Source organism: Aegilops tauschii, chromosome 3 (genome assembly GCF_002575655.3).
Source record: "Aegilops tauschii subsp. strangulata cultivar AL8/78 chromosome 3, Aet v6.0, whole genome shotgun sequence".
NCBI classification, from domain to species: Eukaryota; Viridiplantae; Streptophyta; class Magnoliopsida; order Poales; family Poaceae; genus Aegilops; species Aegilops tauschii.
This window is the reverse complement of record NC_053037.3, coordinates 136,076,689-136,148,777: the sequence shown is the minus strand read 5'-3', so window position 1 is coordinate 136,148,777 and position 72,089 is coordinate 136,076,689. Positions and strand designations below refer to the sequence as shown.

At 43.2% G+C, this 72,089-nt stretch overlaps 1 protein-coding gene across 1 annotated transcript; it reads left to right on the top strand.

The window, feature by feature from the left end:
• Positions 1–42,782: 42,782 nt before the first annotated feature.
• Positions 42,783–46,334, top strand: LOC109739655 (uncharacterized). The gene is made up of 7 exons (XM_020298730.4): positions 42,783–43,428; positions 43,529–43,860; positions 44,210–44,549; positions 45,225–45,373; positions 45,453–45,546; positions 45,878–45,949; positions 46,051–46,334. Exons 1-7 carry the CDS (start codon positions 42,892–42,894, stop codon positions 46,093–46,095), a joined length of 1,569 nt encoding a protein of 522 aa, XP_020154319.1. The 5' UTR covers positions 42,783–42,891; the 3' UTR covers positions 46,096–46,334.
• The last annotated feature ends 25,755 nt before the right edge of the window (positions 46,335–72,089 follow it).

The following is a 72,089-nucleotide window of genomic DNA, read 5'->3' as shown; positions in this document are numbered from 1 at the left end:
TACATTAATGTGGAATTTGACTTCGGAGCACCACGATAATTGTGCGTCGTGTCTAGGTCTAATATTTCCTATATGGTGGGTAACGCCACCACCACACTTTCTTGAAGATTTTCATTTGGCGTCATAATAGCATTATCTTCATATTTGGTTTGTCTTCCACATTGGTTTGACTTCGAAGTTTATCTTCGCAATGTTGATTTGGTCCTTACTTATATATATATATATATATATATATATATATATATATATATATATATATATATATATGTGTGTGTGTGTGTGTGTGTGTGTGTGTGTGTGTGTGTGTGTTCTGTCCTCTACAGCATTCACTTATACTTATGTCTTCAAATTTGCTATTTTCTGAACTAAATGAATGTGACCGGACCCTATCCCCTCCTGTGCTTATCCCTCAAATTCTCTCTGTCTCTTCATATGCATTTTTTTGACACGTGTCGAATTTCTTCACTGTGTCCTTGTCAGCTGAAGATACAGAGACATACATTTAAAAACGCTTTTAATGCTCTTATCTCTTTGGCCTGAATACCGGAGAAGCCGAAATGACCACCCGACAAACCAGGCGCGCGTGGGAACATGGCTCAACTCTCAATGGGTTGCATGCTTGCCACGTGTCCACCAGATGTGAAGCGCGAGGGGCACCTACATAATTGCACCGCGCCGCCCTCTGATACGTCTCCAACGTATCTATAATTTTAGATTGTTCCATGCTGTTATATTATCAATCTTGGATGTTTTATAATCATTTTATAGTCATTTTATATCATTTTTTGGTACTAACCTATTGACATAGTGCCAAGTGCCAGTTGCTGTTTTTTGCATGTTTTTTACATCGCAAGAAATTAATATCAGACGAAGTCCAAATGCCACGAGAATTTACGGAGATTTTTTATGGACCAGAAGACACGTAATGGGCCCTGGCTATGCCTGGGGGGGTGCCCCGAGGGGGGCACAACCCACCAGGGTGCGCCCTGGTGGGTTGTTCCCACCTCGGGTGCCCCCCGGACCGCCTCTTTGCTCTATAAGTACCCCAAAAATCCAGAAACACTAGGGGAGTCGACAAAATATTCATCCAGCCACCGCAGAGTCCAGAACCACCAGATCCAATCTAGACACCATCTCGGATGGGGTTCACCACCTCCATTGGTGCCTCTCCGATGATGCGTGAGTAGTTCTTTGTAGACCTTCGGGTCCGTAGTTAGTAGCTAGATGGCTTCCTCTCTCTCGCTGAATTCTCAATACAATGGTCTCTTGGAGATCCATATGATGTAACTCTTTTTGCGGTGTGTTTGTTGGGATCTGATGAACTTCGAGTTTATGATCAGTTATATCTTTTTATATCCATGAAAGTTATTTGAGTTTCTTTGATCTCTTATATGCATGATTGCTTATAGCCTCGTATTTCTTCTCCGATATTTGGGTTTTGTTTGGCCAACTTGATCTATTTTATCTTGCAATGGGAATAGGTGCTTTGTAGTGGGTTCGATCTTACGGTGCTTGATCCCAGTGACAGAAAGGGAACCGACACGTATGTATGGTTGCTACTAAGGATAAAACGATGGGGTCTATCTCTACATAGATAGATCTTGTCTACATCATGTCATCGTTCTTATTGCATTACTCCGTTTCTCCATGAACTTAATACACTAGATGCATGCTAGATAGCGGTCGATGTGTGGAGTAATAGTAGTAGATGCAGGCAGGAGTCGGTCTACTAATCTTGGACGTGATGCCTATATAATGATCATTGCCTGGATATCGTCATGATTATTTGAAGTTCTATCAATTGCCCAATAGTAATTTGTTTACCCACCGTTTGCTATTTTTCTCGAGAGAAGCCACTAGTGAAACCTACGGCCCCTGGGTCTTCTTTCTCATATATTTGCCTTTGCGATCTACTTTTTCCTTGCATTTGTTTTCAAATCTATTAAACCAAAAATACAAAAATACTTTGCTGCACTTTATTTTATTTGCGATCTATTATTTCAATCTATTACAACTTTCTCCCGTCCGCACGCCGTTTCTGGCGCTGTTACCCGAAAGGGATTGACAACCCCTTTAACACGTCGGGTTGCGAGGTGTTGTTATTTGTGTGCAGGGGCTGTTTACGTTGTCTTGCTTGGTTCTCCTACTGGTTCGATAACCTTGGTTTCATATCTGAGGGAAATACCTACCGCCGCAGTGATGCATCATCCCTTCCTCTTTGGGGAAATACCGACATAGCTTGAAGCGACATCAAAAGGAATTTTTGGCACTGTTGCCGAGGAGGATCTTCAACATATACCAGGTTCCTAATCACAAATCTCATATCCTTGCAATTTACATTATTTGCCATTTGCCTCTCATTTACCTCTCCCCACTTCACAAAAATTTGCCATTTTATTCGCCTCTCTTTAACGTTCGCCGTTCTCTTGCCTTCCAGTCTAGATGGCTAGCGTTCCTACTCCTCCTTTGTCACCAGATTTTGAAGTTCTATACTTCAAGCAAAGACAAGGAGAAAACTTGAAAGATGCCTGGTATAGGCTTATGGAATCGTATCGTATCTCCAATTTAAAGGGGGCGCTAAGGTTTTGCTTCGTAATTTTTACATAGGATTGGCTTTGCATCATAGACAACTTCTGGATTTTGCCGCTAAAGTAAATTTTATTGAACTTGATGCCAATGCTGCCTATGAAATTCTAGAGGGAATTTTGGGAATTCCACCTCAAAAGAAGGGGTTTCCCTTTACCCCTGAGGGAGCTCTAATGTTGGACAAACTTGGTGATTTGCATAAACATATGGTTGAAATACAGAAATATATTGAACCCCTCAAACATCTCAATGGTAGTATCAATCGCATGAATACCTTGATTACTCTTTGCAACAAGTGGTTGGATATTTTGGATCTTAAGATGGTTTCCTTTCCGGAGAATTTAGGGAAGCATAAAGAGCCTCCCGGGTTTGAGAAAACCCTTACAAAAGTTGCCAAAACTTTGAAAGACAAAACTTAGATCATTGCTTTATGCCTAGCTAAGGGCATAAAACTATAGCGCTTGTTGGGAGGCAACCCAATGAATAAAATTTACTTTTGCCTTTTGCTTTCTGTTCTTGTGTGTTTGCACAATTATGCTATTGTTATGATTGTGTTTTTTATGTTTTAATTAGTGTTTGTAACAAGTAAATCCTTTAGGATCTTCTTGGGTGATAGTTGTTTGATCTTGCTGAAAAACAGAAACTTATGCACTCACGAAAATAATTTTAATAAATCAAAGAAAAGTGCGTTTGCCCTGATTATTTTTTCAGAAGATTAATATACAAATTACCCTGGTCATCCTAATTTTTCAGAATTTTTGGAGTTACAGAAGTATTCGAAATAGTTAGATTGCTATAGACTGTTCTGTTTTGACAGATTCTGTTTTCTTTGTGTTGTGTGCTTATTTTGATGGCTCTATGGTTTTCTTTGATTAGTTTTGCCATAGAAAAGTTGGAATACAGTAGATATAATACAAAAAAATATGAATTGGTTTGATACAACACTTATAGTAGTGGTTTGCTTTCTTATACTAACGGGTCTCACGAAGGTTTTGTTGAGTTTTGTGTGATTGAAGTTTTCAAGTTTTGGGTTATCTTACGATGGATGAAGGAAGGATAGAAGAACCTAAGCTTGGGGATGCCCCAACATCCCAAGCTATTATCCAAAGTTGAGCAACTAACTAAGCAGCAAATAAAGAATGTTCTGAGATCCTGTCGAAATCGTAAGCTGCCCGAAACCTGGGGATGCCCCCGAGTGGCATCCCCGCTTTCTTCCAATGACTATTGGTATTTTACTCGAAACTATATTTTTGTTCTTCACATGATATGTGTTTTGCTTGGAGCGTCTTGTATGATATGAGTCTTTTCTTGTTTTATTTTGTGTTTTAAGTCATCAATCCTTGCTGGACACACTTATTTGAGAGAGCCAAAAGTATGTCATGACTTGTTAGAATTGCTCTCTATGCTTCACTTAAATTTTTATGAGCTATGGACTTGCTCTAGTGCTTCACTTATATCTTTTTGAGCATGGTGTGCTTTTGTATTTTTGAAGAAATGCTCTCTTGCTTCACTTAGATTTATTTGAGAGTTAGTAAAATTTTCAAGAAATTATCTCTTGCTTCACTTAAATTATTTTGTGTAGCGACCCGACCTCAGACGGTCAAGTCTTTGTGCTTACGTGTCATCCCTGGATCGGTATGCTGACACACACAGTACTCGAGGATTTATAACAGAGGTAAATCACATGTATAAAATAACGTAAATACTATTACCTCAATCCAAATAGCGGAAGTAACAAGGTTGTGGATTCCCATCAACACCAACGGCAAAGTTGAGTGTAGAAATCATAACCCTAACGTATCACTTACTCGTCGTAAGATAAGCCTGCAACATGAGACGTTGCAGCCACAAAGGGTCAGTACATTGAATGTACTGGCAAATTCACACCATAGGATAATGATGAATAATAGCTATCACTACATGCATATATGGATGGTGGAAAAGCTCTATGGTTATAATGTTTTTGCGAAAAGCCAATTTTTCCCTGCTGCAAAGGAATAATTTTTTATTTAACTACAAAGTTGGTTGAAAAAATATTGAGAATGGTAAACCCCATCTCAATCCCAATTAAAAGTTAACAACCCAACAAATTAATTATATAGAGTGATGAGATCAACAGGATAATCCAAGAACCAGATACTCAAAATGTCCATAACCGGGGACACGGCTAATCATGATTAGTTTGTACACTCTGCAGAGGTTTGCGCACTTTTCCCCACAAGACTCGATCTCCTCCTTGGTTTTCCCGCACTACATGGCGTTTGAGAAACGGATGACCGAGACACAGTCTTTCAGAAGCGTTAGCACCTTACGATGGGTAGACAGTACCACCTACATCCCCTACATTTGCTAGTCTACCACTGAAAGAGGTCACACGACTTAATCAACTATGCTAGAGCCCATAATAGCTTGTGGTTGCACACGGAAGTTTCTAGCATGAATAATCTTATGATCCCTTTGAGCCTGGGTGGCAGTCCATAGGAGAATCACACGGTACCCCGGGATTTCCAAAGAAAATACAGGCAATCACTGGATACCCCAGGTGCCTCAATCCACCCAGATGTGTATCAAGGTTGCCACCTTAAGTTGAACCATTAATTAACAATACTCACATCTGTCATGAATACACTCAAACCCAATCCACGTCTACGAGCATAGCATGGCAATATAAGCATAACGTAATAGTAACTCCCAAGGTTTGAATGCAGGGCAATAGGTTCCTACCTCATCAACTACTTCCCAATACCCACATGTTATCAATCCTACTTATGCAATGTTTGAGGGTGAAACTAATGCATAAAAACTGGGTATGAAAGGGATATGATCAAAGTGTGAACTTGCATGTACTGTTGATGAAGATGATTCACACTCAAAACTCCTGATAGTTCTACTCGTCATACTCCGGTCAATCTATCGTAAGCAAGCAATAGTAACCACACATAAGCAATCACTCAAAAGATCGGAACGAACGAAGAAAACAATTCGGAAAACTTCAAAACAAGGCAAATAACTCTTGCAACAGAAAACAATTTCTAACAAAACCAAAATTAAGTGAATTTGGCCTTATCAGAAAGTTTAGGTCAAGAGCTTCGCTTTGCAAAAAGAATCGACTAAAACGGAGTTATAAAACTCAAGTTACGATCAAAAGAAGGTTCAAATACAAAACTATTTGAATTCAAATTTTAAAACTTTAAAAAACATGTTTAAGTTGTTTTACTGGATAGAGGGGATCATAACGAAGAAGTGGGCGTCGGTTTTGTTGGATTTGGACTAACGAGCAAAAAGTTGTGGTAGTTTGAAACGGAAGGACTAGTCTGCAAGAAAGATAATTACGAATAGGTCCCTGACGTAACTAAACAGAAAACGAAAAGGCAAAATAATGAACGTTCAGTTTCTGAAACTAAACAATGGACGTTTGCTGTTTAATAAAACCTAAAAAAACAGATCTGGTCTAGGGTTTTAAATAAAAACCGAACTAGTAATATAAAACCGAACTAAATTGAAAAACCGGGCGGAACTAGCGGTTATACCGGTTCGGAGAGAATAAACCGGAGGTGGCGGTTTCCGGCGAGATGGCGGCGGCGGCAACTGCGGGTGGCGAAGACGGTGGCGGTGGTGGCGACTTGCGGCGGGCGGAGGCGACTACGCGGGCGGAGGCTAGCGGCGTGGGCGCAGGTGAGCAGAGGCGCGAGCGGCGGCGTGCGGCAGCGAGCAGCGGCGCGGCGGCGGCGAGATGCGGGCAGCGGATCTCGCCTTTTAAAGGGCGAGGGGAGGAGGTGGCGTGGAGGAGGGGGCGCGAGGTCGACGCGGAGTCCGGCCGGACTCCGGCTGGCGGCGACGATGCTCGGGACTCCGTACCGAGCTTGGGGGCGGTGCGGCGCGGCTGGGCTGCGGCCTGGCCCGGTTGGCTGGGCCGGCCCAGTCAGAAACTTTTTTTAAAAAAAACATTTTTTTTACACACAAACAAAAATAAACAAAACAAAACAAATAAAAATATTATATAGGCATATAATATATCAAAATTTTCAGAAAAACATTTTCTACAAGATGAACATTTTTCTAGTGTCAAATAAAATCCTCAAAAATTCAAATAAAGCAAAGAGTGCTTCTAGTGCAATAAAACCCACTAAGAATCATTTTAAAAATATCAAAATGATTTCAAATTAATTTGTCTCCAATTTTCTATTGTAGGGAATCATGTTACCCTATTTTCCATATATTTTTATTTTGGAGAAAAATAATTTGAATAAAATCCAAATAACTCCAAATTGAAAATAATTTCAAAAGGACTTTGAATTTAATTCTTCTAAAACTTCCAACTCATATTTCATATATTTTGAAGAAGTCATATTATCTTCTCTCGTGAAAATCATTGAGTTGCTTAAAGTTTCTGAATTGGAAAAATATTTCCAAATGGAATTCAAATATTTTTCAAAACACCCTTTTCATTTATTTAAATGGAAGAAGTCATGTCATCTTCTCTCTAGGGTTTTGTATTTGAAAATAATTTGAATTCACAAAGATCATAAATGCAAAATGAAAGTTTGGGAAAGTCCTTTTATTCCCTCTCATTTAACTTTTAAAAAGTTCGAATTTCACTCACTTTCAGTCAATCAATCACACAACAATCAAACAAACAATCAAATCTATCTATTTATTATAACATTCCAAAATTTAGAATTTTGGGATGTTACATTTTGAGAGAAAGAAAAATTATGCTCTTGATCTTCACTTATATTTGTTTGAGCTATGAAAAGCAACATATGAAAATTAGTCCCAAAGTGATAGATATCCAAGAAGGATATAATAAAAACTTTCATGAAGATCATTGGACAAAATAAACTTGATTCTTATTAATAGTTTTGAGATATGATGATGTGATATGTGAGTTATGTTGATGAGTAATTATGCTTTAGTAAGAATATTGGTGTTAAGGTTTGTGATTCCCTATGCAAGCACGAAAGTCAATAGTCATGCAATAAAATATATCCTTCTTGTGGTGCATTATTTGGTGTTAATTATGCTTAATGCTTGCTTATGAGATTATTCGTTTCTTGGTTGGTCGCTTCTCAATCTTTTGCTAGCCTTCATTCTGCACTAAGTATGATCTCTACTTGTGCATCCAAAATCCTTTAAACCAGTTTTGCCATATGAGTCCACTATATCTACCTATATGCGGTATTCTTTTGCCGTTCTAAGCAAATTTGCATGTGCCATATCTAATTTTCAAAATAAACTTCTCTTTTGTGTGTTTGTTTCGCTCGCGGAGCGGTGAGGGGTGGCTAATATTTTCCATGCTGGATGTGTTATTCTCACGATGAGTGTTTATTCACTTGTCATTGCACAAGAGTAAGGCAAAGGTTTTAGGGATGCCCAGTCCCTAAATGCAAAATGAATTTACTTCATGTTGTCAAATAATAAATTCCTTGGAAAGTGTTGGTATGGAGGGCAACCGTGGATACGGCTAGCCATGGAAAGTGAAAATATGGTGGAAAAAAGAATAAACTTTATTTTCTATTTGGGAACCGCCTATGATATATCTAGCATGGAAAGTGTTGGGAACTCTAAGTCGCTTTCGTTGTTGGGATGGATACACCTCCCAAAATGTTTTTATCTCTAATTTTTCGCTTTGAGCTCTGGCACCTCTACAAATCCCTACTTCCCTCTGCGAAGGGCCTTTCTTTTACTTTATGAAATTTTTATTTTGAATTCGAGTCTCCATCTTCTCTTAAAAGCACCAACTAGGAGGCAATATGATTGTACTTAAGTATTGGGTGTAGTTAATATTCGAGTGTGTTTCATGAATGGATCAATGGTTGAGCATGATGGGCTATGGATAACTTATTTTAGTGTTGATATTTTGAAAGACATGGTTGCTTGTTGATATGCTTGCGTATCAAAATTATTACGTCAAAACTAGACTATTGCTTTGAATCACATAAAAGTCCAAATGCCCATGCTATAAAGAAAATAATATGATATGACATGTTAGGCAGCATTCCACATCAAAAATTCTGTTTTTATCACTTACCTACTCGAGGACGAGTAGGAGTTAAGCTTGGGGATGCTGATACGTCTCCAATGTATCTATAATTTTTGATTGTTCCATGCTGTTATATTATCAATCTTGGATATTTTATAATCATTTTATATCATTTTTTGGTACTAACCTATTGACATAGTGCCAAGTGCCAGTTGCTCTTTTCTGCATGTTTTTTACATCGCAGGAAATCAATTAGACGGAGTCCAAATGCCACGAAACTTTACGGAGATTTTTTATGGACCAGAAGACACGTAATGGGCCCTGGCTGCGCCTGGGGGTGACCCGAGGGGGGCACAACCCACCAAGGCGCGCCAGGAGGCCCAGGCGCGCCCTGGTGGGTTGTGCCCACCTCGGGTGCCCCCCCGGACCGCCTCTTTGCTCTATAAATACCCCAAAAATCCAGAAACCCTAGGGGAGTCGACGAAATATTCATCCAGCCGCCGCAGAGTCCAGAACCACCAGATCCAATCTAGACACCATCTCGGACGGGGTTCACCACCTCCATTGGTGCCTCTCCGATGATGCATGAGTAGTTCTTTGTAGACCTTCGGGTCCGTAGTTAGTAGCTAGATGGCTTCCTCTCTCTCGCTGAATTCTCAATACAATGGTTTCTTGGAGATCCATATGATGTAACTCTTTTGTGGTGTGTTTGTTGGGATCTGATGAACTTCGAGTTTATGATCAGTTATATCTTTTTATATCCATGAAAGTTATTTGAGTTTCTTTGATCTCTTATATGCATGATTGCTTATAGCCTCGTATTTCTTCTCCGATATTTGGGTTTTGTTTGGCCAACTTGATCTATTTATCTTGCAATGGGAAGAGGTGCTTTGTAGTGGATTCGATCTTATGGTGCTTGATCCCAGTGACAGAAAGGGAACCGACACGTATGTATCGTTGCTACTAAGGATAAAATGATGGGGTCTATCTCTGCATAGATAGATCTTGTCTACATCATGTCATCGTTCTTATTGCATTACTCCGTTTCTCCATGAACTTAATACACTAGATGCATGCTGGATAGCGGTCGATGTGTGGAGTAATAGTAGTAGATGCAGGCAGGAGTCAGTCTACTAATCTTGGACGTGATGCCTATATAATGATCATTGCCTAGATATCGTCATGATTATTTGAAGTTCTATCAATTTCCCAACAGTAATTTGTTTACCCACTGTTTGCTATTTTTCTTGAGAGAAGCCACTAGTGAAACCTACGGCCCCCGGGTCTTCTTTCTCATATATTTGCCTTTGCGATCTACTTTTTCCTTGCATTTATTTTCAGATCTATTAAACCAAAAATACAAAAATACTTTGTTGCACTTTATTTTATTTGCGATCTATTATTTCAATCTATTACAACTTTCTCCCGTCCGCACGCCGTTTCTGGCATCGTTACCCGAAAGGGATTGACAACCCCTTTAACACGTCGGGTTGCGAGGTGTTGTTATTTGTGTGTAGGGGCTGTTTTCTTTGTGTTGCTTGGTTCTCCTACTGGTTCGATAACCTTGGTTTCATATTTGAGAGAAATACCTACCGCTGTTGTGCTGCATCATCCCTTCCTCTTTGGGGAAATACCGACGTAGCTTCTAGCGACATCACCCTCCTCCTTATAAATACATCTCCCCCTCGCGGTTATTATCTCTTATCCCACCTCGCCATCTCGCTCAAACCCTAGCGCCACCACTAGCCTCCGTCGACGCCGGAGACGAAGCGCTTAGCTGCCGCGACCTCTCTGACATCGTCTTCACGCCGGCCGCGGACATCGTCTTCTCCACCGCCACCGTAGGTGTCTTCCACCGCCAAGTTAGGGCGCGGGAGATTGGACTCTCGGCCTCCTTCCCGCCTCGTCTAGCAGTTCTTCGTGCGGTAAATAAAACTCACTTTTTACTGCTTATTTCATCTGATGAATCTGTCCACTTCGTCCAAAAGTGGTTTCTAAACTTCCAAATCTAGATCTTTCTGTTTCCGCGTCTCATATCTTGCAAGTATATTCACTTATGAAACACAACTAGTTAGATTCCTCACTTGTATCTATTCATGGATTCGTACAAATCTGGAACCAACTCACTTCAATAAGTGAATGTCTTCGCACTATGAGGTCAAAGTCTTCAAACTGATTTATCTTCAAAATCTTCTGAGAATGCATATGACCTATCCCCCTTTTCTCTCATCTCTAATGCTGTCACATGTACATGTCCGTGGGAGAATCCCTTGGTTCTCATAGTCTGCATTCATTTGCAGAGTTCTTACAGCACCACATTAAGTCACCTGAAGCTAGTTCCTGCCTGACAAGTCATCTGAAGCCAATCACAGTTGTGAAGACTTTCAGTCTGAATCCAATGGCATCTGATAAATCCGGAAAGAAAGGGGGCAGGCAACGCTGTAGCAATACAGCTTTGGATCTGCCACCAGATCTGTATGAGCTGTACAAGTCTGATCCAGAAGAAACTTATACACATCGCAAATCCAGAATCCAATGGATTCGAAGATATTGGGCTGAACAATGGTTCAAGTATCGCTTCGTGACTCCTGAATATGCAGAAAAAATGCTATAAAGCGCTCGTGGGGTGACATTCTCTACAAGAAACTGCAGCCCAAGACCAAGGCTGAAGCCATAGCTCAAGGCTTCTACCCATGCATGGTCAGAGGTCAATCACCTGAAGATGCTGACCCATTAGCTCTTCAATGGTGTCGAGATGATGATTTGTTCAAGAGAAACTATGAGTTTGCAAAGGAGTCTGCAGCTAAGAACAAGAAGGCATTTAGACTCAACTTCAACCCAGGTCCAGCTGCTCCAAGGCCTGATGGCACTCGTGAAGCCAATCCAAATGTCATTGGTCCATTCAATAGCCTAGATGGGCTTCTATCCCATATTGCTGCACAAAGGGCCACAGTTGATCAATCTGCTGAAGAAGCGGACTCTGGGGATGCTCCTGAGCCCCCGAAGCAAAAGAAGAAGTCAAAGGCTTCAAAGCCCTCTGCTGCTCCAAAAGCTTCCAGAGTGAAGCCATTGCAATCTGTACCTCCTGAATCCAGTGTGCAATCTGAAGATCAATCCCGCATTTCCAAGAAGAACAAGAAGCATAAGAAGATTTTTGGGCATGATCTTACTCCAGCCAGCATTCTGCGCAATGAGGACAATGCTATTGATCTCTCAAGCGATGAAGATCTTGCTGACGATGCTCTGGAGATGCTCATCAAGAGCAAGCAAGAGGCTAAAATCTTCAAGGACTTGCCTCTGTTTGATGCTGATATTCTCAATAACTTCATTGATGAATGGTTTGAGGATCCCACTCTCACCATTGATGATCTGCAGCTGCCCATTGACATAAGGGTCATGTTTCAAGGAGCCATTGCCAAGGAGCTTGCTATTGCTCAGAAAATAGTCGAGCTGAAGAACAAAATTGACTATGAGAAGGCCCGGTTCAAGAAGCACATGGCCAAGCTCAATGTTGTTGATGTTCAAAATTTCAAGCAAATGATGATTGACATCAAGGCTCAGTTCAACAAGAAGCGTGAGGAAGCCAAAGGCTCTCGTGAGCACATGAAATATTATGCTGAAAAATGCGTTCAGGCTCACAATGAAGCCGTGAAGAGAAAGGCACTTGGGCGTCTAGGCATTGACCCCAAGCTTGCTGCCAAGAAGAAGAAAAAGCCTGCTGAAGCAGAACCCGAAGCACCAAGGCAGGAAAGACCAAGCATTGTCTTCCCTGCCAGTATGACTGGCTCGAAGCCAAAGGTCCCTTCTGTAGCTTCTGAACGAAAGAAGACTAAGCTGGCAGAGGCTGAAGCCAAGAAGAGGAAGCACCAAGATACCTCTGATGCTGCTCCCTCACAGAAGAAGCTAAAGACAAAGTCTTCACGCCAAGCCTGTGCTGCTCCCCAAGAGCCGTTGAATGTTGAACCCATTTCTGTTGCACTTCCAGCCTCCACCAATCGCGAGCGTCGTCTCATTGTGCATGAGCCTGCTTCCACAGAGGCTCATGAGTCTGAAGATATTCCAGCTGCTGACTCCACTGCAGGTGAAGACATTGGTCAAGATGACAATGTTGATGATGATGAAGTCCTTCCTCAGCTCGAGCCCAACCCGGTATCATCGCCTGCTCCTACAAGCAATGATTTGATAAGCATTGGCAGACCCACGACGCCGATCACACAAGATGTGTTCTGGGAAGAGCACCACCCCAACTCCCCTCTGCATGAAGTGATTCCGCGCACCCCACCGGCTCATGTCACCACTCCGGTGCTTGAGACCCCACAAACAACACCCGACGACATGGAGAAGACCACACCTTCACCAACGGCGTCGCCATCATTCCGAAGGCTTCGCAGAGGCCCTAGGCCCCAGGTCTCCATGTCTAGCATTCCTGAAGAGGATGTGCAACACACAAGCTCAGTAGCACGTCAAGTGTTTCCTGAAGCCATCCCTTCGGTGAATGCTCAAGAATCTGAAGCCAAAGCGGCTGAAGACATTCTGGCTGCATTAGCCGATGAAGAAAGAGAAGAAGAACGTGAAGTTATTCCCCCTACCAGTGATCCTGTTGTACGTGAAGAAGAAGTGATTGTGCCAGACCCCCCTGTTCATGATACAAGTGAAGTTGAAGCCAATGCAGCTGCCACCACCATCACCACTGAAGCCAATGACGTTGTCATGGCTGAAGATAATGTGGAGCCTGAAGTCAATGCTGCCACAGAAGAAAATGTCCAGCCAACCACTTCAAATGTAGCCGTTCCTCTCCCTGTGCCTCATACTATGGAACGCGCTTACCACCATGGTGAGCTTGTTACTGTTAGGTGGCCCATTTTGATTCCACCAACTGCTCTAGGTCCCCAATATGACTATCATGTGGAGCAAAGGCCTCAAACGCAGAAGCCAAAGCCCAGGCTCCCAAGGCTTCCAAGTGCAGTCACAACTCAAGGCTCTTTAAATGTGCTAAGCTTCGGAGAGCACAATACCTTCTTCCACAGCGCCAAGAACCCCTTCAAGAAGCCAAAGATTTCATCTAACAGGTTTTGGAGCCATCAGCAAAGGATCTATTACTCGTGCATACTCTACAATCAAGACCGGATTTTTTCCTCATAAGTGTCTTGACTGCGATGCCATTGCTGGGCTGCCATGCCTTGAAGAGGCTCTTGATTGCTTCCACGGTGTTGGGCTGCTCCCTTTTTTCACAGCAAGGAGCATTGGAATGAAGAACTTCTTCTGCAGTTCTATGCTACTCTTCACATCAGAGGCTACACCAGGGATCCGAAGACATGGGTCCTTGAGTGGATGACAGGTGACGTTCATCATGAAGTCAAAGCTCAGGACATCATTAAGCTAACCTCCCTGCCCACTCCTGGTGAACTGTATGAACCAGGTTGTCAGCTACATACAAGTGAACTGCAGAGCATTTTCCAGAAGCCTGAGCCAAACATGAGTCAAATGCTCAGCATGATGAAGCCATTGCCAATTGATGCCGAATATCCCAAGGAGTTCTTTGTCAAAGAGTACCTGCCCCGCACCATCTATCATATTCCGAGGTGTACTCTATGGCCTATCAAGGGATATTCTCCAGACGCAAAGCTTGAAGGCGCTATGAAGACATTGGTCTTCAAAATCCTCAATGGCATCAGGTTCAACACGCAAGATTTCTTCATCAGACAGTTGGCAGCCTCTGGCATTGATCTTTTTGGCCTCAAATTTTATGCACCCTGGGCCATGCGCTTGATAAGGCTTCACTCAACTATCAACTATCAAGCTTTAGCCCACAACCATGTTGTCTTCTTGCCTGAAGTAGATATGTCTCATGAAGCCATTTATCCTGTGCCTGCCAAGGAGCCCATACGTGAAGACAATGCTGCATTTCAGAGCTTGACACAACCAATTGAAGGGGTTCATGTGCCAAATTCTCCTACTTCTGCTGGTCCCCTTGTTGGCCAACTGCGTCTGCCGCATCGTGCGAACACTGATGCGACAGCCAGAGCATTGTTGCTCAAAGGCCTCAGAAGCGTGCTCGTGTGTTAAATGACCGAGAGCTTCTTGTATCACTTCATCAAAAGCAGGATAGGCATCACGATTGGCTGAAGCACCAGATGCAGAGCTTTCTTGTTGACATCAATCGCTTTCACAACCTAGCGACCAAGAACTCATTCGTTGCGCATGAAGCCTGTCGGCGGTCCTGGAAGAGCCTCACACTACTTTGTTGTAGCGACCAGACCTCAAATGGTCTGTGCTGCTGTGCACCAGTGTCATCCCTGGATCAGTAATGCTGACACGCACAGTACAAATGGAGGATTTATAACAGAGTAGCAATCACACACTTATTACATCGAATATCTCCAAAGAGATTAAGTATGATAAATATGGCTTAAGGCCATCTAAAACGATAACAGCGGAAGACTTGGAAGATAAGTGAGTCCATCAACTCCAGCGGCATCACTGAGTATAAGACCACGACCTAAGGCACCTTACTCGTCGTCTGAAAAGTCTGCAACATGAAACGTTGCAGCCCGAAAACGGGTCAGCACATAGAATATGCTGGCAAAGTAGCACATAGAGAATAATGAACAATAATAATGCTATACTACATGCATATATGGCCGGTGGAAAGCTCTATGGTTAAGTTTTATGCGAAAAGCCAATTTTTCCCTACTTCAAAGGAATAAATTTTATTTAACTATCATGGTGGTTGTGAAACATTGAGATGGTTGACAGCATCTCAATCCCAATTAAGAACATGATTAAACCCAAATCAAATTTAAATTAAGTAACATGATGAGATCAACGGGATAATCCAAAACTAGATACTCAAGATGTCCATAACCGGGGACACGGCTAACCATGATTAGTTTGTACACTCTGCAGAGGTTTGCGCACTTTTCCCCACAAGACTCGATCGCTTCCGCTTGATTTCTCGCACTACATGATGTTTGAGAAACGGATGACCGAGACACAGTCTTTCCAAAGAGGTCCCCTTAACCGATAGATAGGCCGGTACACCTACAATCCCCTACATCTGCTAGCCCATCATGGAAAGGTTTCCCACAACTTACTCAACTATGCTAGAGCCTATAATAGCCTGTGGCTGCACACGGAAGTTTCCAGCATGAATAATCTTATGATCCCTTTGAGCCTGGGTGGCGGTCCTTATACAAACAGACAACACTGGATTCTCCAGGTGCCTCAATCCACCCAGATGTGAGTTTTAGTTGCCACCTTAAGTAAACCATTAAATTAACAATCTCACATCTGTCATGGAAAATTCACTCAAACCCAATCCACGTCTACGAGCATAGCATAGCAATATAAGCAAACGTAGAAGTAACTCCCAAGGGTTTGATAAGAAAACAGGTAATAGGTACTACCTACACTACTTCCCAATTCCCACAGTTTAATTTGATCCTAACCATGCAAGTGTTTGAGGAATAGATCTAATGCAATAAAACTGGGTATGGAAAATATGATCAAAGTGTTACTTGCCTTGTTGATGATCCGCGAAACCTAGCGATTCGAAGTAACAAGCGGCACACTCCGGGTACTCTATCGCAAACAAACAAGCAAACAATAAGTACTCATCTAATGCACAGGTAAAACTCGAATGAAAGATCCAACCAGAAAGTTCAACTTAAGAACTCCGGTTTGCAAAAAGAATCAACTCGAAAGAAGCAACGAAAGTCAAACTGCGAAAAAAAGAAGCTTCGTTTACTAATCTGGATCTAGGTCAAATTTTACAGTAGCAAAAACTTGTTTGAGTAGGTTAAACGGAAAGAGAATTTCGAGATGAAACTCTAGGCGCTTGAATCGCCTGATTCCGATAAACGAGCGAAAAGTTAAACAGAAACGAAGATTCAATCAGAAATCGAATCTGAGAAAATCGCGGAAAAATCTGACGAAAAAGAAAAATGGACGAACGGTTAAAGAACGGACGTTCGTTAACAGAGAAAAACCGACGAACGCGTTCGTTAAAACGAACGGTTCGGTGAACGCTCACAAAATAACAAAACCGAAAAAAAAACGATCTAGAGTTTTTTTTTAAAACGAACGGTTTTTTTTTTAAAACAAAAACCGGCAACCGAACGGCGACGAGGTACCTCGTCGGGGGCGGTCTCCGGCGGGCTTGGCCGGCTCCGGCGAGAGGCGGCGAGGGCGGCGGGGTGCAGGGTGCTCGGGGGGGCGGCGAGGGGCGGCGAGGGGCGGCAAACGGCGGCGGCGGAGGCGGCTTCGAGCTCGGCTCCGGCGGCGGCGGGGCGGGCAAGTGCGGCGGCGGCGGGATGAGTAGAAGAGGGGGGGCGGCGGTATAAATAGGAGGGGGGCGATGGCTTGGAGGAGGGGGCGGCCGGGGAGGCGTGCGGGTGCCGGACTCGGCGAGCGGCGGCGGCGCTCCCGTGCGCGGAGAGGAGACGGGGTGCGGGCGGCTGGGCCTCGGCTGGGCTTCGGCCCGGCGGGCGCGCGCAGTTTTTTTTTTAAATACGTTCCACGGAAAAATATTCGTAGAAAAATAAATAAAATTCCAAAAAGATAAAATAAATTTTCCCCGTCTAGTTAGAAAATCTAGAATAGGGTGAACATTTTATTGACACAAAAATAATTTTTTGAAAACATGCAATATTTTTAATGCAATGAAAATTGCAAATAAAATCCAAATAAATTCCAATAAATGATTTTAACACTTTTCCTCCAGTATTTCAATTGTTTTGGAGAAGTCATATTTTCTCCTCTCATTTATTTTTAAAATGAAATATTTTTCCGGAGAGAAAAATAATTAAAACCAAAATCCTCGTCTTATTATTTGATGGAAAAATCAAATATGAAAATTCGAGAAAATCCCCAACTCTCTCCGAGGGTCCTTGAGTTGCTTAGGATTTATCGAGGATTTGTCAAAATGCAATAAAACATGATATGCAATGATGATCTATGTATAACATACCAAATTGAAAATTTGGGATGTTACAAACCTACCCCCCTTAAGATGAATCTCGCCCTCGAGATTCGGGTTGGCTAGAAAACAGGTGGGAGTGGTCCTTCCGTAGATCTTCCTCTCACTCCCAGGTGGCTTCATCTTCCGTGTGGTGACTCCACTGGACTTTGCAAAACTTGATAACCTTGCTGCGGGTAACTCGGCTGGCATACTCAAGAATCTTAACTGGTTTCTCCTCATAGGTCAAATCACTTTCCAGCTGAATCGCTTCCAGTGGCACAGTATCTCTCAGTGGTATCACAGCCATCTCTGCGTGGCACTTCTTCAACTGGGAAACGTGAAATACATCATGAACTCCAGACAATCCTTCGGGCAATTCCAGCTTGTAGGCAACCTCTCCCATACGTTCCACAACTCTGTATGGTCCGATAAAACGGGGTGCTAACTTTCCCTTAACTCCAAAGCGCTTCACTCCTCGAAGTGGTGATACTCGAAGATACACTCTGTCTCCGACTTCGTGGACTGTCTCCTTTCGTTTAGAATCAGCATAACTCTTCTGCCTGGATTGGGCTACCTTGAGCCTATCGCGAATCAACCTCACTTTCTGTTCAGACTCCTTAATCAAATCTGTTCCAAACAACTGACGGTCTCCAACTTCGTCCCATAACAACGGTGTTCTACACCTCCTTCCGTACAAAGCTTCGAAAGGGGCCATCTTCAAACTGGTTTGATAACTGTTGTTATACGAAAACTCCGCATATGGCAAATTGTCGTCCCAACTAGATCCATAATCTAGTGCACAAGCTCTCAACATGTCCTCCAAAATCTGGTTGACTCTCTCGGTCTGTCCATCTGTCTGCGGGTGAAAAGCTGTACTAAATTCCAGCCTGGTTCCCAATGTTTCATGTAACTACTTCCAAAACTTCGAGGTAAATTGGGTTCCTTTGTCTGATACAATGGTCCTCGGAACTCCATGCAAACATACGATCCTGGTCATGTATATCTTTGCCAACTTAGCACTGGTGTAAGTGGTCTTCACTGGAATGAAATGAGCCACTTTCGTCAAACGGTCGACTACAACCCATATTGAGTCATAGCCTGAACGAGTCATGGGTAATCCTGTGATAAAATCCATGCCTATTTTATCCCACTTCCATTCGGGTATCGGCAATGGTTGTAGCAATCCTGCTGGCTTCTGATGCTCTGCCTTCACTCTCTGACACACATCACAAACTGCTACATACTCTGCAATATCCTTCTTCATTCCGGTCCACCAGAAAGTATTCTACAGATCCAAATACATCTTGGTATTCCCTGGGTGAATCGAGTACGGTGAATCATGGGCTTCTTGCAAAATCAACTTCCTGATCTCCGGATCATTTGGCACATATACGCGGTCCTCAAACCATAAGGTATCGTGCTCATCCTCACGAAATCCCTTGGCTTTTCCTTTGCTCATCTTCTCCTTTATCTCTTCAATCTCCTTGTCTGTCTTCTGAGCTTCTCTGATCCTTTCCATCAAGGTAGACTGAATCTCCAATGTCGCTAAATAGCCTCTTGGGACTATCTCCAAACATAGCTCGCGAAGGTCCTCGGCTAACTCCTGAGGTAACTCTCCTGTCATGAGTGTGTTGACATGACTCTTGCGGCTCAACGCGTCTGCTACTACGCTTAGCCTTTCCTGGGTGATAATGCAATCTCATATCATAGTCCTTAATGAGCTCCAACCATCTCCTCTGTCTGAGATTTAACTCCTTCTGCGTGAAAATATACTTCAAACTCTTGTGATCTGTATACACCTCACAATGGTTTCCGATGAGAAAATGTCTCCACGTCTTCAACGCATGCACCACGGCTGCTAACTCCAAATCATGCATAGCATAATTCTTCTCATGGGTTTTAAGTTGTCGTGAAGCATATGACACAACTCTTCCTTCCTGCATAAGCACTGCTCCAAGTCCTCGACGAGAAGCGTCGCAATAAACTTCATAGTCCTTGCGTTGATCTGGCAGAATCAACACTGGTGATGTAACCAATCGTTTCTTCAACTCTTGGAAACTAGTTTCACATTCCTCAGTCCAATTGAATTTGGTGTCCTTCTTCAATAGCTCAGTCATGGGCTTAGCAATCTTCGAGAAATTCTCGATGAATCTCCGGTAGTATCCTGCAAGTCCAAGAAAACTCCGGATTTCTCCAACTGTCGTGGGTGATTCCCAACTTGTCACTGTGTCAACCTTGGCAGGGTCTACTGCTATTCCTTCTCCAGAAATAACATGTCCAAGGAATCCAACTTCCTTCAGCCAAAATTCACATTTGCTAAACTTGGCGTATAACTGATGTTCTCTGAGCTTCTCAAGTACCAATCATAAATGCTCCTCATGCTCTTCCTCATCCTTGGAAAAGATTAAAATATCATCAATGAACACCACGACGAACTTATCCAAAAACTCCATAAACACTTTGTTCATCAGGTTCATGAAATAGGCAGGTGCGTTAGTCAAACCAAATGACATAACGGTATACTCATACAATCCATATCTGGTGGTAAATGTCGTCTTAGGTATATCCTGCTCTCGAATCTTTAGCTGATGGTATCCTGATCGTAGATCGATCTTGGAAAATACTTTAGCTCCTTGTAGGCGGTCAAACAAATCATTGATCATCGGCAGTGAGTACTTGTTTTTGATGGTCACTTCATTCAATCCGCGGTAATCAACAACCATCCTCAGTGATCCATCTTTCTTTTCCACTAAAAGTACTGGTGATCCCCAAGGTGACGAACTTGGGCGAATATAGCCTTTATCCAGTAACTCCTTGATCTGCTTCTTAATTTCCTCCAAATCTTTTGCGGGCATCATGTACGGTCTCTTAGATATTGGCCCTGTGCCTGGCAAAAGTTCAATCAAGAACTCGATGTCTCTATCTGGTGGCATGCCCGGCAACTCTTCTGGAAATACATCCGGATAATCCTTCACCACTGGTACTTCCTCCTGTACAACTCCTGATAAGGAATTCACTTGAGTCCTTTTCGGCATATGCCGGGATACATACTTGATCCTTTTTCCTTCTGGGGTGGTAAGCAAAATCGTCTTGTTGGCACAATCGATGTTTCCTCCATACAACGATAGCCAATCCATTCCCAAAATCACATCCAAACCTTGCGACTCCAAAACTATGAGGTCTGAGGGGAAAACATGCCTACCAATGGCCAATGGTATCTAAAAACATCCTTGGCTGGCCATATACTCTGCTCCTGGCGAGGTTACTAACATATGGGTTTTGAGAACTTGGGTGGACATCTTAAACTTATTCACAAATCCCCTTGATATGTATGAATGCGATGCACCAGTATCGAAAAGAACGGTTGCAGTAAATGACTTAACCAAAAACTTACCTATTACTGCATCAGGCTGAGCTTCAACCTCCTCCACGCTCACGTGGTTCACATGTCCCTTATTGAATGGGTTCGGCTTCTTCCCAGAGCTTCCATTGCCATTTCCATTTTGGGCTTCAGGACAATCAGTTGCATAATGTCCAGTCTTCTGGCACTTGAAACAAGTAACGTGACTTAGATCCCTCTTGGCTGGGGTAGATGGGTTGGTGCGGTTCTGTCCGTTGGGTCCTCCATTCCCATTACCATTCTTGGAGCCATTATGGTTGTGCGAACTACCTCCTCCATGGGTATGCTGAAACTGTCCTCCCGGCTTCGGGGTAAATCGTGGCTTCTGCTGAGCTCCAGAATTGTACTTCCCTTGTCCATACTTCCTCTTACGGTTTTCAATCTGCTGTTGCTTTCCTTCAATCATGAGAGCTCTATCTACCAGCTCCTGGTAGTTCTTGAAGGTTGCTACCATCAACTGCATACTCAGTTCATCATTCAGCCCTTCCAAAAATTTCTCCTGCTTGGCTGCATCTGTAGCAACGTCATCTGGTGCATAACGTGCTAACTTACTGAAATCCTCCACATACTGGCCTACGGTGCGTCCTCCTTGGCGTAGGTTGCGAAACTCGCGCTTCTTCATAGCCATAGCTCCTGCTGAAACATGAGCTGTACGGAAAGCTTGCTGAAACTGGTCCCATGTGACAGTGTCAATATGGTGCGTGGCTGTATAATTCTCCCACCATGATGCTGCGGGTCCATCAAGCTGATGTGCGGCAAAACGCACTCTTTCCGCATCTGTGCATCCTGCAGTGGTCAACTCCCTTCCAACTTTGCGGAGCCAATCATCTGCAACAATCGGCTCGGTGCTACTGGAAAACACCGGCGGGTTTAGCCTTAAGAAACGGGCTAAGTGATCAACAGGTGGTGGTGGCGGTGGGTTGTTGTTGTTGTTGTTGCCTTGGTTCTGCACTAACACTTGCATCAGGGCATTCTGTTGCTGAATCAACTGGGTGATCTCTGGTGGGAAAACAAATCCGTTGTCGCGTCTCGGAGGCATCTGATGGGTTTAGAAAAGATGAGAGTTAAGAATAGAATGAGGTCTAGAGAGAAAACACTACCCATATGCTGATGAGACAAATACAATCAATATCACTCAATCAATTCAAACAAGGCATAACAATCGATCTAACTAGCGTTACAAAGTGCTTGGACTATACTATTAAATGGGGGAAAACTACTACTGATATGGTAGTCTACTAGAAATTCTGATCCGTTGAAGACTCCATGATGTCTGCTCCAGTTTCATCAACAAAGTCATCTTCACTTGGTTCCGAGTCGGTGTCGTCGATGATGATGTAGTTATCCGGGCAAGTGCAGTCGTCAACTTCTGCTTTTCGCACTGGATTTCCCATGAATGCTCCAATCTTCTTCTCCAGGTCGTCATTCTTCCCTACTAGTGCGATGATTTCCTCCATATAATCCTCGCGTGTAGCCTTGAGTTCTTCCTCCAGCTCCTTGATCTTGGTTAATGCCTTCTTCAGTTCTTCCTTGTCCGTGCACATCTGGTTCTCCTGGCGACGAATATGTTGGTTTTGCTCCTGGATGAAAGCTGCAATGGATCCATCCTTCTTGGTTCTGATCATCTCCCATTGCGCGTCTCGGCGTCCACAAATCTGATAAATTGTATCCTTAAGCTCCTGGTGGTAGACTTCTCCAATGCGTCCCATGGCGATGTGAGCGGCCATGCTCTTCCCTAAACTCCAGGTTGGTGCTTCGAAAACCAATCTTATGGGTTCAGTAACTGGCACAAACGTCCTTCCTGGAATGTGAACTTGAATCTTCCAGCTCTCCTCTTCGGGTAATGTGGCGTTGTAGGTTCCAGTGATGCTTGGTATTCCTATGTTCAAGTACTTGGTGACTTCCTTCAAGTGTCGACCAAAAGGCGTGTCTTCATCTGGTTGCATGAACTTGCTCCTTGCATCCGCCATTCCTAAAAGAGTAGAAAGTGGAGAGGGGTCAGAAATGAGAAGAGAGAAGCTTTCTAGGGCTTAAGCTTAGTGGTCGTGTCCTACAATCAGCGTGTGCTCTGATACCACCTTTTGTAGCGACCAGACCTCAAATGGTCTGTGCTGCTGTGCACCAGTGTCATCCCTGGATCAGTAATGCTGACACGCACAGTACAAATGGAGGATTTATAACAGAGTAGCAATCACACACTTATTACATCGAATATCTCCAAAGAGATTAAGTATGATAAATATGGCTTAAGGCCATCTAAAACGATAACAGCAGAAGACTTGGAAGATAAGTGAGTCCATCAACTCCAGCGGCATCACTGAGTATAAGACCACGACCTAAGGCACCTTACTCGTCGTCTGAAAAGTCTGCAACATGAAACGTTGCAACCCGAAAACGGGTCAGCACATAGAATATGCTGGCAAAGTAGCACATAGAGAATAATGAACAATAATAATGCTATACTACATGCATATATGGCCGGTGGAAAGCTCTATGGTTAAGTTTTATGCGAAAAGCCAATTTTTCCCTACTTCAAAGGAATAAATTTTATTTAACTATCATGGTGGTTGTGAAACATTGAGATGGTTGACAGCATCTCAATCCCAATTAAGAACGTGATTAAACCCAAATCAAATTTAAATTAAGTAACATGATGAGATCAACGGGATAATCCAAAACTAGATACTCAAGATGTCCATAACCGGGGACACGGCTAACCATGATTAGTTTGTACACTCTGCAGAGGTTTGCGCACTTTTCCCCACAAGACTCGATCGCTTCCGCTTGATTTCTCGCACTACATGATGTTTGAGAAACGGATGACCGAGACACAGTCTTTCCGAAGAGGTCCCCTTAACCGATAGATAGGCCGGTACACCTACAATCCCCTACATCTGCTAGCCCATCATGGAAAGGTTTCCCACAACTTACTCAACTATGCTAGAGCCCATAATAGCTTGTGGCTGCACACGGAAGTTTCCAGCATGAATAATCTTATGATCCCTTTGAGCCTGGGTGGCGGTCCTTATACAAACAGACAACACTGGATTCTCCAGGTGCCTCAATCCACCCAGATGTGAGTTTTAGTTGCCACCTTAAGTAAACCATTAAATTAACAATCTCACATCTGTCATGGAAAATTCACTCAAACCCAATCCACGTCTACGAGCATAGCATAGCAATATAAGCAAACGTAGAAGTAACTCCCAAGGGTTTGATAAGAAAACAGGTAATAGGTACTACCTCAACTACTTCCCAATCCCCACAGTTTAATTTGATCCTAACCATGCAAGTTTTTGAGGAATAGATCTAATGCAATAAAACTGGGTATGGAAAATATGATCAAGGTGTTACTTGCCTTGCTGATGATCTGCGAAACCTAGCGATTCGAAGTAACAAGCGGCACACTCCGGGTACTCTATCGCAAACAAACAAGCAAACAATAAGTACTCATCTAATGCACAGGTAAAACTCGAATGAAAGATCCAACCAGAAAGTTCAACTTAAGAACTCCGGTTTGCAAAAAGAATCAACTCGAAAGAAGCAACGAAAGTCAAACTGCGAAAAAAAGAAGCTTCGTTTACTAATCTGGATGTAGGTCAAATTTTACAGTAGCAAAAACTTGTTTGAGTAGGTTAAACGGAAAGAGAATTTCGAGATGAAACTCTAGGCGCTTGAATCGCCTGATTCCGATAAACGAGCGAAAAGTTAAATAGAAACGAAGATTCGATCAGAAATCGAATCTGAGAAAATCGCGGAAAAATCCGACGAAAAAGAAAAACGGACGAACGGTTCGGTGAACGTTCACAAAATAACAAAACCAAAAAAAACCGATCTAGAGTTTTTTTTTAAACGAACGGTTTTTTTTAACAAAAACCGGCAACTGAACGGCGGCGAGGTACCTCGTCGGGGGCGGGCTTCGGCGGGGCTTGGCCGGCTCCGGCGAGAGGCGGCGAGGGCGGCGGGGTGCGGGGTGCTCGGGGGGGGCGGCGAGGGGCGGCAAACGGCGGCGGCGGCGGCTTCGAGCTCGGCTCCGGCGGCGGCGGGGCGGGCAAGTGCGGCGGCGGCGGGATGAGTAGAAGAGGGGGGGCGCCGGTATAAATAGGAGGGGGGCGATGGCTTGGAGGAGGGGCGGCCGGGGAGGCGTGCGGGTGCCGGACTCGGCGAGCGGCGGCGGCACTCCCGTGCGCGGAGAGGAGACGGGGTGCGGGCGGCTGGGCCTCGGCTGGGCTTCGGCCCGGCGGGCGCGCGCAGTTTTTTTTTTAAATACGTTCCACGGAAAAATATTCGTAGAAAAATAAATAAAAGTCCAAAAAGATAAAATAAATTTTCCCCGTCTAGTTAGAAAATCTAGAATAGGGTGAACATTTTTTTGACACAAAAATAATTTTTTTGAAAACATGCAATATTTTTAATGCAATGAAAATTGCAAATAAATTCCAATAAATGATTTTAACATTTTTCCTCCAGTATTTCAATTGTTTTGGAGAAGTCATATTTTCTCCTCTCATTTATTTTGTTTAATGAAATATTTTTCCGGAGAGAAAAATAATTAAAACCAAAATCCTCGTCTTATTATTTGATGGAAAAATCAAATATGAAAATTTGAGAAAATCCCCAACTCTCTCCGAGGGTCCTTGAGTTGCTTAGGATTTATCGAGGATTTGTCAAAATGCAATAAAACATGATATGCAATGATGATCTATGTATAACATACCAAATTGAAAATTTGGGATGTTACATTTGTTCTGAAGACGATCTTCGCGAAGATGGCTTCACAAAACAATTCAAGTTTGACTCCAGGCCTCCACAATCTGCAAGTTGACGTCCAACTCCCTCAATTGAAGACTCAGACTATTCATCTTCGGCTCCCACTGTGGTTGCTCGAGTCATAGATGAAGAGGACGACGCCACTTCACCAGCCATGGCTTCACTGCATCACGACTCTGCACCAGGCCCGTCTGCACCGCCCAACACCAACGTCGACTCCGCTGCTCCAACATCTTCACCACTAGGGAAACGAGTAGGCACTCTATGTCTTCAAACCTTTTTGGTCCTTACTGACAAAAGGGGGAGAAGCATATGAGTTGATAGTCTTCAAGTGGGTCCATATGGGTCGGTTGCTTATTTTTGCTAAGTTCTTACAACTCTCGTTCTTGAAACTATTTGGTTTTTGAGTTGTAACACTTAAACTTGATGGTCGTCTACTACTTTTTGCTGCTACCTTATGATGCGATGATAAATGCCACATGAAGTCATTCTGCAGACGCCCATTTCTTCATTATTCTTATGTATGCACGATGAATTGTCTTCATGTGTTGAAGAGGATCTCCACAAAGCAAAACCTGCCATGTGCATTTGCATTCAAAAGCAAATCAGTTATATGCACATCTTCAGGGGGAGCCTTTTTCTACTTATGATGACAATGCCTTTGTACTTTAACTTTCACGTACTTTTATCCCCGTTGAAAACTTCAACCAGTTTATCATCAATCACCAAAAAGGGGGGGACTGTGAGTGCATCTAGTGCCACCCCTAGTTGGTTTTGGAGTATTGACGACAAACATGGTTGAGGGACTAATGTGTTTGTGAGAATTGCAGGATAACACAGGTAGTAGTCCCTCATTGATTCGGTTTACCTACGAGAGACGACCCCTAAAAATGTATGAAGACATTGAAGACAATTGTAACACCCCCAGTGTCATGCTATAGTAACCCTCCGTGATTAGGCTAATCATCTCACTAAACAGTGCTTGATTCAAATATCCTTTGAAATTTCCACTTTCAAATCAAATTCAATTTGCAGGTGAAATTTGGAGTTGCGCAAAAGTTGCTGCAAAATAGTACATCTTTTACCCAAAATTTCATAACATTTATTTGTTAAGGAATATAACATCACCTCCAAGCTAAGATGGACTATAGCTTTTTAAATAGTGCCTAACAGTTGAAAGCAGAAAGAAAATAGGAAAAGAAGGAGAGTAAAAGCCTGCTGTGCACATGGGCAATACTACAAGAGTGCACTGGCCCAGCCCAACTCCACCTCTTCTTCAACCTCCTGTTCACAGGAGGCTCGGTGGCCACCGTGCGGCCATCCACGCCGTGGATTGGCCACGTGCAGGCCATCCCGAGGTCCCCGACGCCTACAAAACCGCACCCGACCTCAACGGCAAACCCTAGCCCACACTTGCCTTGTTTTCCCCCTTTCCCGGGCAGCTCCTCTCCTTCCCTCGCTACACCGAGCCGCCGGCGCCATGACCGCCGTCGTCCCCGCACCCTCCGTCGTCCCCGCTCCATAGGGAGGTGTTCATCCGCTCCGCTGTAGCCGTATTCGTCGTCTACACCAGCAGATCGAGGTGGGGGGATCCACGTAGCCATCGCCTGCATCATCTTCTTCCTCGGTCATCGTCGGCCATCATCGTCAAATTCGTCTCCCCCTGCAGCTACTAAGCCCCCAACGAGCCTACATGTGCTCCCCGATGAGCATCTCTGCCAAACCCCCCATTCTTTCTGCCTCGATCCGTCGCCGTAGCAGTGTCCCCGCGAGTTCGGACGCCATGGCCGAAGCTCTGTCTGTGCGCTCTACCGCACTGCCTCGCGTCCGGCTGAGCCCTGCCGCGCCTTTGGCCGCCCTATGCACGCCCGCTGCCGCTCGCGCATAGCTTCGCCGCATCTGCCGCGACATGCTTTGCTGCTGCTTGTTCTGCTTCTGCTGCAGCGCTGCTGCTACTCCTAGGCGCCGCCGCTGCTGCTCTACCTTCTGTTGCCGCTAGCTCATGCCTTGCTCGCTACCTGTTGCTGCCTTGCGCCCGCCTGCGCCAGTCGGCGTCGTCCGCGCGCGCGCCAAGCCCCGCCCAGCTCGCCCGCTGCCTCCCAGACCGCTCGCCGCCCGCACAACCCTCCCGCCGCCGAGCTACTGGTGCTACGGCCGGCGTCCGGCAGCGCCACGCGCCGCGCTGCTGCCCCCTCGCCGCGCCACACCGCCGCAACCAGGGCCGTGCCCTGCTCCCCCCGGCGAGCTACGGGTTGGTCGTCGCCGGCGCTCCTCTGGAGCGACTATGCGCGCTAGCTGCTACGTCTTGAGCACTGTGTTGGTTTTCCCTTGAAGAGGAAAGGGTGATGCAGTAAAGTAGCGTAAGTATTTCCCTCAGTTTTTGAGAACCAAGGTATCAATCCAGTAGGAGACCACGCTCGAGTCCCACGCACCTACACAAACAAATAAGAACCTCGCAACCAATGCAATAAAGGGGTTGTCAATCCCTTCACGGTCACTTACGAGAGTGAGATCTGATAGATATGATAAGATAATATTTTTGGTATTTTTATGATAAAGAGAAATAAAGATGCAAAGTAAAATAAACGGCAATAGAAATAGCTAAGTGTTGGAAGATTAATACGATGGAAAATAGACCCGGGGGCCATAGGTTTCACTAGTGGCTTCTCTCAAGATAGCATAAGTATTACGGTGGGTAAACGAATTACTGTCGAGCAATTGATAGAACTGAGCATAGTTATGAGAATATCTAGGTATGATCATGTATATAGGCATCACGTCCGCGACAAGTAGACCGAAACGATTCTGCATCGACTACTATTACTCCACACATCGACCGCTATCCAGCATGCATCTAGAGTATTAAGTTCATAAGAACAGAGTAATGCTTTAAGCAAGATGACATGATGTAGAGGGATAAACTCATGCAATATGATATAAACCCCATCTTTTTATCCTCGATGGCAACAGTACAATACGTGCCTTGCTGCCCCTGCTGTCATTGGGAAAGGACACCGCAAGATTGAACCCAAAGCTAAGCACTTCTCCCATTGCAAGAAAGATCAATCTAGTAGGCCAAACCAAACTGATAATTCGAGAGACTTGCAAAGATAGCCAATCATACATAAAAGAATCCAGAGGAGATTCAAATATTGTTCATAGATAAACTTGATCATAAACCCACAATTCATCGGATCTCGACAAACACACCGCAAAAGAAGAGTTACATCAAATAGATCTCCAAGAAGATCGAGGAGAACTTTGTATTGAGATCCAAAGAGAGAGAAGAAGCCATCTAGCTAATAACTATGGACCCGAAGGTCTGAGGTAAACTACTCACACATCATCGGAGAGGCTATGGTGTTGATGTAGAACCCCTCCGTGATCAATGCCCCCTCCGGCGGAGCGCCAGAAAAGGCCCCAAGATGGATCTCACGGGTACAGAAGGTTGCGGCGGTGGAAATAGGGTTTTTGCTCCGTATATGATGTTTCTAGGGTATATGGGTATATATAGGAAGAAGAAGTACGTCGGTGGAGCAACGAGGAGCCCACGAGGGTGGAGGGCGCGCCCCCTACCTCGTGGCTTCCTCGTCTGTTGCTTGACGTCCACTCCAAGTCCTCTGGATCACGTTTGTTCCGAAAATCACGTTCCCGAAGGTTTCATTCCGTTTGGACTCCGTTTGATATCCTTTTCCTTTGAAACACTGAAATAGGCAAAAAAATAGCAATTTGGGCTGGGCCTCCGGTTAATAGGTTAGTCCCAAAAATAATATAAAAGTGTATAATAAAGCCCATTAAACATCCAAAACAGAATATAATATAGCATGGAACAATAAAAAATTATAGATACGTTGGAGACGTATCAAGCATCCCCAAGCTTAATTCCTGCTCGTCCTCGAGTAGGTAAATGATAAAAACAGAATTTTTGATGTGGAGTGCTACTTAGCATAATTTTCAATGTAACCCTCTTAATTGTGGAATGAATATTGAGATCCGAAAGATTCAAGATAAAAGTTTAATATTGACATAAAAGGAATAATACTTCAAGCATACTAACTAAGCAATTATGTCTTCTCAAAATAACATGGCCAAAGAAAGTCCATCCCTACAAAATCATATAGTTTGGTCATGCTCCATTTTCGTCACACAAGAATGCTCTCATCATGCATAACCCCGATGACAAGCCAAGCAATTGTTTCATACTTTAGTAATCTCAAATTTTTTCAACTTTCACGCAATACATGAGCGTGAGTCATGGATATAGCACTATGGGTGGAATAGAATATAATGATGGGGGTTATGTGGAGAAGACAAAAAAGGAGAAAGTCTCACATCAACGCGGCTAATCAACGGGCTATGGAGATGCCCATCAATTGATGTTAATGTGAGGAGTAGGGATTGCCATGCAACGGATGCACTAGAGCTATAAATGTATGAAAGCTCAACAAAAGAAACTAAGTGGGTGTGCATCCAACTTGCTTGCTCACGAAGACCTAGGGCATTTGAGGAAGCCCATTGTTGGAATATACAAGCCAAGTTCTATAACGAAAAATCCCCACTAGTATATGAAAGTGACAAAAGAAGAGACTATCTATCATAAGGATCATGGTGCTACTTTGAAGCACAAGTATGGAAAAAGATAGTAGCATTGCCCCTTTTTCTTTTCTTTTCTTTTTTTCGGGCCTTTATTTTTTTTCCTTTTGGCCTTTTTTTGGGACAATGTTCTATGAATGATGATAATCACACTTCTATTTATTTACAACTCAATGATTACAACTCGATACTAGAACAAAGTATGACTCTATATGAATGCCTTCGGCGGTGTACCGGGAAGGGCAATGAATCAAGAGTGACATGTATGAAATAATATGCATGGTGGCTTTGCAACAAATGCGATGTCAACTACATGATCATGCAAGGCAATATGACAATGATGAACGTGTCATGATAAACGGAACGGTGGAAAGTTGCATGGCAATATATCTCGGAATGGCTATGGAAATGCCATAATAGGTAGGTATGGTGGCTGTTTTGAGGAAGATATAAGGAGGTTTATGTGTGATAGAGTGTATCGTATCACGGGGTTTGGATGTACCGGCGAAGTTTGCACCAACTCTCAAGGCGAGGAAGGGCAATGCACGGTACCGAAGAGGCTAGCAATGATGAAAGGATGAGAGTGCGTATAATCCATGGACTCAACATTAGTCATAAAGAACTCACATACTTATTGCAAAAATCTACAAGTCATCAAAAACCAAGCACTACGCGCATGCTCCTAGGGGGATATATTGGTAGGAAAAGACCATCGCTCGTCCTCGACCGCCACTCATAAGGAGGACAATCAAAGAACACCTCATGTTTCAAATTTGTTACACAACGTTTACCATACGTGCATGCTACGGGATTTGCAAACTTCAACACAAGTATTTCTCAAATTCACAACTACTCAACTAGCACAAATTAATATCACTACCTCCATATCTCAAAACAATCATCAAGCATCAAACTTCTCTTAGTATTCAACACACTCATAAGAAAGTTTTTACTAATCTTGAATACCTAGCATATTAGGACTAATTTCACAATTAAAGCAAATTACCATGCTGTTTTGTAGGACTCTCAAAATAATATAAGTGAAGCATGAGAGAACAATAATTTCTATAAAACAAATCCACCACCATGCTCTAAAAGATATAAGTGAAGCACTAGAGCAAAAACTATATAGCTCAACAGATATAAGTGAAGCACATAGAGTATTCTAATAAATTCCGAATCATGTGTGTCTCTCTCAAAAGGTGTGTACAGCAAGGATGATTATGGTAAACTAAAATCAAAGACTCAAATCATACAAGACGCTCCAAGCAAAACACATATCATGTGGTGAATAAAAATATAGCTCCAAGTAAAGTTACCGATGGACGAAGACGAAAGAGGGGATGCCTTCCGGGGCATCCCCAAGCTTTGGCTTTTTGGTGTCCTTAGATTACCTTGGGGTGCCATGGGCATCCCCAATCTTAGGCTCTTGCCACTCCTTGTTCCATAATCCATCAAATCTTTACCCAAAACTTGAAAACTTCACAACACAAAACTCAACAGAAAATCTCGTGAGCTCTGTTAGCGAAAGAAAACAAAACACCACTTCAAGGTACTGCATTGAACTTATTCTTTATTTATATTGGTGTTAAACCTACTGTATTCCAACTTCTCTATGGTTTGTAAACTATTTTACTAGCCATACATTCATCAAAATAAGCAAACAACACACGAAAAACAGAATCTGTCAAAAACAGAACAGTCTGTAGTAATCTGTAACTAATGCAAACTTCTGGAACTCAGAAAAATCTACCAAACTAGGACGATCTAGATAATTTGTTTATTGATCTACTGCAATTGGAATCAGTATTTTATCACGTTCTGGTGATTTTTAACAATTGTTTTCGTGAACATAAAGTTTCTGGAATTTTCAGCAAGATCAAGAACTATCATCCAAGAAGATCCTATAGGTTTAACTTGGCACAAACACTAATTAAAACATAAAAACAAATCTAACCAGAGGCTAGATCAAAGATTTATTCCTAAACAGAAGCAAAAAGCAAAAAACTAAAATAAAATTGGGTTGCCTCCCAACAAGCGCTATCGTTTAACGCCCTTTAGCTAGGCATAAAACAAGGATAGATCTAGGTATTGCCATCTTTGGTAGGCAATCCATAAGTGGATCTCATAATAGATTCATAAGGTAATTTAATCTTCTTTGTAGGGAAGTGTTCCATACCTTTCCTTAATGGAAATTAGAATCTAATATTCCCTTCCTTCATATCAATAATTGCACCAATCGTTCTAAGGAAAGGTCTACCAGGAATAATAGGACATGAAGGATTGCAATCTATATCAAGAACAATAAAATCTATGGGCACATAGTTCCTATTTGCAACAATAAGAACATCATTAATTCTTCCCATAGGTTTCTTAATAGTGGAATCCGCAAGGTGCAAGTTTAAAGAGCAATCATCAAATTCGCGGAAACCTAACAAATAACACGAAGTTTTTGGAATCGTGGAAACACTAGCACCCAAATCACACAAAGCATAGCATTCATGTTCTTTAATTCTAATTTTAATAGTAGGTTCCCACTCATCATAAAGTTTTCTAGGGATAGAAACTTCCAACTCAAGTTTTTCTTCATAAGATTGCATCAAAGCATCAACGATATGTTTAGTAAAAGCTTTATTTTGACTATAAGCATGAGGAGAATTTAGCATGGATTGCAACAAGGAAATACAATCTATCAAAGAGCAATTATCATAATTAAATTCCTTGAAATCCAAAATAGTGGGTTCATTGATATCTAAAGTTTTGACCTCTGCAATCCCACTTTTACCAATTTTTGCATCAAGATCTAAAAACTCCGAATTTTTGGGACGCCTTCTAACTAAAGTTGACTCATCTCCAGTCCCATCATTATCAAGATTCATATTGCAAAACAAAGACTTAATAGGAGACACATCAATAACTTTTAGATCTTCATCTTTATTCTCATAAAAATTAGAAGAACACGCTTTCACAAAGCAATCTTTCTTAGCACGCATCCTAGCGGTTCTTTCTTTGCACTCATCAATGGAAATTCTCATGGCTTTGAGAGACTCATTGATATCATGCTTAGGTGGAATAGATCTAAGTTTCAAAGAATCAACATCAAGAGAAATTCTATCCACGTTCCTAGCCAATTCGTCAACTTTAAGCAATTTTTCTTCAAGCAAAGCATTGAAATTCTTTTGAGAAATCATAAATTCTTTAACACTAGTCTCAAATTCAGAGGGCATCTTATTAAAATTTCCATAAGAGTTGTTGTAGGAATTACCATAATTATTAGAGGAATTACTAGGGAACGGCCTAGGATTAAAGTTCCTCTATACGCGTTGTTACCAAAATTATTCCTACCAACAAAATTCACATCCATAGATTCATTATTATTCTCAATCAAAGTAGACAAAGGCATATCATTAGGATCAGAAGAAACACTTTTAGTAGCAAATAATTTCATAAGTTCATCCATCTTTCCACTCAAAACATTAATTTCTTCTATCGCATGCACTTTTTTATTAGTAGATCTTTCGGTGTGCCATTGAGAATAATTAACCATAATATTATCTAGGAGTTTAGTAGCTTCACCTAAAGTGATTTCCATAAAAGTGCCTCCCGCGGCCGAATCTAAAAAATTTCTAGAAGCAAAATTCAATCCGACATAAATTTTTTGTATAATCATCCAAAGATTCAAACCATGTGTAGGGCAATTACGTATCATTAATTTCATTCTGTCCCAAGCTTGTGCAACATGTTCATGATCAAGTTGCTTAAAATTCATAATATCGTTTCTAAGAGAGATGATCTTAGTGGGAGGAAAATACTTATAGATAAAAGCATCTTTGCACTTATTCCAAGAATCAATACTATTTTTAGGCAAAGACGAGAACCAAGTTTTAGCACGATATCTAAGCGAAAACGGAAATGGCTTCAATTTAACAATATCATTGTCCACATCTTTCTTATTTTGCATATCACACAAATCAACGAAGCTATTTAGATGGGTAGCGGCATCTTCACTAGGAAGGCCGTCGAATTGATCTTTCATGACAAGATTCAACAAAGCAGCATTAATTTCACAAGATTCAGCATCGATAAGAGGAGCAATCGGAGTGCTAAGAAAATCATAGTTGTTGTTATTGGTAAAGTCACACAATTTAGTATTATCTTGAGCCATCGTGACAAGCAAGCAATCCAACACACAAGCAAACAAGAAGCAAGCGAAAAAGAGGCGAACGGAAAGAGAGGGCGAATAAAACGGCAAGGGTGAAGTGGGGAGAGGAAAATAAGAGGCAAATGGCAAATAATGTAATGCGAGGGATAAGAGTTTGTGATGGGTACTTGGTATGTCTTGACTTGTGCGTAGACTCCCCGGCAATTGCGCCACAAATCCTTCTTGCTACCTCTTGAGCACTGCGTTGGTTTTCCCTTGAAGAGGAAAGGGTGATGCAGTAAAGTAGCGTAAGTATTTCCCTCAGTTTTTGAGAACCAAGGTATCAATCCAGTAGGAGACCACGCTCGAGTCCCACGCACCTACACAAACAAATAAGAACCTCGCAACCAACACGATAAAGGGGTTGTCAATCCCTTCACGGTCACTTACGAGAGTGAGATCTGATAGATATGATAAGATAATATTTTTGGTATTTTTATGATAAAGAGAAATACAGATGCAAAGTAAAATAAACGGCAATAGAAATAGCTAAGTGTTGGAAGATTAATATGATGGAAAATAGACCCGGGGGCCATAGGTTTCACTAGTGGCTTCTCTCAAGATAGCATAAGTATTACGGTGGGTAAACGAATTACTATCGAGCAATTGATAGAATTGAGCATAGTTATGACAATATCTAGGTATGATCATGTATATAGGCATCACGTCCGCGACAAGTAGACCGAAACGATTCTGCATCTACTACTATTACTCCACACATCGACCGCTATCCAGCATGCATCTAGAGTATTAAGTTCATAAGAACAGAGTAATGCTTTAAGCAAGATGACATGATGTAGAGGGATAAACTCATGCAATATGATATAAACCCCATCTTTTTATCCTCGATGGCAACAATACAATACGTGCCTTGTTGCCCCTGCTGTCACTGGGAAAGGACACCGCAAGATTGAACCCAAAGCTAAGCACTTCTCCCATTGCAAGCAAGATCAATCTAGTAGGGCAAACCAAACTGATAATTCGAAGAGACTTGCAAAGATAACCAATCATACATAAAAGAATTCAGAGGAGATTCAAATATTGTTCATAGATAAACTTGATCATAAACCCACAATTCATCGGATCTCGACAAACACACCGCAAAGGAAGAGTTACATCAAATAGATCTCCAAGAAGATCGAGGAGAACTTTGTATTGAGATCCAAAGAGAGAGAAGAAGCCATCTAGCTAATAACTATGGACCCGATGGTCTAAGGTAAACTACTCACACATCATCGGAGAGGCTATGGTGTTGATGTAGAAGCCCTCCGTGATCAATGCCCCCTCCGGCGGAGCGCCGGAAAAGGCCCCAAGATGGATCTCACGGGTAGAGAAGGTTGCAGCGGTGGAAATATGGTCTTTGCTCCGTATATGATGTTTCCAGGGTATATGGGTATATATAGGAGGAAGAAGTATGTCGGTGGAGCAATGAGGGGCCCACGAGGGTGGAGGGCGCGCCCTGGGGGGGGGGGTAGGCGCGCCCCCCTACCTCATGGCTTCCTCGTTTGTTGCTTGACGTCCACTCCAAGTCCTCTGGATCACGTTTGTTCCGAAAATCACGTTCCCGAAGGTTTCATTCCGTTTGGACTCCGTTTGATATCCTTTTCATTCGAAACACTGAAATAGGCAAAAAACAGCAATTTAGGCCAGGCCTCCGGTTAATAGGCTATTCCCAAAAATAATATAAAAGTGTATAATAAAGCCCATTAAACATCCAAACAGAATATAATATAGCATGGAACAATAAAAAATTATAGATACGTTGGAGACATATCACTAGCCCAGGCGGCCCTCCCCTGTTTTGGTTAGTGGGGCTAAACCCCCCCTAAACTAACCCCCACTGCTACTGATTCGTGGGCCCAAGGCCATTAACTTAGATTAGATATAAACTAATTTAAGTACCCCCCCCCCCTCAATGACCGGCATACCCCACTTTTAATTATCTCTTTAAAAAGAAAATACTAAATCTATGAGAATGACACATGGCCCCCACTACCCAGGTTTGACCAGTGATGTCTACTACGCAACCTTCTTCTTGTAGACGTTGTTGGGCCTCCAAGTGCAGAGGTTTGTAGGACAGTAGCAAATTTCCCTCAAGTGGATGACCTAAGGTTTATCAATCCGTGGGAGGCGTAGGATGAATATGGTCTCTCTCAAACAACCCTGCAACCAAATAACAAAGAGTCTCTTGTGTCCCCAACCCACCCAATACAATGGTAAATTGTATAGGTGCACTAGTTCGGCGAAGAGATGGTGATACAAGTGCAATATGGATGATAGATATGAGTATTTGTAATCTGAAAATATAAAAACAGCAAGGTAGCAAGCGATAAAAGTGAGCGTAAACGGTATTGCAATGCTAGGAAACAAGGCCTAGGGTTCATACTTTCACTAGTGCAAGTTCTCTCAACAATAATAACATAATTGGATCATATAACTATCCCTCAACATGCAACAAAGAGTCACTCCAAAGTCACTAATAGCGGAGAACAAACAAAGAGATTATTGTAGGGTACGAAACCACCTCAAAGTTATCCTTTCTGATCGATCTATTCAAGAGTCCATAGTAAAATAACACGAAGCTATTCTTTCCATTCGATCTATCATAGAGTTCGTACTAGAATAACACCTTAAGACACAAATCAACCAAAACCCTAATGTCACCTAGATACTCCAATGTCACCTCAAGTATCCGTGGGTATGATTATACGATATGCATCACACAATCTCAGATTCATCTATTCGACCAACACAAAGAACTTCAAAGAGTGCCCCAAAGTTTCTACCGGAGAGTCAAGACAAAAACGTGTCCCAACCCCTATGCATAAGTTCACAATGTTACGGAACCCGCAAGTTGATCACCAAAACATACATCAAGTAGATCACGTGAATATCCCATTGTCACCACAGATAAGCACATGCAAGACATACATCAAGTATTCTCAAATCCTTCAAGACTCAATCCGATAAGATAACCTCAAAGGGAAAACTCAATCCATTACAAGAGAGTAGAGGGGGAGAAACATCATAAGATCCAACTATAATAACAAAGCTCGCGGTACATCAAGATCGTGCCGAATCAAGAACACGAGAGAGAGAGAGATCAAACACATAGCTACTGGTACATACCCTCAGCCCCGAGGGTGAACTACTCCCTCCTCGTCATGGAGAGCGCTGGGATGATGAAGATGGCCACCGGTGAGGGATCCCCCCTCCGGCAGGGTGCCGGAACAGGGTCCCGATTGGTTTTTGGTGGCTACAGAGGCTTGCGGCGGCGGAACTCCCGATCTAGGTTATGTTCTGGGGTTTTCTGTATATATAAGAGGTTTTGGCGTCAGGAACAAGTCAGGGGGGTCTCCGAGGCGGCCACGAGGTAGGGGGGCACGCCCAGGGGGGTAGGGCGCGCCCCCACCCTCGTGGGTGCCTCAGGACTCTTCTGGTCCATCTCCGATGCTCCATGGGCTTCTTCTGGTCCAAAAATAATCTCCGTCAATTTTCAGGTCAATTGGACTCCGTTTGGTTTTCCTTTTCTGTGATACTCAAAAACAAGGAAAAAACAGAAACTGGCACTGGGCTCTAGGTTAATAGGTTAGTCCCAAAAATCATATAAAATAGCGTATAAATGCATATAAAATATCCTAGATGGATAATGTAATAGCATGGAACAATCAAAAATTATAGATACGTTGGAGACGTATCAACCAGTCAACAGTTGACTAGTAAACTGTGACTGGACTAATTGACTGGGTCAACCCAGACCCCTGGCCCCACATGTCATTGACCGTGGCTAGCCCCTGCTGAGTTTAAAATGTATATTCTGTTTTTAATTCGATTTAATAGTAAATCTAGGAAATTCTAGAAAATGTTTAAATCTTTGAAAATTAATAGAAATTAAACCGTAACTCCGATGAAAATGTTTTCTACATGAAAGTTGCTCAGAACGACGAGGCGAATCCGAATACGCGGTCCGTTTAACTGTCTAATGCCTCTAACTATCTGAACAAGGAACATTCCCCCTCCGGTCATCTGTCTAACACAGGTCCAGAACCGGGAAAACCTTCCCGGTTGAATTGCCCCTTCACCTATATCGTGCAACACTACGTTAGAACACCCCTAGTTCTGCTTTTCGTCATGTCATGCTTAGTGTTGCCTCTGTTTGCTCTGATACCAACTTGTGACGCCCCTGATTCAATCGTACACTAATCATACACGCAAATGTGTACGATCAAGATCAAGGACTCACGGGAAGATATCACAACACAACTCTAGACACAAATTAAAATAATACAAGCTTTATATTACAAGCCAGGGGCCTCGAGGGCTCGAATACACAAGAGTCAACGGAAGCAACAATATCTGAGTACAGACATGAGTTAAACAAGTTTTGCTTTAAAAAGGCTAGTACAAAAGCAACATTGATCAAAAAGGCAAGGCCTCCTGCCTGGGAGCCTCCTAACTACTCCTAGTCGTCGGCGGCCTCCACGTAGTAGTAAGCACCCTCGTGGTAGTAGTAGTCGTCGGTGGTGTCGTCTGGCTCCTGGGCTCCACCATCTGGTTGCAGCATCCGAGAAGAATGGAAAGAGGTGGAAAAAGGGGAGCAAAGCAACCGTGCGTACTCATCCAAAGTACTCGCAAGCAAGGATCTACACTACTTATGCATCGGTATCAATGAAATGGGCTGTATCTCTGGACTGAACTGCAGAATGCCAAAAGAGAAGGGGAAAGCCTAGCCTATCGAAGACTAGCATCTTCAAGCAGCTCCAAGCATCTTGCAGCATCAGAAGAGATAAGAGTAGCATAAAGTAAAGTAGTAGTAGTGTTATCAACCTCGGCTAGAGATCCTTTCTCGACTCCCTGCGAGAAAGCAATCCCAGAGCTATACTATCCAGTTATCACCTCAAGTATCCAGTTCTAGTTGTATCGATCGGGATACAACTCCAAGTGTCCGTTACCGTAGGACAAGCTATCGATAGATGTTTTCTTCCCTGCAGGGGTGCACCAACTTACACATCACGCTCGATTAACTTCGGCCGGACAAACTTTCCTGGGTCATGCCCGGCCTCGGCCAAACGATACGCCGCAACCCGACCTAGGCTAAATAGAGAGGTCAGCACACCGGACTAAACCTATGCCCCCAGGGGTCATGGGCCATCGCCCCGGGAACTCCTGCACGTTGCGTACGTGGCCAGTGAGCAGACCTAGCTACCTCCTTCAAAAAGGCAGGTGCTTACCAGTCCAACCCGGCACGCGCCGCTCAGTCGCTGACGTCTATTAAGCTTCAGCTGATGCATACGACGCAGAACGCCCATACTATGCCCAAGTGATGGTTAGTGCTATCAGGCCAGAGGCCCCTCAGATCAAATATCCAAATCGCAGTGGATTAGGAACACGCGGTAACAAGCAGAGACTCACGAAAGATGTGACCCCGTCGCCCCGTCTCGAGGACTTGCGGCAAGGGCTAAGAATGCCCGGCCACGCCTCGTAATTATCTCATGGGCACCCTCCAGGTCAACCCAACTCCTCATCACTCGCAATTAAGCTCGTGCGGGTACCCCTCAGGGCCGACCCGTCTTTAGTAACATGGTTTAGTGTAAAGTCATAGTAACCATAGTAACCGTGTGTCTAACACCAAGGGGAAAGTGATGTGCGGTGTCGGGGCCTGGTCTTCGATCCCGTTGAGTTAATCGAGCGTGGTGGGTAAGTTGGTGCACCCCTGCAGGGAAGAAAACATCTATCGATAGCCTGTCCTACGGTAACGGACACTTGGAGTTGTATCCCGATCGATACAACTAGAACTGGATACTTGAGGTGATAACTGGATAGTATGGCTCTGGGATTGCTTTCTCGCAGGGAGTCGAGAAAGGATCTCTGGCCGAGGTTGATAACACTACTACTACTTTACTTTATGCTACTCTTATCTCTTCTGATGCTGCAAGATGCTTGGAGCTGCTTGAAGATGCTAGTCTTCGATAGGCTAGGCTTTCCCCTTCTCTTCTGGCATTCTGCAGTTCAGTCCACAGATACATCCCATTTCATTGATACCGATGCATATGTAGTGTAGATCCTTGCTTGCGAGTACTTTGGATGAGTACTCACGGTTGCTTTGCTCCCCCTTTTCCACCTCTTTCCATTCTTCTCGGATGATGCAACCAGATGGTGGAGCCCAGGAGCCAGACGACACCACCGACGACTACTACTACCACGAGGGTGCTTACTACTACGTGGAGGCCGCCGCCGACTAGGAGTAGTTAGGAGGCTCCCAGGCAGGAGGCCTTGCCTTTTCGATCAATGTTGCTTTTGTGCTAGCCTTTTTAAAGGAAAACTTGTTTAACTCATGTCTGTACTCAGATATTGTTGCTTCCGCTGACTCTTGTGTATTCGAGCTTATGTATTCGAGCCCTCGAGGCCCCCTGGCTTGTAATATAAAGCTTGTATTATTTTAATTTGTGTCTAGAGTTGTGTTGTGATATCTTCTCGTGAGTCCTTAATCTTGATCGTACACATTTGCGTGTATGATTGAATCGGGGGCATCACAACAATGGTGGTTCGTTACGACATTCATGTTGAAGATAATGACCTGTGAAGACATTCACTTAAAGACTATGGAGTGTGAAGACATAGTTTCTTTCGTAGTTTCCTTTTCTTCTTTATTGAGTCGTAGGAACCACAGTACTATTAAGTGGGGTCCAAGTGAACAAAGTCAGATGACTGAAGTGATGCTCAACCAAAATCCTATGTCTTCAAGCGAAGACAATGAGAGCAACTATTACTCAGAGTTGGATGAGTCAGCTTTGCTTGTAGCCCAAGCCCAGCTGCTGCATGTGTTTGAAATCCGGCCGTTGGACACGTGTCGGTTCCTTAGTGACCCAGGGTCATTTCGAACATATCATGTCGGTTGCCTCGTGGCTATAAATAGCCCACCCCCTACACCATAAATTGGTGCCTGCTCAGAGTTAGTGCACGACTTTTGTCGTTTGAGAGCAACCCACCTCCGAAGCCTTTGAGAGAGATATCCTTGCGAGGACAAAGCCCAAAACACCCAGAGCCAAAGAGTGTTAGGCATCACTGAAGTCTTTTTGTCCGCGTGACCTGAAGACTTGTTAAACTTGAGGACCGTGCATCCTCCAGTCGGTTAGGCGTCACGTTCTGAGGATCCAAGAGTCATTGTGGATCGCCAGTGAATGGAGTCTGTGAAGATTTGGAAGTCTACCTTGAAGACTTACCAGAGTGATTGGACGAGGACTGGGTGTCCTTAGCTCAAGGGGAATAAGGTGAAGACACAGTCTTCTGAGTTCAATCTCAGCCTCCCTAACCAGACGTACAGTTGTCATAACAACTGGAACCGCTCTACCAAATCCTTGTCTTCACCAAGAAACTGGTTCTATTCCCTACTTCCTTTACATTTTAGTTTGTCTTCGTGAAGTTATTGCTTGCTTGCCTGATCTATTTGACTTCACTGTGTGAAGACTACCTGTTTGGCTTCACAATGTCTTCCATTATGATCCATACTACTTAGCTGCTATTAGTCTTCGTGCTTTCACTATATTGCTTACTTGACTATGGCTTGTCTAGTGTAGTTCATCTTCCGCTGCATATCATATAGGTCATTTCAACAGTTTGTCTTCAAAGACCTCGTGTTTTGAAGACTTTCATAAAAATCGCCTATTCACCCACCCTCTAGTCGATAACTAGCACTTTCATCTTCCCCCCCTCCAAGTGTGAAAAGATCTCTACTTAGGGTTCCACCCTACAACAGAGAGGGAGACTCAATTGGTTATGGGAAAGGCCGCAATATTAGTGTCTAGATCAGCTGCCATGGCAACGGCTTGGTCAGGGGCGATGTTGAGTGGAACAAAGGTAGTTTTTTCAAAATCGATCAAGAGACCCTTTGCCAAGGAGAAATAGGGCGGTATGTAGATATTTTGCGACGTTAGGATCAGATTTAACAATGATTAAAGTATCATCGGCGTAATGTAAAACATGGAAGTGTAGTTAATAGCTCGATATTTTGTCATTTTACAAGAGTATTTTAGTGGGGTTTCAAAAGATTTTTTGTTAATTATCATATTTTCTAATGCTAATCCTTCGAGAAAGATTTATTTTTTGTTTTTTTAGATTTGCCAACACTTTATTGATCCATAATAAAAATGTTCAAAAGAATACAAGATGTGCAGAAATATATATATTTTTGGATCTCGCTTCAAGTGGGCCGAAAGGGGCCAGCTCCGAGAATTCCTGAAGCCCATGCAGCCGATGAAAACCCGTAAAAACCCATCAACACAAACAAAACAAAGGCAAAGGCCATACCAACAAAGCGCTCCCCTCTGAAGCCTCCTCCCACCCCCCTCACGCCGCCGCCGCAACCCCGAAACCCTAACCAAACCCCCCAGCGCCACACCATGGCGTCCGCCTACGACCGGGAGGACGGCCTCGCGCCGCCGCAGCCGCACGGCGGCGGCCCCGCCGACGCCTACGATCCCAACTACGTGCCCGACTCGGTGAAGACCTTCGTGGTGCACCTGTACCGCCACATCCGCGACAAGAACGTCTACGAGATCCACCAGATGTACGAGGGCGGCTTCCAGCGCCTCTCCGACCGCCTCTTCCGCGACACGCCGTGGCCGTCGGCCGAGGCCGTGGCGCCCTACTGCGACGGCGACCACGTCTTCCTCCTCCTCTACCGCGAGCTCTGGTACCGCCACGCCTACGCGCGCCTCTCCCCCCTCACCGCCAGCCACCGCTCCGAGTCCTGGAACAACTACTGCGACCTCTTCAGCGTCGTCCTCCACGGCGTCGTCAACATGCAGCTGCCTAACCAGTGGCTGTGGGACATGGTGGACGAGTTCGTCTACCAGTTCCAGAGCTTCTGCCAGTACCGCGCCAAGCTCAAGAACAAGACGGAAGACGAGCTCCAGCAGCTAAAGCAGTTTGACAAGGTAAAAAATAAAGGCTCCATTTTTATTTTGCTTTGCTAGATTCAGTTTATCCGGCGATTGTGCTGCTGACAATCTAGTTGTTCTTTCTGTTCTTTTGCAGGCATGGAATGTCTATGGTGTTCTCAATTACCTGCAAGCACTCGTCGAGAAGTCCATGATCGCTCAGATTCTGGAGAGGGAGAAAGAGGGGCTGGAGTCGTTTACTGCCACCGACGGGTATGACTACCAGGGTGGGAGCAATGTGCTCAAGGTCCTGGGTTACTACAGCATGATTGGGCTTCTCAGGATACACTGCCTTCTTGGTGATTACCACACTGGCCTCAAGTGCCTGGCACCGATCAACCTTAACCAACAGGGGGTCTACACCATTGTGATTGGGAGTCACATCTCGACAATCTATCATTATGGATTTGCAAACCTTATGATGCGCAGGTACAAAAGCATCCACCTTTTTTGGGGATTACCACACTGGCCTTATGCATTCTTAGCTTCACTCTCTGCTGCTCCATACACACATAAGCAGCATAAAATGCTTTGCTAGCATCTCTATAATTGTCCAATAGATTGTATTATTCATATAACTTCAACAAATATTGCTTTGGTAGCACCTCTATAATTGTCCAAGTAGCTTGTATTATGTCATATAACTTCAACAAAGATCTCATGATTCTCGTCTGTGAATCCAAATATGTGAAATTTATTTTGATTCAGCCATCTTGAAATTTCCAAAGTTGGGATTCAGTTCTTTTAGCTAATAGACTGTATTTGTTTGTAAACTTAGGTATGTTGATGCTACCAAGGAATTCAACAAAATTCTGCTTTATATTATAAAGTATAAGCAGTACCATCAGAAATCCCCTCAGTACGACCAGATTCTCAAGAAAAATGAGCAGATGTATGCGCTGCTGGCAATTTGCCTATCTCTGTGTCCGCAGAACAAACTCATAGATGAAAATGTTAGCACCCAGCTGAAAGAAAAGTACAATGACAAAATGACAAAGATGCAGAGGTTTGATGATGAAGCATATGCTGCCTACGATGAGCTATTTTCGTACGCCTGCCCCAAGTTTATTACTCCATCACCTCCAGTTCTGGACCAGCCACTTACAAATTATAACCAGGTAATGTTTCTTGTGGACAACCATAATGATGATCTATTTCTTTTCAGTTTCTACAGGCAAATTCTACCATGTAATCCTACTTGTTTTAGTCATCACAAAATAGTAGTGAAGAAGAAGCAACTCTTTGGTAGTTGGAAATCCATATTTCGGAGTCATACAATTCTAGGGTTAGGTTTTTCTTGTCCTATTCAACAATAAATCTGATGTAGTAGTCAAAACATCTAGGGTGAGGTTTTTCTTGTCATATTTTCTCAAAGGTTTCAGTGCTTTAGTTTGCATTTTTTTAGCTTCTATGTTCTTTAGAGTATATTCAAATATCATTAGCACATCTTTTCATTAAGGGTAACAAACATACATACAAGAAAGGTATATTAGGAACAAGACAGTTGCTAAAAGCAGCCCATGCAGTAAAGTTGATGCATAAAGAGGCTAGTTTTCTTATCAGTTAAGCTGCTAGCATGTCGGTTGCAAATGCTCAGATGGAAGCTAGTATCACTCTTGTCTATTTGTGAACAGATGTACTTCTGAACATTTTTGTTGCTGTACTGCATATGTTTAGAGGTTCTTATTCCTTGAGAATTACTTCTATTTCCTTGACCTGTAGATTTTCCCCCAAAAAATCAAAGAGTAGACATGCAGAATAAATTGTTGATTATTTTTCTTGTTATGTGACAGGACGCCTATCGGCTTCAATTGAAGCTGTTCCTGTACGAAGTGAAGCAGCAACAGCTGCTTTCTGGGATCCGGAGCTATCTAAAGTTATACTCAGCAATAACCATCACCAAACTTGCCCAGTATATGGAAATGGATGAGGCAACACTTAGGTCTGTGTGAGCATTAACTTGTGTTGTTAGTTTTTTTTATTGGTCTGTATGCATAAGAATTTTTCAAACATTTGGACAGGTCTATCCTTATGACGTACAAGCACAAAATGCATGCAGTTGACAGTAATGGGAAAATTTTATCCAGTGCAGACTTTGATTTCTACATTAATGAGGTAATGTTGATTCTTCTTTCTGTGGCTAAGATAAGTTTTTTGCATCCACTTATTATGTTTGTGTTGATTTCTTTATCACGAGTTGGTGCTTTCTGCTGTATCTTAGAAGTTAATATCTTCACTATATCAATTGCTAATTGAGGTACTACAATGAGCTGCTGTAGTCTGTAGATAATTGGAGCTCCTTCCTGGAGTGAACTTTGTGTAACAAAAAAGATTCTTCAAGTTCAACCATGATTGTGTTAACTTGTGCTTTCTCAAGTCTGGTGCCTACGTTGGCAATGTATAACTAATATGACTAATTACATATGAACTATTTGCAATCATTCAGGATGTTATTCATGTCGTGGAGTCCAAGTCGACCAAGCGCCATGGTGACTACTTTTTGAGGCAGATTTTAAAGGTACTTGAGGCCCCACTTGACGATACCTCCCCCCTTTCCTTTTATAGATAACACATCTTTGCTAGACCATAGTCTAAACTTCCTTTGTCAATATCCTACAGTTTGAAGAAACCATTGCTGAATTGGACAAGGTACAGCTTGACTGAGCATGGTAGAGATCATGGAGGAGAGAAACGTCCCAGGATCCTGTTTTCCTTTTCTTTTTTCATATTATGAGAGGCACTTGTGATGGCTAATGTTAGCAGAGCATTATTTGTGCCTGCTGGTACACTTTGACTCAGTGAAGCATTGGCACACTGTATTATCCCGTTTCTAGTTCCTGTTTGCTATTTGATGAGTAATCCGTCAGTTGCTAATTGAGAACTTGAGATACCTTCGGTGTTTATCCAATTGAGTGGGCGCATTTTTCGGCTCACAGGTATTAGATCTGGAGGCTGATTGCACGACGCTCATCAGTTGCCTTGCATTCTTGCCACGCGTCCCTGTGGGCTCAATGCATCGCTCCTTCTGATCTTGACGAGACTTCATGGCCTTGTAGCTCGTTGCCCAACAACATGGATCCTGAAGCGGATGAGATTGAGGCACTTTCCTTGTGGCCTTGCGGCGGGTGCTGGGAAGGGGATAGTCGCTGCTGCAACAATGAGGTGCCCTGATGATGACTGCAGGCCGTGGATCTGCTTGACAGCGAGGCTCCCTGCAACATCTGTTGTGGGGAAAGGGGTGGATGTTGCCCGCAGCGAGGTGCTCGTAGCATCGCGGGTCATTGCAACATCCCATGTTGTAATGAGCAGCCATAAAATGTTGTTCGTGTTTGCAATGGGCGATTGCAATGCCGTCCACGTTGCAATGAGCGACCACAACATCGTCCGTGTTGTGATAGGTGTGCGCAACATTACTCGTGTTGCGATGAGCGACCACAACATCGTTCATGTTGCGATGGTAGCCTTCGCCGATGACTACATGGGGACAGACCCAACGTTTCACAATGATGCTGACGTTTGCCAAAGATCAGTCGGATGATGTGCAACATGTGTATGTGTAACACATGTCAATATTAAGTACTAAGTACGCCCTAAAAAGATATGAAGTCTCTAGGTTCCGGGTTGCTGAATTTTACCATGTAAGATATGAAGTCTCTAGGTTCCGGGTTGCTGAATTTTACCATGGTGACACGTTACCATCTTCCACATGTCATACAGTATCCCCCATGAGGTTGTTTGGGCTCTCCGAGTGACACTTTGCTTTATTGGGGAGATTCTCAATAAACTAAATTTCTACTCCCTCTGTACCGAAAGGGAAATTTTACGGTGCATTATAATACACCAGAGCACGTGTATTATATGGACAATCTAACGGATAACAATAACTGGGCCTTTTTGAGCCCAAGGGTATTTTCGACCTAATTTTTTTTATACCTTTAATCGGCCCAATTAGGTCCAGGGGTATTCTCGTCCTAAATTTTTTGATTAAATTAATTGCATTAATAAAGCACTTCATTATAGAGGTCCCATCATCGTGCGTACTCTTTTGAATTTTGGTTCGAGCGGTTCGTCCTCTCTCCTTCTCTCGAGCCATAACCTCGGGCCCCCTCGATCGCCGCCGATCGCCTTCGGCGCCCTCGATCACCGCCGATCGCCCCCGGCGCCCTCGATCGCCGCCGATCGCACCCGCCGTGTCTACCCCTCTTGCTCCTACTCCCCCTCCCTCCTCCATCGCAAGTCACCCCACTCGGGTCGCGGCGCCATATCTTCCGACGAGCCGCTAATCCACTCCTTCCCTGAGCGGACGCCACCTTCCCCGACCCGAGAGGCCACATCATCCTCATCGACGTGCATCAACTTTTTCACGCCGGATCTTCGCTGTAAGTGCCTAGCCATCTCAAATCTTTTCTGGTCCCTTCTGCATATAGCACCAATAGGGGTCGGATTTGATTCGGGTGAGGTATTTGAAGGACTCGTGGACTTTGGATTTAGTTAGGAGATCATCAGTTAGAGCTAGTACAATCAATTACAAATTTCTGGATTTAGTCAGGGCATATTTACTTACAGCTTTTGAAGGACCGAGTTAGGTACATGAATCCGATATGAAAAATTAAATCAATTATTTAAGCAGAGTAGTGCATAATTTCGGTAACGTATGCTATCCATCCGTAACATTGACTATATGTTTTCGCTGGCAGCATAACGGCATGGATGATAAAGGCAACGATGGCAAAAACTTGGGTGATACAGGCAAGGATGACAAGGACATGGGTCATAGAGGCAACGAAGGCAAAGGCATGGATGATAAGGACAATGATTTCGTATCCATGGACCCCAACGGAATGGATGGTATGTGCATGGATGATAAGGATAATGAGGATGCATGCAAGGATGGCATAGACATGGATGATGTACACATGCAAGGTAAAGGAATTTATAATAAAGGCATGGCTGGTTCAGACCTGAATGAGTGTATGGAATATTTAGAGATTGTGAAGAAGACTTTCAGGACTGAGGAAGAAGCCTACATGTTCTACGTAGGCTATGCGAGAAAAAAAGGGTTTGGTGTTAGAAAGGATGATCTGAAGTACAAGGGTCCGGGTCCGAAACAAAATACATATAGAAGGACATACAAGTGCTGCAAACACGGATGGCGGGCCCTTAAGCACTTTAACAGAGCTGAAAGAAAAAGAACACCGAGGGGTCTTTCTCAGTGTGGGTGTCCCGCTCTTTTTCAGGTTGAGCTACAAGATAGCAGTGGCCTCTGGTTCGTCAAGAATTTTGTGGACAAGCATAACCATCTGTTTGTCCCTGCTGACCTGACTCCCTACTTATCGGCTCATCGTAGAATGACTGACGCACAAAAGGCCGATGTAATCGAGTATGCTGCCGGTGGACTTCGAACACATCAGATTATGAATGTAATGGAGAAGAATGCCGGAGGTCCCGACAAGCTTGGATTTATAGATCAAGATCTATACAACCATGTTTCAATCCAGAAGAAGCGCAAGATAGAAGGCAGTGACGCTAGATATTTGCTCACCTATATGATTGCACAGAAAAAAGCAGACCCGGAATTCTTTTTCAAATACACAAAAGACAGCGAAGGCCATCCGAGGAACATATTCTGGGCTGATTCACAATCCCGGATTGACTATGTTGCCTTTGGTGGTGTCGTGGTGTTCGACAGTACATATCGGTCTAACAAGTACAAGCTTCCGTTTGTTCCATTTGTTGGTCTGAACCATCACCGCAACACAGTTTTGTTTGGGGTCGGTCTAGTGTCAGACGAGACAGTTGCATCATACCAGTGGCTTCTTCATGTATTTTTGGAGGCAATGTCCGAGACGGCACCCATTTCAGCAATCAGCGATGGGGATGGTTCAATGGCTAAAGCAATAGCCACTGTCTGGACCGGAACAGATCATCGTTTGTGCACGTGGCATATCGAGGAGAATATGGTGATCCACCTCCGCAAGAAAAAGCTTGAGGAATTTAGGGAATTCATTTACCGTCGTTGGGATGTTGATGAGTTTGAGAAAAGATGGGAGGCTTATAAGGTTAGGTTCAAAATAAAACAAACAAGCAAGAGGTCGTTATGGGTTAACATGATGTACGAGCTGCGACACAAATGGGCTGGTGCGTACACAAAGGGTAGATATTTCCTAGGCATGATGAGTAATCAGAGGAGTGAGTCTCTCAACTCAAGGCTTCATGTGCACCTGAACAAGAAGATGCAGCTTGTTGATTTGTTGCAGCATGTTGAGCACTGTGTATCCATAATGTGTAAGAATGAAGCAGCATTAGACGCAGTAGCGACACATACGATACCCTTCACTAAGCTGAATGCACACCCTCTGGAGATTGCTGCCTCTTATATTTATACAACTGTGATGTTTCCACGGGTAAAGCGTCAGATTGTCGAAGGAACAAATTGGCAGGTCACAGACCGGGTAGCGTGTGATGGTTTGGTCGTGTTTGGAGTTTTGCGCAAAGTCCCATATGATAAAGTCCCATATGGCAGGTGAGGGAGTCCTGGATTAGGGGGTCCTCGGACAGCCGGACTATATACTTTGGCCGGACTGTTGGACTATGAAGATACAAGATTGAAGACTTCGTCCCGTGTCCGGGTGGGACTCTCCTTTGCGTGGAAGGCAAGCTTTGGCAATTCGGATATGTAGATCTCCTCCCTTGTAACCAACTCTGTGTAACCCTAGCCCCCTCCGGTGTCTATATAAACCGGAGGGTTTAGTCCGTAGGACAACAACAATCATAACCATAGGCTAGCTTCTAGGGTTTAGCCTCTATGATCTCGTGGTAGATCAACTCTTGTAATACTCATATCATCAAGATCAATCAAGCAGGAAGTAGGGTATTACCTCCATCGAGAGGGCCCGAACCTGGGTAAACATTGTGTCCCCCGCCTCCTGTTACCATCCGCCTTAGACGCACAGTTCGGGACCCCCTACCCGAGATCCGCCGATTTTGACACCGACATTGGTGCTTTCATTAAGAGTTCTGATACGTCTCCGTCGTATATACTTCTCCAAACACTTTTGCCCTTGTTTTGGACTCTAACTTGCATGATTTGAATGGAACTAACCCGGACTGACACTGTTTTCAGCAGACTTTCCATGGTGTTATTTATGTGCAGAAACAAAAGTTCTCGGAATGACCTGAAACTCCACGGAACATCTATTTGGAAAATAAGAAAAATACTGGAAGAAAAATCCATGTCAGGGGGCCCACACCCTGTCCACGAGGGTGGGGGGCGCGCCTGCCCCCCCAGGGCGCGCCCCCCTACCTCGAGGGCCCCCTGACGGTCCACCGACCTCAACTCCGACTCCATATATTCACTTTCGGGGAGAAAAAAAATCAGAGAGAAGGATTCATCGCGTTTTACGATACGGAGCCGCCGCCAAGCCCTAAAACCTCTCGGGAGGGCTGATCTGGAGTCCGTTCGGGGCTCCGGAGAGGGGGATTCGTCGCCGTCGTCATCATCAACCATCCTCCATCACCAGTTTCATGATGCTCACCGCCATGCGTGAGTAATTCCATCGTAGGCTTGCTGGACGGTGATGGGTTGGATGAGATCTATCATGTAATCGAGTTAGTTTTGTTAGGGTTTGATCCTTAGTATCCACTATGTTCTGAGATTGATGTTGCTATGACTTTGCTATGCTTAATGCTTGTCACTAGGGCCCGAGTGCCATGATTTCAGATCTGAACCTATTATGTTTTCATGAATATATGTGTGTTCTTGATCCTATCTTGCAAGTCTATATTCACCTACTATGTGTTATGATTCGGCAACCCCGAAGTGACAATAATCGGGACCACTCCCGGTGATGACCGTAGTTTGAGGAGTTCATGTATTCACTATGTGTTAATGCTTTGTTCCGGTACTCTATTAAAAGGAGACCTTAATATCCCTTAGTTTCCATTAGGACCCCGCTGCCACGGGAGGGTAGGACAAAAGATGTCATGCAAGTTCTTTTCCATAAGCACGTATGACTATATTCGGAATACATGCCTACATTACATTGATGAATTGGAGCTAGTTCTGTGACACCCTATGTTATGATTGTTACATGATGAACCGCATCCGGCATAATTCTCCATCACCGATCCAATGCCTACGAGCTTTTCATATATTGTTCTTCGCTTATTTACTTTTCCGTTGCTACTGTTACAATCACTACAAAACACCAAAAATATTACTTTTGCTACCGTTACTTTTGTTACCGTTACCACTACTATCATATTACTTTGCTACTAAATACTTTGCTGCGGATACTAAGTTATCCAGGTGTGGTTGAATTGACAACTCAACTGCTAATACTTGAAATATTCTTTGGCTCCCCTTGTGTCGAATCAATAAATTTGGGTTGAATACTCTACCCTCGAAAACTGTTGCGATCCCCTATACTTGTGGGTTATCAAGACTATTTCTGGCGCCGTTGCCGGGGAGCATAGCTCTATTCTTTGAGTCACTTGAGATTTATATCAGCTGGTCACTATGAAGAACTTGAAAGACGCTAAAACAACAATTTATCCCTCAACTACGAGGGGAGGTAAGGAACTGCCATCTAGCTCTGCACTTGATTCACCTTCTGTTTTGAGTAAGCTTGCGACACCTATACCTGCTTCTGCTATTCGTTCTGATATGTCGCATGTTATTGATGATGCCACTTCTGCTATGCATGATACTTATGATGAAACTACTTCTATGCTTGATACTACTGTGCCACTTAGTGAATTTCTTGATGAACAACTTGCTAGGGTTAGAGAGAAAGAAATTATTGAAACTGATAATATTGATGAAAGTGATGATGAAGACTCTTCCCCTAGTAAATGTGATTCGCCTGTTGTTCCTGAGGGTTATGTTTTTGAAAAAGAAGCTGCTTTAGCTATTTTAGCTTGCAAAGATAGATACGAGCTCAAGAGGTTATTAGCTAAATGGAAGCAACAATCTCTTAATGCTAGAATGAAACCTGACCCTGCTTTTGCTACTTCACCTATCTGTGTTACTGATAAGGATTATGAATTCTCTGTTGATCCTGATATAATTACTTTGGTTGAATCTGATCCTTTTCACGGCTATGAATCTGAAACTGTTGTGGCACATCTTACTAAATTAAATGATATAGCCACCCTGTTCACTAATGATGAGAAATCTCGCTATCTTTATATCCTTAAAATATTTCCGTTCTCATTAAAGGGTGATGCTAAGATATGGTTTAATTCTCTTGATCCTGGTTGTGTGCGTAGTCCCCAGGATATGATTTATTACTTCTCTGCTAAATATTTCCCTGCTCATAAGAAACAAGCTGCTTTAAGGGATATATATAATTTTGTGCAAATTGAAGAAGAGAGTCTCCCACAAGCTTGGGGGAGGCTTCTCCAGTTACTTAATGCTTTGCCTGATCATCCTCTTAAGAAAAATGAAATACTTGATATCTTTTATAATGGACTAACCGATGCTTCCAGAGATTACCTGCATTGTTGTGCTGGCTCTGTTTTCAGGGAAAGAACACCGGATGAAGCTGAAATTCTATTGAACAATATGTTGACAAATGAAAATAATTGGACACTTCCTAAGCCAGCTCCTGAGCCTATCCCTAAACCAACTCTGAAGAAGAGAGGTGTTCTATTTCTCAGTCCTGAAGATATGCAAGAGGCAAAGAAATCTATGAAAGAAAAAGGTATTAAAGCTAAAGATGTTAAGAATTTACCTCCTATTGAAGAAATACATGGTCTTGATTTACCGCCTGATGAAGAAACATATGCTCTTAAACCACCACCTATTGAAGAAACACATGGTCTTGATAACCCGACACAGGTAGTAAAGGTAAATTCTCTCTATAGATATGATAAAGCTGAAATCCCTCCTACTAAAATTGCTAGCCAATGCTTGGATGAGTTTGATAACTTTATGGTTAAGCAAGAAGATTTCAATGCTTATTTTGGTAGACAATTGAAATACAATTCCGATATGCTTGAACACTTGGGTGATTATATGTCTAGAGTTAAAGGTGAACTTAAACTCATTAGTGAACATGCTTCTATGGTTACCACTCAAGTAGAACAAGTGCTTAAAGCTCAAAATGATTTACTCAATGAATTGAATAGTAAGAATAATGATTATGCTGTTAGAGTGGCTACTAGAACTGGTAAAATGACTTAGGAACCTTTGTATCCTGAAGGCCACCCTAAGAGAATTGAGCAAGATTCTCAGAGAAATAATATTGATGCACCTAGTCCTTCTAAAAAGAAGAAAAAGAAAAATGATAGGACTTTGCATGCTTCTAGTGAACCTATTGCTGAACCACCTGAGAATCCAAATGATATTTCTATTTCTGATGCTGAAACACAATCTGGTAATGAACATGAACCTAATGAAAATGTTGATGATGATGCTCAACCTAGTAATGATAATGATGTAGAAATTGAACTTGCTGTTGATCTTGATAACCCACAATCAAAGAATCAACGTTATGATAAGAGAGACTTTGTTGCCAGGAAACATGGTAAAGAAAGAGAACCATGGGTTCAGAAACCCATGCCTTTTCCTCCCAAACCATCCAAGAAAAAGGATGATGAGGATTTTGATCGCTTTGCTGAAATGATTAGACCTATCTTTCTACGTATGCGATTAACTGATATGCTCAAAATGAATCCTTATGCTAAGTATATGAAAGATATTGTTACTAATAAAAGAAAGATACCAGAAGCTGAGATTTCCACCATGCTTGCTAATTATACTTTTAAGGGTGGAATACCAAAGAAACTTGGAGATCCAGGAGTACCAACTATACCATGCTCCATTAAAAGAAATTATGTTAAAACTGCTTTATGTGATCTTGGAGCCGGTGTTAGTGTTATGCCTCTCTCTTTATATCGTAGACTTGACTTGAATAAGTTGACACCTACTGAAATATCTTTGCAAATGGCTGATAAATCAACTGCTATACCTGTCGGTATTTGTGAGGATGTGCCTGTTGTGGTTGCAAACGTTACTATTTTAACGGACTTTGTTATTCTCGATATTCCCGAGGACGATAGTATGTCTATTATTCTTGGAAGACCTTTTTTGAATACTGCAGGGGCTGTTATTGATTGCAACAAAGGCAATGTCACTTTTCATGTTAATGGTAATGAGCATACGGTACACTTTCCGAGGAAACAACCTCAAGCCCACAGTATCAATTCTATTGAAAAAATTCCATCGATTATATTTGGAGGTTTTGAATTTCCTCTTCCTACTGTCAAGAAGAAATATGATATTCTTATTATTGGGGATGTGCATATCCCCGTTGAGGTAACATAGTGTTATTCGAAATTTCTCTGGTTCCATGTTAGTCGGAATGAGTTTGTTAACAAGACTTGATCAACCTTGTTAATGGATTCCTTTTGATGAGCATGAGATGGATGAAGTTAGAAAGCACAACCTTCTGTACCCTCTCTCTACTTTCTGTTATTTAGTTGAAATAAAGTAAAAATAGTATTTTTCTGTCTGTTTTCTGATTTATCCGTGCAATATAAAAATACCCCGAAAATAAAAGTTCTCCAAATGCCCTGAAAATGGAATATGATTTTTCTGGAATATTTGAGAATATCTGGCACTGAGAACACAACAGGAGGGGCAAGCACCTGGCCACGAGGGTGGAGGAGGCTCCCTACCCCCAGGGCGGGCCCCCCTGCCTCGTGGGCCCACGGTGGCTCCCCTCCACTTATTCCTGCACCCACACACTTCTTCTTCCTCCCAAAAAAATCACCATCCAGCTCAAGCAGGAGTTCTAGCTCATTTTGCCGATTTTCGATCTCCTTGCTCAAAGCACCTCTCACAAAACTGCTTGGGGAGATTGTTTCTTGGTATGTGACTCTTCCATTGGTCCAATTAGTTTTTGTTCTAGTGCTCTATTCATTGCAAATTTGTGCTGCCTAGGTGACCTTGTTCTTGAGCTTGCATGTCAAATTTATATGGTTCCAAGTAGTTCTAATGCTTGATATAGGCTCTAGGCACTTGTAGGAGTAGTTGCTATCAATTTTGTTGAGCTTGGTTCACTTTTATTTTAAGTTACTAAAAATTTCAGAATTTTTCAGAAAATAATGAAGAGATTTTTGAGGGGCTCATCGAGCTGAAGCTCGAAGGAAAAGCAAAGTGAAGAAGCACAGATGCCCAAATATAATTTGCCTCGCACCGCGGAGGTCCGGCCGTGTGAATGGCCTTCTGATGATTTCTTGAGAGAAGCCGGGATTTACAATGATTTTTATGAATTGGCTGAGAATGCAGGACTCACCGACTTCCTCCGCGATCAACGCAATCAGTATCTCTTACTCACCAATACTTTTGTGCAAAACTTCTAATATTATCCTAAGGAAACACCTCCTTCAGTAGAGTTTCATTTATATGATGTTGTTAAGAAAATGCCACTAGATGAATTTTGCAAGGTTTGCAAAATACCTTTTGAGGGTAGTTTAGATGAACCACATCGTAAAGATGTGGATGGGTTTATTGACACTATTACTGTAGGGGAAACTAGGAAGGTTTCCGATGCAAGAATCACTAGCATACATTTTCCTGTTTTACGCTACTTTGCCATATTTGCTAGTCGTTGCTTGATTGGTCGCGGAAACTGTGGAAACCTTAGTGTTCCTGATATTATCATTTTGTTCCATGGTTTATTCTGCGATAACACTGTTAGTATGGGCGGTATTATTGCTAAACGGTTAAGTCTGAACCGTACAAAGGGCCCCATTTTTGGAGGTATTTACGCTTCACGCCTTGCTGCACACTATACCATACCTATTAGGCACTATGAAAAAGAAGAAAAATTGCTGCCCACTGTTTATATAGATTATAAGAGTATGGTAGTGCATGACTTTATTGTTAAGAATAGGGAAGGGGCGCTTAAATACAAATTGTTCTTTGATAAACATCACCCTGAGACTATTACCTTGCCTACTCCTTCCTTGTTTGATTTATCTGCAGGCCTGTATCTTGTTCCGCTGGCGGCCATTCACGCCTACCGGAACCCTACATCAGCCACAGAGCCAGAACCGGAACCACAATTTGATCCTCCACGACAGTCTAATTACCAGTGGGATCCGGAGATGATTGCCAACCAGTGGCAATCGGAGTCCTCCTCATCGCAGTACGACACCAACTACAACTTTGGATATCCGCCAGGCCATCCGTGGCAATAGACCAACTTAGGCCAAAAGCCTAAGCTTGGGGGAGTACGTATTTCCCACCGACATTACATTTATGTTCACACACACTCATTGCTAGATGTCGGTGCTCATACTCTTTCACTGTAATATCCATGCTAGTTTATTTTCTTTTTCTTGCTTTCTTCTTGTGTGTTTGATAAACCTTAAGAAAAACAACAAAAAATTAGTGTAACTTTTAGTCAGTTTACTTTTCTTGCTGTAGTAGTAATAATTAAAAAGAAAACCCAAAAAGATTTCTCGTTCTTCTTTTTGCTTGTTGGGAGCTTTCCCGTGTAAATAGTTTTATTTCTTTTCTTTGGGGGTCGATAGGAGAAGACCATGATTAAATTGTTGAAGTGGCTCTTATATGCATTATTGTTGATTTAACCAAGAGCCCATATTGCCTGATCTTCTCCTGTTTATTGAATGCTCGCAGATTCCAGCTTAGTCCAATGCACGTGCACTCTTATTATTATTCACATCGTTCGGTCGTGCAAGTGAAAGGCAATTATGACGATATATGATGGACCGACTGAGATGAGAAAAGCTGGTATGAACTCGACCTCTCTTGTTTTATAAATATGATGAGTTCATCGTTCCTGATTCAGCCTATTATGAATAAACATGTTTGCAATGACAATTAGAGATCATAGTTGCTTATGCCATGCTTGATTAGCTATGAGTTATAATGGTTTACCTTGCGTGCCAACATGCTATTAAAATGGCTGTGATGTGGTATAGTGGGGTGGTATCCTCCTTTGAATGATTTAAGTGACTCGACTTGGCACATGTTCACACATGTAGTTGAAACAAATCAACATAGCCTTCACGATATTTATGTTCATGGTGGATTATATCCTACTCATGCTTGTACTCAATGTTTATTAGTTTTAATGCATGTTCATGACTGTTGTCGCTCTCTAGTTGGTTGCTTCCCAGTCTTTTGCTAGCCTTCACTTGTACTAAGCGGGAATACTGCTTCTGCATCCAATCCCTTAAACCCCAAAGTCATTCCATATGAGTCCACTATACCTTCCTATATGCGGTATCTACCTGCCGTTCCAAGTAAATTTGTATGTGCCAAACTCCAAACCTTCGAATGAAATTCTGTTTTGTATGCTCGAATAGCTCATGTATCAACTTGGGCTGCCCGTATCTTCCATGCTAGGCGGGTTATTCTCAAGAGGAGTGGACTCCGCTCCTCATTCACGAGAGAATGGCTGGTCACCGGGATGCCCAGTCCCATGCTTTATGCAAACTAAATCAAAATAATTGCAAACAAAACTTCCCATGGGACTGTTGCTAGTTGGAGGCACTCGTTGTTTCGAGCAAGCATGGATTGATGCTTGTTGGTGGAGGGGGAGTATAAACTTTACCATTCTGTTTGGGAACCGCCTATAATGTGTGTAGCATGGAAGATATCGCCATCTCTTGGTTGTTATGTTGACAATGAAAGTATGCCGCTCAAAATACTATTTATCTCTGCTTTAAAATCGAGCTCTGGCACCTCTACAAATCCCTGCTTCCCTCTGCGAAGGGCCTATCTATTTACTTTTATGTTGAGTCATCACCCTCTTATTAAAGAGCACTAGCTGGAGAGCGCAGTTGTCATTTGCATCCATTACTATTAATTTATATTGGGTATGACTATGACTGGATCTCTTTTACCATGAATTACAATGTCTAGTCAGTCCTTGATCTTTAAAGGTGCTCTGCATTTATGTTTTGCGGTCTCAGAAAGGGCTAGCGAGGACCATCTTGTTATATCATATTATGATTGTTTTGAGAAAGTGTTGTCATCCGAGATTTATTATTATTGCTCGCTAGTTGATTATGCCATTGACATGAGTAAACATGAGACCTAAGAGTTATTGTGAATGTGGTTAGTCATAATCTTTGCTGAAAACTTGATGCTGGCTTTACATATTTACAACAACAAGAGCAAACCGAGTTTGTAAAAGTTTTTCTTTATCACTTTCAGTTTATCAACTGAATTTCTTGAGGACAAGCAAATGTTTAAGCTTGGGGGAGTTGATACGTCTACGTCGTATCTACTTTTCCAAACACTTTTGCCCTTGTTTTGGACTCTAACTTGCATGATTTGAATGGAACTAACCCGGACTGACACTGTTTTCAGCAGACTTTCCATGGTGTTATTTATGTGCAGAAACAAAAGTTCTCGGAATGACCTGAAACTCCACGGAACATCTATTTGGAAAATAAGAAAAATACTGGAAGAAAAATCCACGTCAGGGGGCCCACACCGTGTCCACGAGGGTGGGGGGCGCGCCCCCTACCTCGTGGGCCCCCTGACGCTCCACCGACCTCAACTCCGACTCCATATATTCACTTTCGGGGAGAAAAAAAATCAGAGAGAAGGATTCATCACGTTTTATGATACGGAGCCGCCGCCAAGCCCTAAAACCTCTCGGGAGGGCTGATCTGGAGTCCGTTCGGGGCTCCGAGAGGGCGATTCGTCGCCGTCGTCATCATCAACCATCATCCATCACCAATTTCATGATGCTCACCGCCATGCGTGAGTAATTCCATCGTAGGCTTGCTGGACGGTGATGGGTTGGATGAGATCTATCATGTAATCGAGTTAGTTTTGTTAGGGTTTGATCCCTAGTATCCACTATGTTCTGAGATTGATGTTGCTATGACTTTGCTATGCTTAATGCTTGTCACTAGGGCCCGAGTGCCATGATTTCAGATCTGAACCTATTATGTTTTCATGATTATATGTGTGTTCTTGATCCTATCTTGCAAGTCTATAGTCACCTACTATGTGTTATGATCCGGCAACCCCGAAGTGACAATAATCGGGACCACTCCCGGTGATGACCGTAGTTTGAGGAGTTCATGTATTCATTATGTGTTAATGCTTTGTTCCGGTACTCTATTTAAAGGAGGCCTTAATATCCCTTAGTTTCCATTAGGACCCCGCTGCCACGGGAGGGTAGGACAAAAGATGTCATGCAAGTTCTTTTCCATAAGCACGTATGACTATATTCGGAATACATGCCTACATTACATTGATGAATTGGAGCTAGTTCTGTGTCACCCTATGTTATGATTGTTACATGATGAACCGCATCCGGCATAATTCTCCATCACCGATCCAATGCCTACGAGCTTTTCATATATTGTTCTTCGCTTATTTACTTTTCCTTTGCTACTGTTACAATCACTACAAAACACCAAAAATATTACTTTTGCTACCGTTACTTTTGTTACCGTTACCACTACTATCATATTACTTTGCTACTAAATACTTTGCTGCAGATACTAAGTTATCCAGGTGTGGTTGAATTGACAACTCAACTGCTAATACTTGAGAATATTCTTTGGCTCCCCTTGTGTCGAATCAATAAATTTGGGTTGAATACTCTACCCTCGAAAACTGTTGCGATCCCCTATACTTGTGGGTTCTCAAGTTCCACTGTGCCGTCACGATAAAGGCTTGATGGCTCCTTCGATCATTGGCAACGATGCGATCCAGGGTGAGGTTTTTCTCCCCAGACACATCTTCGTATTCGGCGGCTTCATACTACAGACCAACTCGCTTGGCCATCTGGAGCAGATCGAGAGCTACGCCCCTGGACGTTAGGTCAGGTTTGGAAACTTAAACTATACTGTCGACATCCGCGGAGACTTGATCTTCGACAGATTCGAGCCCATGTCAGGTGCGCCGCACAGTCACGACGAGCATGACTTAGCTCTGCCGTCGGACGGTGTTCGGGAGATCACACCTGTGGCCACTCTGGCCCTCAATCCGGAGCAGATCGCGCCGTCCGAGGACGGGTGGATGGACCCCGCCACAGAGGCCGCACACTCAGTGGCGATAGAGCCGAATACTGACTTCACCTCCTATGAGACCTGTGTTGCCGGACCCTTGGATTCGTCCCCGGCCACGGGCTCCGAACCGCCTGCGTCCGTGCCTATCGAATCTGATTAGGCACCGATCATGGAGTTTTCCTCCGCGGATATCTTTCAGCACTCGCCCCTGGGCGACGTGCTAAATTCATTAAGGTCTCTCTCCTTGTCAGGAGGCCCTTGGCCGAACTATGTCCGGCTTGAGTGGGAAGCGGACGACGAAGAAATTCGTTCCCCACCCACCACCCACTTAATAGCCACTGTCGACGACTTAACCGACATGCTCGATTTCGGCTCCGAAGACATCGACGGTATGGACGATGATGCAGGAGAAGAACAGGAACCACCGCCCACAGGGCGCTGGACTACCACCTCATCATATGATATATACATGGTGGACACCCCCAAAGAAAGAGATGGCAATAAGGCAACGGAGGATAATCCCCCCGAGAAGCAATCTAAGCACCGGCGTCATCGGCGCCGCTCTAAGCCCCGCCATAGCAAAAGCAGCGATACCGGCACAAGAGACAATAACGCTGCGGATAGTGCCGAAGACGAAGATAATCCCCTCCAGCCAGGTTTCGAGCGGGAGGATGGGCAAGCTAGCGCTAAGGAACATGCAGCAGACGGAGAATCAGAGGATGACAATTACATGCCCCTCTCCGAAGACGAGGTGAGCCTCGGCGACGAAGAATTTATCGTGCCTGAGGATCCCGTCGAGCAGGAGCGCTTCAAGCGCCGGCTTATAGCCACAGCAAAAAGCCTGAAGAAAAAGCAGCAGCAGCTTCAAGCTGATCAAGATCTGCTAGCGGATAGATGGACTGAGGTCATGGCAGCCGAGGAATACGAACTCGAGCGCCCAACCAAAAGTTACCCAAAGAGCAGGTTGCTACCCCAACTTGAGGAGGAAGCATTACCAGCGTATGATGCGGCTGACCGGCCACCTCGTGGCCGAGACAAAGCGGCATATCAGCCCGAAGTCCAGCCCGCACCCCGTCGCCAGTCAAACAAAAACACCAAGGCCCGGGGAAACACACAGGACCTGCGAGACGTATTGGAAAACAAAGCAGGACATACAAGATCGATCTACGGATCACGGGGGCGCGCCCCAACGCGTGACGACGACCGTCACGCCGGATATACTAAAAGCAAATCCGGCCGGGCCGAATACAGCAGACAAGACTCGTATGAACTACGTCGTGAGATAGCCCGGCACAGAGGCGTCGCACACCCCCTATGCTTCACTGACGAAGTAATGGATCACGAATTCCCAGAAGGTTTTAAACCCGTGAACATTGAATCATATGATGGTACAACAGACCCCGCGGTATGGATTGAAGATTTCGTCCTCCACATCCACATGGCCCGCGGTGACGATCTACATGCCATTAAGTACCTCCCACTAAAACTCAAGGGGACGGCTCGGCATTGGCTGAATAGCCTGCCGGCAAACTCCATTGGCAGTTGGGAGAATTTGGAAGACACATTCCTTGACAACTTCCAGGGCACTTATGTGCGACCACCGGATGCCGATGACTTGAGTCACATAACCCAACAGCCAGGGGAATCAACCAGGAAATTCTGGACTCGGTTCCTAACTAAAAAGAACCAAATTGTCGACTGTCCGGATGCCTAGGCCTTAGCGGCATTTAAGCATAACATCCGCGACGAGTGGCTCGCCCGACACCTCGGCCAAGAGAAGCCGAAGTCCATGGCAGCCCTCACACACTCATGGCCCGCTTTTGTGCGGGCGAGGACAGCTGGCTGGCTCGCAGCAACAACACATCAAGAAATCCCGGCAATTCAGATGCCAAAGATAGCAACGGCTGGCCAGGTCGTAACAGACACAAGCGCCACAACAACGGCGACAACGCCGAAGACACGACAGTCAATGCCGGATTCAGTGGTTCTAAATCCGGTCAGCGGAAAAAGCCGTTCAAAAGAAGCAATCCGGGTCCGTCCAGTTTGGACCGCATACTCGATCGCTCGTGTCAAATTCACGGCACCCTCGATAAACCAGCCAACCACACCAACAGAGAATGCTGGGTGTTCAAACAGGCCGGCAAGTTGAATGCCGAAAACAAGGAAAAGGGGCTGCATAGCAACGATGAGGAGGAGCCCCGGCCTCCGAACACAGGAGGACAGAAGAAATCCCCCCCCCCCCCAAGTAAAAACGGTGAACATGATATACGTAACCCATATTCCCAAGCGGGAATGGAAGCGTGCACTAAGGGACGTTTATGCGATGGAGCCCGTCGCCCCAAAGTTCAACCCATGGTCTTCTTGTCCGATCACTTTCGATCGCAGGGACCACCCCACCAGTATCCGTCACGGCGGTTTTGCCGCGTTGGTTCTTGACCCCATCATTGACGGATTTCACCTCACTTGAGTCCTTATGGACGGTGGCAGCAGCCTGAACCTGCTCTATCAGGATACAGTGTGCAAAATGGGTATCGACGCCTCGAGGATTAAACCCACAAAAACCACCTTTAAAGGTGTCATACCAGGTGTAGAGGCCTGTTGCACGGGCTCAATCACACTGGAAGTGGTCTTTGGATCTCCGGACAACTTCCGAAGCGAGGAGTTAATCTTCGATATCGTCCCCTTCCGCAGTGGCTATCATGCACTGCTCGGACGAACCGCATTCGCCAGATTCAATGAGGTACCGCATTATGCATACCTCAAGCTCAAAATGCCAGGACCTCGCGGGGTTATAACAGTGAATGGAAACACATAACGCTCGCTCCGTACGGAGGAGCACACTGCGGCCCTCGCAGCAGAAATGCAAAGCAGCCTTCTGAGACAAACCGCCAATTCGGCGATAAAACCCCCGAACACTGCTACCTCTTGAGCACTACATTGGTTTTCCCTTGAAGAGGAAAGTGTGGTGCAGCAAAGTAGCGTAAGTATTTCCCTCAGTTTTTGAGAACCAAGGTATCAATCCAGTAGGAGGCTACGCGCGAGTCCCTCGCACCTACACAAAACAAATAAATCCTCGCAACCAACGCGATAAGGGGTTGTCAATCCCTACACGGTCACTTACGAGAGTGAGATCTGATAGATATGATAGGATAATATTTTTGGTATTCTTATGATAAAGATGCAAAGTAAAATAAAAGCAAAGTAAAAACCAACGGAAATAACTAAGTGTTGGAAGATTAATATGATGAAGATAGACCCGGGGCCATAGGTTTCACTAGTGGCTTCTCTCAAGAGCATAAGTATTTTACGGTGGGTGAACAAATTACTGTTGAGCAATTTATAGAACCGAGCATAGTTATGAGAATATCTAGGTATGATCATGTATATAGGCATCACGTCCGAGACAAGTAGACCGACTCCTGCCTGCATCTACTACTATTACTCCACACATCGACCGCTATCCAGCATGCATCTAGAGTATTAAGTTCATAAGAACAGAGTAACGCCTTAAGCAAGATGACATGATGTAGAGGGATAAATTGATGCAATATGATAAAAACCCCATCTTGTTATCCTCGATGGCAACAATACAATACGTGCCTTGCTGCCCCTATTGTCACTGGGAAAGGACACCGCAAGATTGAACCCAAAGCTAAGCACTTCTCCCATTGCAAGAAAGATCAATCTAGTAGGCCAAACCAAACTGATAATTCGAAGAGACTTGCAAAGATAACCAATCATACATAAAAGAATTCAGAAGATTCAAATATTGTTCATAGATAAACTTGATCATAAACCCACAATTCATCGGTCTCAACAAACACACCGCAAAAGAAGATTACATCGAATAGATCTCCACGAGAGAGGGGGAGAACATTGTATTGAGATCCAAAAAGAGAGAAGAAGCCATCTAGCTAATAACTATGGACCCGAAGGTCTGAGGTAAACTACTCACACTTCATCGGAGGGGCTATGGTGTTGATGTAGAAGCCCTCCGTGATCGATGCCCCCTCCGGTGGAGCTCCGGAACAGGCTCCAAGATGGGATCTCGTGGGTACAGAAGGTTGCGGTGGTCGAATTAGGTTTTTGGCTCCGTATCTGATCGTTTGGGGGTACGTAGGTATATATAGGAGGAAGAAGTACGTCGGTGGAGCAACGTGGGGCCCACGAGGGTGGAGGGTGCGCCCTGGGGGGGGGGGGGGCTAGGCGTGCCCCCTACCTCGTGGCTTCCCTGTTGGTTGCTTGACGTAGGGTCCAAGTCTCCTGGATCTTGTTTGTTCCAAAAATCACGTTCCCGAAGGTTTCATTCCGTTTGGACTCCGTTTGATATTCTTTTTCTGCGAAACTCTGAAATAGGCAAAAAACAGCAATTCTGGGTTGGGCCTCCGGTTAATAGGTTAGTCCCAAAAATAATATAGAAGTGAATAATAAAGCCCAATAATGTCCAAAACAGTAGATAATATAGCATGGAGCAATCAAAAATTATAGATACGTTGGAGACGTATCAAGCATCCCCAAGCTTAATTCTTGCTCGTCCTCGAGTAGGTAAATGATAAAAATAGAATTTTTGATGTGGAATGCTACTAGGCATAATTTCAATGTAATTCTTCTTAATTGTGGTATGAATATTCAGATCCGAAAGATTCAAGACAAAAGTTTAATATTGACATAAAAATAATAATACTTAAGCATACTAACTAAGCAATTATGTCCTCTCAAAATAACATGGCCAAAGAAAGTTCATCCCTACAAAATCATATAGTTTAGTCATGCTCCATTTTCGTCACACAAGAATGCTCTCATCATGCACAACCCCGATGACAAGCCAAGCAATTGTTTCATACTTTAGTAATCTCAAACTTTATAAACCTTCACGCAATACATGAGCGTGAGCCATGGATATAGTACTATGGGTGGAATAGAGTATAATGATGGGGGTTATGTGGAGAAGACAAAAAGGAGAAAGTCTCACATCAACGAGGCTAATCAATGAGCTATGGAGATGCCCATAGATTGATGTTAATGCAAGGAGTAGGGAGTGCAACGGATGCACTAGAGCTATAAATGTATGAAAGCTCAACAAAAGAAACTAAGTGGGTGTGCATCCAACTTGCTTGCTCACGAAGACCTAGGGCACTTGAGGAGGTCCATTGTTTGAATATACAAGCCAAGTTCTATAATGAAAAATTCCCACTAGTATATGAAAGTGACAAAACAAGAGACTCTCTATCATGAAGATTATGGTGCTACTTTGAAGCACAAGTGTGGAAAACAAAGGATAGTAGCATTGTCCCTTTTTATTATTTTTTTATTTTTTTGGGCCTTCTTTTTTTATTTGGCCTTTCTCTTTTTTTTGGGACAATGCTCTATTAAATGATGATCATCACACTTCTATTTATTTACAACTCAATGATTACAACTCAATATTAGAACAAAGTGTGACTCTATATGAATGCCTCTGGCGGTGTACCGGGATATGCAATGAACCAAGAGTGACATGTATGAAAGAATTATGAATGGTGGCTTTGCCACAAATACTATGTCAACTACATGATCATGCTAAGCAATATGACAATGATGAATGTGTCATGATAAACGGAACGGTGGAAAGTTGCATGATAATATATCTTGGAATGGCTATGGAAATGCCATAATAGGTAGGTATGGTGGTTGTTTTGAGGAAGATATAAGGAGGTTTATGTGTGAAAGAGCGTATCATATCACGGGGTTTGGATGCACCGGCGAAGTTTGCACCAACTCTCAATGTGAGAAGGGCAATGCACGGTACTGAAGAGGCTAGCAATGATGGAAAGGTGAGAGTGCGTATAATCCATGGACTCAACATTAGTCATAAAGAACTCACATACTTATTGCAAAAATCTACAAGTCATCAAAAACCAAGCACTACGCATATGCTCCTAGGGGGATAGATTGGTAGGAAAAGACCATCGCTCGTCCCCGTCCGCCACTCATAAGGAGGACAATCAAAGAACACCTCATGTTTCAAATTTGTTACATAACGTTTACCATACGTGCATGCTACGAGACTTGCAAACTTCAACACAAGTATTTCTCAAATTCACAACTACTCAACTAGCACAACTTTAATATCACTACCTCCATGTCTCAAAACAATCATCAAGTATCAAACTTCTCTTAGTATTCAAAACACTCATAAGAAAGTTTTTACTAATCTTGAATACCTAGCATATTAGGATTATTTAAGAAAATTACAATGCTATTTAAGACTCTAAAAATAATCTAAGTGAAGCATGAGAGACCAATAGTTTCTATAAAACAAATCCACCACCGTGCTCTAAAAGATATAAGTGAAGTACTAGAGCAAAACTATATAACTCAAAAGATATAAGTGAAGCACATAGAGTATTCTAATAATTTCCGAATCATGTGTGTCTCTCTCAAAAGGTGTGTACAGCAAGGATGATTGTGGTAAACTAAAAAGCAAAGACTCAAATCATACAAGACGCTCCAAGCAAAACACATATCATGTGGTGAATAAAAATATAGCTCCAAGTAAAGTTACCGATGGAAGTAGACGAAAGAGGGGATGCCTTCCGGGGCATCCCCAAGCTTTGGATTTTTGGTATCCTTAGATTATCTTGTGGGTTCCATGGGCATCCCCAAGCTTAGGCTCTTGCCACTCCTTGTTCCATAATCCATCAAATCTTTCACCCAAAACTTGAAAACTTCACAACACAAAACTCAGCAGAAAATCTCGTGAGCTACGTTAGCGAAAGAAAACAAAAGACCACTTCAAGGTACTGTAATGAAATCATTCTTTATTTATATTGGTGTTAAACCTACTGTATTCCAACTTCTCTATGGTTTATAAACTATTTTACTAGCCATAGATTCATCAAAATAAGCAATCAACACACGAAAAACAGAATCTGTCAAAAACAGAACAGTCTGTAGCAATCTGTAACTAACGCAAACTTCTGGAACTCCAAAAAATCAGCCAAAATAGGAAGACCTAGACAATTTGTTTATTGATCATAAGCAATTGGAATAAATATTTTATCACGTTCTGGTGATTTTTAACAATTATTTTCGTGAACAGAAAGTTTCTGGAAATTTCTGCAAGATCAAATAACTATCATCCAAGAAGATCCTATAGGTTTAACTTGGCACAAACACTAAGTAAAACATAAAAACACATCTAAACAGAGGCTAGATCAAAGATTTATTCCTAAACAGAAGAAAAAAAACAAAAAAACAAAAAATAAAATTGGGTTGCCTCCCAACAAGCGCTATCGTTTAACGCCCCTAGCTAGGCATTAACAATTTTGATGATGCTCACATGAAAGACAAGAATTGAAGCGCAAAGAGAGCATCATGAAACACGTGATAAAAACATCTAAGTCTAACATACTTCCTATGCATAGGCATCTTATAGGCAAACAAATTATCAAGGCAAGCAAAAACTAGCATATGCAAGGAAGCGGAAAGAAACAATAGCAATCTCAACATAACGAGAGGTAATTTAGTAACATGAAAATTTCTACAACCATATTTTCCTCTCTCATAATAATTACATGTAGGATCATAAGCAAATTCAACAAAATAGCTATCACAATAAATATTTTCAACACGATCCACATGCATGCAAAGTTGACACTCTTCCAAAATAGTGGGATTAACATTAACTAAAGTCATGACCTCTCCAAAACCCACTTTTATCAAAACTTTCATCAGATTGAATATTCTCCAAATATGTGGGATCTAAAGTTGACACTCCTCCAAACCCACTTTCAATATTATTGCAAAAACTATTATCAATCTCATATTCATCATGGGGCTTAAATAGATTTTCAAGATTAAAAGAAGAATCACCCCAATCATGATCATTGCAAAAAGTAGTAGACATAGCAAAACTAGCATCCCCAAGCTTAGGGTTTTGCATATTATTAGCATAATTGACATCAATAGAATTTATAGTAAAATCATTGCAATCACGCTTTTCATCAAAGGAACTACCAAGTATGAGTGCAATAGCAACGATCTCATGTTTAACATAGGGAACTATAGCAAATTCATCTTCATAAATATTGGCATCATGGCCACAAGAATAGCAAGCATCATGTTCATCAAGGGATATTTCAATCAAATCATCGGAATCATCATTATCTATAGATTCATGCATATCATTGTTTCCTTCCAAAGCAACGGTCATTCTCTCAATAAATTCTTTGACATAGACATTATGAGCATAGTTTTCATAGCAATATTTAAGTATGTCAAAATTTTTAGATTCGTAGAGAGTAATATCATACTTTTCAATCAAAGAAGCAACTTCATAAGCACCCTTAAAAGCAACAAATTCTTCAATTTGTTCGATATCATAGTAACTATAAACACCCTTTGCATAAGAACATAAGATTTCATTTTCATTAAACTCACATAGGTAAGGAAGGTGTTTTTTAGGGTTCTTAGAGCAACAAGTAAAATCATAGATTTCACAAAGATTCCAAGCATAACACAGCAATCTGTTTATTTGATTCCATAAGAGTCTCCCTTTTTCAGACAAACGGTGACGCACAAAATGAGCATGCTCATCTAAAGATTTCCCACCAACTAGGCTAGTTGGGGTTTCAGCACGAGCGCATAAGGATCAAAGATGATCCAAGTAGAACACTTTAAGTGGATCCATATCAATAGATTTTTAGCAAGCAAAGATGCAATCAAATAGAAGGCACATGGAAACACAAACAAAAAGACATACGGGAAGAAGGCAAAGAAAGGGCGAATAAAACGGCAAGGGTGAAGTGGGGGAGAGGAAAACGAGAGGCAAATGGCAAATAATGTAATGCGGGAGATAAGGGTTTGTGGTGGGTACTTGGTATGTTGACTTTTGCGTAGACCTCCCCGGCAACGGCGCCAGAAATCCTTCTTGCTACCTCTTGAGCACTGCGTTGGTTTTCCCTTGAAGAGGAAAGGGTGATACAGCAAAGTAGCGTAAGTATTTCCCTCAGTTTTTGAGAACCAAGGTATCAATCCAGTAGGAGGCTACGCGCGAGTCCCTCGCACCTACACAAAACAAATAAATCCTCGCAACCAACGCGATAAGGGGTTGTCAATCCCTACACGGTCACTTACGAGAGTGAGATCTGATAGATATGATAGGATAATATTTTTGGTATTTTTATGATAAAGATGCAAAGTAAAATAAAAGCAAAGTAAAAACCAACGGAAATAACTAAGTGTTGGAAGATTAATATGATGAAGATAGACCCGGGGGCCATAGGTTTCACTAGTGGCTTCTGTCAAGAGCATAAGTATTTTACGGTGGGTGAACAAATTACTGTTGAGCAATTGACAGAACTGAGCATAGTTATGAGAATATCTAGGTATGATCATGTATATAGGCATCACGTCCGAGACAAGTAGACCGACTCCTGCCTGCATCTACTACTATTACTCCACACATCGACCGCTATCCAGCATGCATCTAGAGTATTAAGTTCATAAGAACAGAGTAACGCCTTAAGTAAGATGACATGATGTAGAGGGATAAATTCATGCAATATGATAAAAACCCCATCTTTTTATCCTCGATGGCAACAATACAATACGTGCCTTGCTGCCCCTACTGTCACTGGGAAAGGACACCGCAAGATTGAAATCAAAGCTAAGCACTTCTCCCATTGCAAGAAAGATCAATCTAGTAGGCCAAACCAAACTGATAATTCGAAGAGACTTGCAAAGATAACCAACCATACATAAAAGAATTCAGAAGATTCAAATATTGTTCATAGATAAACTTGATCATAAACCCACAATTCATCGGTCTCAACAAACACACCGCAAAAGAAGATTACATCGAATAGATCTCCACGAGAGAGGGGGAGAACATTATATTGAGATCCAAAAAGAGAGAAGAAGCCATCTAGCTAATAACTATGGACCCGAAGGTCTGAGGTAAACTACTCACACTTCATCGGAGGGGCTATGATGTTGATGTAGAAGCCCTCCATGATCGATGCCCCCTCCGGCGGAGCTCCGGAACAGGCCCCAAGATGGGATCTCGTGGGTACAGAAGGTTGCGGTGGTGGAATTAGGTTTTTGGCTCCGTATCTGATCGTTTGGGGGTACGTAGGTATATATAGGAGGAAGAAGTACGTCGGTGGAGCAACGTGGGGCCCATGAGGGTGGAGGGCGTGCCCTGGGGGGGTAGGCACGCCCCCTACCTCGTGGCTTCCCTGTTGGTTGCTTGACGCAGGGTCCAAGTCTCTTGGATCTTGTTCGTTCCAAAAATCATGTTCCCGAAGGTTTCATTCCGTTTGGACTCCGTTTGATATTCTTTTTCTGCGAAACTCTGAAATAGGCAAAAAACAGCAATTCTGGGCTGGGCCTCCGGTTAATAGGTTAGTCCCAAAAATAATATAAAAGTGAATAATAAAGCCCAATAATGTCCAAAACAGTAGATAATATAGCATGGAGCAATCAAAAATTATAGATACGTTGGAGACGTATCAGACACCTTCAAGCGAGTCCGGAGTACCCTGCAACAGGATCACCCGACACGTTCAGAGCTCGCCTAGCAATTTGGCCTCAGTCATAGTCCCAGTCATGCGGCGAAATTTGCACCGCGCGTACATAAATACGCACTCAAGATACCATGGGCATAGGCGGAGGCACGACTATGGCACAGCCCACAATGCGGCTCAACCGCCTCAGGGCCCGTATATCTTTATCATTTTCTCTCTTTCAGGACCCTATTCTCTGGAAGCCCTTTCCGATAGCCTGATTATCGGACCCATTACGGGAAGGAAATACCAAGGAAGCAAGAAGCTCTGACGTACAAGGGAATCCCCAGGTGGTCTCTGGTAACGATTGATATACCTGTTTTACATACCCATACGCTGCTTGCCCTTGGATAGGACATGTCAAATAGTCCTATTTTTTGCTTATTACACTACTTGTATACATACGCTTTGATGTATCATTTAAATAACAATGTACAGCGTTAGCTTATTATTACATTTCTTCATCTTTTTCCTTGTCCGCTTATTTACGACAAATTGCACCCGTACATTCTGGTACATCTAGTGCGCCAGGGGCTTCAGTGTACCCCATAACACGGCAAGAAAAGTCCGAACGCTTTTGACAGTGCGGCACCCTGAACTTATAGCATTATATGCATCAGCTCCGAATCATGTCTTGGGTCAATAGTTGGGTTTGCCCGGCTCCCATGTTTTGGTACCTTACGTTCCGCTATATCGGCTAAGGTAGCACTGGGAGAACTACTGCGATTGTGTCCCGGTTCTTCCGGACGAGCACCTCAGTAGAGAAAGCCGAAAACTGACAGTCATGATGCGGCGAGAGCTGGTCGCTGTTCGAGAGGTCTCAAATCCTTAAAGATTTTTTCCGCTTAGGGTGAGGAGTCGGCCTTGTCTGACTTAGGCGTACATAGCGCCCCAAGTTCGGCCTTCCGAATACTAGGGGATTCGCCAAAATTTAAAATTGTAGACTTCTATGGCTAAGTGAGAGTGATAAAGCTTTATAGTCCAATTGCCTGGTTCGTTGTGCTGAACACCTCCTTCGAAGGACCCAAAACTGGGATAAAGAGTGATCAGGTTTATCCCGAACACCTCAGTACTAGTTACATGGGGGCAGAAGCCGAT

Coding starts and splice junctions, on each gene's coding strand:
- LOC109739655 (XM_020298730.4), top strand. CDS start 42,892: ATGGCGTCCGCCTACGACCGGGAGGACGGCCTCGCGCCGCCGCAGCCG. Junction 43,861..44,209: donor GCAAACCTTATGATGCGCAG/GTACAAAAGCAT, acceptor TTGTAAACTTAG/GTATGTTGATGCTACCAAGG. Junction 45,547..45,877: donor TTGATTTCTACATTAATGAG/GTAATGTTGATT, acceptor GCAATCATTCAG/GATGTTATTCATGTCGTGGA.